A 53,261-nucleotide genomic window follows, 5' to 3' on the forward strand; every position below is an offset into this window, starting at 1 on the left:
AAAGGCTTCACCAAGAAGTGGCATCTGACCAAAGATACAAGAAGTGGAGGGAGATCGGAAGAAGAGTGACTACAATAGGGCAGACATTCTCTCTCGACTTCTCTCTCTCTCTCTCTCTCTCTCTCTCTCTCTCTCTCTCTCTCTCTCTCTGCCTCCCCAAGGCTAGAATGCAAACACGTGTCACCACAGTCCATTTGTCCATGGGTGCTAGGAATCTGAACTCAGGTCTTCATGCTTACCTAGCAAACACTGCCAATGACACCACCTCCCCAACCTCACCCCTGTCAATGTTTTGAAAAGGATGCTGCCGGATGCTGCACTTGGAACTGACTCTCAGGAGAGCCACTAAGGAAGGAAGGTTGGGTAGAGACCTGATATAACATCCTGAGTAAAGGATACTGGGTGGACCAGGATGGTGGTGGCAACTAAAACTATAGGAAGATGCGATTGAATTTTAAATACGCTTTTAAATTAGAACCATGGCAATTGAGTTTATGACATATTTTGTGTTGCGAAAGCAAGATAGGCTCTGGGAATGATTTCAAGGTCTTAGCCTGAGATTAAAAATATTAAAAGACCGGTACGGTTGTTTCCTGAACAGGGAGGGTTTTGTTTGCAAAGTGAAGATTAGAAATTCAGCTTTGACATGTCCCATTGAAAATGCTGTATTAATTAATGCTACATAATAGATTTCCCCAAAACTCAGCACATAAAATGATAACTCTTTATTACTTCCCTACTAATGTGAGTCAGAAAATCAGAGGCAGTTCTCCCGAGGGCCTCTCAGAAGGCAGAATCTCCAGGTCATATGACGTAGCATCATCTGAAGGCGCCACTATGGGGCAAAGAACAACTTCCAAAATGATGCCCAATCCCCTTCCAAAATGGCACCCATACAACCACTAGCGGGATCTTTAGTTCCTCGCTGCTCCCGAGTCACCCATAGGTCAAGGCAAGAACTGCAGAATCTCAGTGGCTAGTCTCCAAAACCGGCTCTGTCTGGCCAGGTCCAGTCGGGTCCAGTCTGGTCTGCATTGTGTCACACGCTGCACTGTGTCACCGTGTCCCATCCAGGAGATTGCGCTCCACAGAATCTGGAAACATCTTTAACACCGTCCGGGCTGCTAGGAAGGCGTGTGGCTGGGGGGAGGAGTCCCCCTCCCCCCAGGTCCCTGCTTGTGAACATGTGGTCGGTGTTCGGGGTGTGGCACATCGCGGAGATGGGGCCTCGAGGGACAGAGGCGATTGTTGAGGACCTGCTGCCATGCCTGTAGCCCCGTCCCACTCCCTGCTCCAGCTCTGCTTCCTGGCACAGAGAAGTAGCAAGCAGCTTCACGCTTCTGCCACCACGGCCAAAGCCATTCTTCCCACTGTGATGCACCGTTCCCGCAGGGCGCCGAAATAAAACCCTTCCTCCCTTAAGTGGTTTGAATCGGGTATTTTGTTAAAATAATCAAAAGAGCAGCCATGCTAGGGGAGACAGCGAGCTGCCAAGGCTGGGGTCTACACAGTGGGGAGGCGAGCTGGGGCTACACAGTGAGACCCTGCCTCTAGAAAAACACATGGGGTGGGAATGGCAGGCTGAGCGGCAGCATTCATCTGTGCTTCATGGGCGTTGATCCAGCGTGGCCAGCTCCCACCAGCTCCCGCCAGCTCCAGCATGTGATGCCCTGGACTTTAACACAGAATTGTGAGCCAAGATAAACTCTTTCTCCCTTCGGTTGCTTTGGTGAGGGCATTGTATCACATAAATAGTACAGACACTAAAGCAGAAAGCAGATACGGAATATATACATATACATGCACATCACATACATACATATACATCACACACACACACACACACATTAATGAAGGGTCTCACTATGCAAGCCCTGACTAATGATTAGCTGGAACTCACAATGTGATCAGGCTGGACTCTAACTTGTGGCAATCCTCCTGACTCTGCTGAGCATGAATTCACAGAGATCCACCTGCCTCTGCCTCCCAAGCACTGGGACTAAAGGTGTGCGCCGCCTCTTCCTGGAACACGAATACATTTTTCTCAGGGTCTTATACATGGCTTTCTAAGCTTCATACTCAGCCCATTGCTCTGGATTGATCATCCTGAAGCTTACACTTAGGGGAGGGGTATGAGAAAGCATTTGTAGGGCTGGTGAGATGGCTCAGTGGGTAAGAGCACCTGACTGCTCTTCCGAAGGTCCAGAGTTCAAATCCCAGCAACCACATGGTGGCTCACAACCACCTGAAATGAGATCTGATGCCCTCTTCTGGTGTGTCAGAAGACAGCTACAGTGTACTTACATATAGTAAATAAATAAATCTTTAAAAAAAAAAAAAAGAAAGAAAGAAAGAAAGCATTTGTACATCTGCCTCTGATCTCTGAGACAGCAGAAACGTTTGCCAAAGCCCGGATCCAGAGCCAGGCACAGGGCAAAGACTTGTAAATCCAGTACTTAGACGTTAAGAGATGAAAAGCGAGATCTAGGCCAGCCAGGCGACACAGAGCATGCAAGACCAGTCTGGACTACACAGAGAAACACTCACTCCATAACAGTCAAGTGAGATGGCCGGTGTCTTTAATCCCAGCACTTGAGAGGCAGAAGCAGGCAGCCCTCTACAAGCTCAAGGCTAGCCTGGTCTACATAGCAAGTTCCAGGTCAGCCAGGGTGATACAATAAGACCCTGTCTCAAGTACTTAGATCCATAAGTAAGTTCTGACTTCAAAATGAAGAGACTGGGCAGTCTCTGATAGTAGATTCATATTGTATATAGTATAGCAGTTTGTGATCATTTATAATAGGTTGAGATGTGAGGTCATTAGGCTTCAGGATGGGTAAGTGGAGGAGGCCTGAACCCCAGTTACTTGTGCAGCTGAGGCAAGGGGATTTCAAGTTCAAGGCCCACCTGGGCAACTTGATGAGATGCTCTCTCAAAATAAAAAGCAAACTCGGGGCTGGAGATATAGCTCAGTGGTCGGGCACACTTGCCTGACATGATCAAGGAAGAGCCTGGATTCAAATACCAGCATCACAGAGGGAAGCAAATATACATAGACATACATATGAGTAATGTCACTTACAAAACTGTACACTTCGGACAGTTATGATGGTGAATGTTATGTTCTTTACACATTTAACATACACCCAAATCCGTAGCGCCCGTGGGACTGCGGGGCTACCCACTGTACAATGGCTGCCCTTTTGCGTGCCTGAGGCCTGGATGCCCCGTGTCATATGACTTATAGGCCTCCTCAGCCACTCCCCATTTGGTGCCACAAAGCCATCTACATGCTGCTCTGTCTGCTGCACCCCACAAGGCCCCCCGGTATCCAAGATACCTCCTTTGCGTGGCGCCACCTTGCTTCCTCCCACATGAAAGCCCTGGGAAGGGTTAGCAGGGCAGAACCCTGAGAGGATTGCAGGGCCTCGGTCCCCAAATCCTCTCTAATTACAGTGATTGTTATGCTGGTGATTAGCCAGAGCGAGCGTCAGCATTAAACAATCATTTATCAAACCCTGAAATTCTTTCTTCAACAGAAAATCATGACCCTGGCCCTGCACCCCTGGAAACAGGAGCCATTTATGTCAGCCCTTGTCAGCGGGGAGGCCAGGGTTCCCAGTCAGTTGAGGCAGCTGACAGCAGACAGCAAGGCCTATGTCACCATGCAGAGACAGGCCTATCATGGGTGTGTGTGTGTGTGTGTGTGTGTGTGTGTGCACGCAAGTCTGTGTTAAAGAAGCTTAGGGTGTAGATAAACTGAGGCCTTGGCCCACAGCTCACACAGAGCCCCAGCCGAGTCTCAGGCCACTTGAAAGAACGGAAGGGGAAAAACCCCAAAAGTCTTTGTCCTTCTTTTTCCCTTTGAGGCAAGGTCTCACCATACGGCAGTGGCTAACCTGGACTATGTCCACTGGGCTGGCCTCAAAGTCACAATGATCTACCTGTCTCTATGCCTGACTTTTTGGTCATTTTTGGAACTAAAGGTGTGCGCCACCATGCCTGGCTTCCTTAATGCCTTGGAGTGAGTATCTCTGTGTGCTTCCCATGGCTCACAGGTTGCCTCAGTGGGATTCTCTCAGGGCAGTGGTTAAAAACCCCGACTGCTCTTCCAGGGCACCTACATTTGGTTGCCAGCACCCACTGGGTGGCTTACAACCCTCTGAACCTCCAATCTCGGGGATCTAACGCCCTCTTCTGGCCTCCACGGCACTGCACGTATGTGGTATGCATGCATTCATTTAGGTGAAACACTCATACCTATAAATTAGAATAAATCTTTTTTAAAGGCATCTAATCTCATAGTTTTTGGAAGTTTGAAGTTCCAAAGTACACAGGACAAACAGGGAAGAATCTGTCTTCAGCCAGCCAAACTAAAGGCTGTCCAAAGCTGTCACTGGATGCTGGGCCCTTCCATAGCAGAGAACAACAAAGGGATGTTCTGCTGCCACAGCACCGTACAGCATCAGGACCACCTTGTCCCAGAGAGCTGTAAAGGGCACAGCTGCAGAGCCAGCAGCAGGGATCTGTCAGGGCTACAGCTAAGAGCAAACAATGAAGGTTTGAGACTGCACGCAGGCAGTTCTTAGCTGTGCAACTTAAATGTAGTGTATTTAACCTTTCCTGCCCTAAAAACCTAAAGGTGAAGGCTGGGAGGTGTGGCTTCATCTGTAAAATGCTTGCCTTGGATGCGTAAAGACCTGGTTTCCATCCCGGCACTGCTTCACGCTGGGTGTGGTGGCAGAGAAGACGAATCTTTCTGAGTTCCAGACCAGCCAGTTCTACATAGTGAACTGAAGGCCATCTAGAACTGCATGTCTTTAAAAATTAAAATAAAAATAAGTCTCCTATTAGTAATTATGAAAGACAGTCATCATATCTCCTGGCCATGTAACCAAGCAAGAATTTAATGACTATCACTAAAGATAGCACAGATTTCTGTGTATCTGCTGTTTGGTTTGAGGGTGCCAGCCAGAGGGTTCCAAGAATCCTGCTATGTTCCCCCAACTCCAGCTTGCTTGTTGTTTGAGACATGGTCTTACGTACTGGGGCACTACCATAGTTTAGGCAATGATGGATCAAACTCAGGATCTCCTGCATGCTGGGCAAGTACTCTACCACGGAGCTACATCCCTCCATTCACTTTTTTTAATGATTTATTTATTTTATGTATATGAGTACACTATAGCTATAGAGATGGTTGTGAGCCATCAAGTGGTTGCTGGGAATTGAACTCAGGACCTCTGTTCACTCCTGCCCTACTCGCTCCGGCACAAAGATTTACTTATTATGATATGTAAGTACACTGTAGCTATATGCAGACACACCAGAAGGAGTCAGATCTCATTACAGATAGTTGTAAGCCACCATGTGGTTGCTGGGTTTGAACTCAGGACCTTCAGAAGAGCAGTCAGTGCTCTTAACTGCTGAGCCATCTCTCCAGCACCCCCCTCCATTCCTTTTTTTTTTGTTTTTGTTTTTCGAGACAGGGTTTCTCTGCATAGCCCTGGCTGTCCTGGAACTCACTCTGTAAACCAGGCTGGCCTCAAACTCAGAAATCCTCCTGCCTCTGCCTCCCAAGTGCTGGGATTAAAGGCCTGCACCACCACTGCCCGGCTCCATTCACTTTTAAAACAGAGTTTTGGTGAATAGCCCTGGCTGGACCGACCATTTGAACATTGTTTATAGACATGAGCCAGCACGCCCAGCTTTCGGTTCTCCAACCTTCTGTGGACCGCTGTTCTGCCGCTAACAGCATTTCCTTTTGAAAAGCTAAGGCGCCGCATTGCTTTTTTTTACTGAGAATCCCATATGTGTGTATAATTCATCCTGATCAAATCTACCTTCTACTCCTTCCAACTCCTCCTGTCCTCCCCAAGCCTCCTTCCCCACTTCCTGTGTTCTTTGCTTTTCGCATCCTCTTTAAAGCAGAGACCCCCTGGGAAGAAAACTGTGGACAGTGCGGGACTCTATCAGTATTCCTCAGTGAGGGAGGGCGTCTGGTTTCGCTTTCTCTGGAGAGAGGCGTCCAGCTTGGGAGATGGCTGGTTCCTTTGCGAGAAAAAGAACGGACACCGAGCGCTGCTTTCCAGGGACCCTCATTTACTTACTGATACCCTTATTGCGGAGGAGGGCACTGCGCATGTGTGGAAGCCAGAGGACAGTGCGGTAGACCATTCCCTTCCCTCCGTGTGGGTTCTATGGCCCAAACTCAGGTCCCCAGGCTTTGAGACAAGCATCTTTTACCTGCAGAGCCATCTAGCCAACCCTCTCTTTCTTTTTGTACTTTTAATTTACTTATGTGTGTCCATGGATCTGTCAGTGTATGTGCAAGAGCATGCAGGTGTCTGCAGAGGCCAGAAGCAAGCATCGGATGTCCCAGAGCCGGAGCCGTAATTACATCCCAGCAGTTCTGAGCTGCCTGACAGGTGCTAGGAACTTGGTCTTACCCATAAGCAGGCAGTGTTCTTAGCCAATGAGACACCTCTCCTGCTTTCTCTAATCTTCTAGTAACAGCCCTTTGGGATTTCCTTTGGGATCCACTCCTCGTAGTCCCAATAGATAAATGTTGGGGGTGGCTCATTTCCTGAGGATGGACAAAGATAAGCAATCTGGCCCAACCAATCAGGGTGTGCCATCTTCCGGGATACCATGACTGTATCCATCCATCCATCAGCTGTGTAACCAAGACCAGCCAATGAGCATTTCCCTGGGACTTATAATAAAATAAAAACCAGAAAGAAGGAAATTAAGTGGCCTCCTCTCTTCTGCAGTCTTCCCCTACAGCAGCCGTTTTCAACCTGTGGGTCGAGACCCTTTTCAGGGTGTTGAACAATCTTTTATCAGGGGTTGCATAATAGATAATTCTGCTTATCAGATATTCACATTACAATTCATAACACTAGCAAAATTGCAATTATGAAGTAACAATGAAAATAGTTTTATGGCTGGGGGTCACCACATGAAGAATTTTAAAGGGTCAGTGCATTAGGAAGGCTGAGAACCAGGACACTTGCTAGACTGGCAGTCAGCTGCTCAGGGGGTAGTGTAAGTGGAGCCAGGGCTAAGTCCAGGTCCAGTTTTAGTGGGTCATAGAAAAGAATCTCAGAGCTTGCTGGGCAGTGGTGGTGCATGCCTTTAATCCTAGCACTTGGGAAGCAGAGGCAGGCAGATTTCTGAGTTCGAGGCCAGCTGGGTCTAGAGAGTGAGTTCCAGGACAGCCAGGGCTACACAGAGAAACCCTGTCTTGAAAACCAAAACAAACAAACAAACAAACAAACAAACAAAAAACCTCAGAGATTTGGGGTCAGATGTGAGTTCTTGTAAATGGAGTTATATTTTTTATTTATTTTTATTATTTTGAATTATATGCATGCATGTGTGTATGTGCACATGAGTTCAGGTGCTTTTGGAAGCCAAAAGTGGGTGTCAGATCTGCCGGAGCTGGAGTTACCGGCAGCTGTGAGCTTCCCAGGGTGAGTGGAACTGAACTCGGGTCCTCTGCAATAGCCACGTGACTTCTTCCACTAAACCACCTCTCCGGTATTTTGCTTTTATGCCTTTCACTATTTAATGACGTTTTGTAACATTTCCAGGCTGCCTTGTTCCCCTTTTGTGAATGGTAATAGTTAACACTAATATAATTCTGTTGCTATATTTTTTTTTAATAACCTCCCTCCTCTGGCAAAATCAAAATATGGCATTCTGCGTCGACACTAACTGTTCAGTGCCGTTGATCAACGAATTATGGAAATCTGTGAAGGAGTGCCCCAACACAAAATTAAGTCTTTCATTCTCTTTGAAATAATTACACCAGAGCAAAAAGCATACTCTACCTGTGACAAAGTTCTCAGGGCATCCTGTGCAGTCTCCCCAAAATGAGTCTGCTGTGAACTCTGTCTCCATAGCTTCACAGATCAGAGCCTTCGATTTGATAGCCTCGGGCCAGACCTGGCCTGTATCGGCTTACCCATAGCCGGGGGATGCTGGTTAGTTTCCTGAACCTGGTCAGAATCCCAGGGACAGCTCTTCTAGGTTGCTCTTCCGGGCCTTTGTCTCCAACTTGCAACCGGTTGCTCTCCTTAGCAAACGCTGCCCTCGTGTGGCCAAAAGCTGCATAACCTGCACGAGGAACGGGGGACAGAGCTTCTCTGCTACACCAAGTCAGGAAGTTGCCCTCATCTGCTTCCTTTACAACCAAACCCTGACCTTCCAGAAGAAAAGTAACCCAGAGAAAAGTAACCCAACCTGATGAGGACTTCCCTTCAGTGTATCCTGACTTCATTGCCGAGGTCATACTTTGACCCTGGACCTTCAGTTTCCCGATACGTACCAAGGAGCAGAGGACGCCATACTCTGTGAGGTTCAGAGCCCACATAAAAGTGAAAATAGAGAGCCAGCTTCAAAAGCTTGCCCTCTGGCCTCCAGGGTACCGTGCCACATGCACACCTATGCAAGGCACCCTATGCACACATACAATAATAATAATCAAAGAAACAAGCGTTGCATGCACAGAAGCATCCGAGGTTGCTGGGCACAAATAAAGGTTCAGGAAACATTTGCTATATTTGGGGCGGGAGGGGGGCGGTTTTCAGGATTGCTTTTAATATTTTTATATATAGGTACCTGCATGTGGGTATGTGCATATGTGTGCATGTGTGCATGTACCCAAGGCAGCCACAGGGACCAGGTGCCCTGGAGCTGAACCCCAAACTCCGGGCTTCTGTTGAGCAGGAAGATAATTGAGTTTTTGTAGCTCGAACCACCTCGAAGGGCTGCAGAGATGACAGCTCCGTGGTTAAGAGCACTGGCTGTTCTTAAGGAGAGAACTGTCCCCTGCAGGGGGTTCTCTGGCTCCCGCTCACAGGCCCTGGCACTCACCCCCAACGAAGATGTAATTTCCTTTTCTCTTTTAAAGAACTGCCTTAACAGAAAATAACTGAAGGGGTTTTGTAAACTTGTTTTTATTTTATGCATGTGCGTTTTGCCTGCATGTGCCTGTGCACTGCTTGCTTGCCCAGTGTACACAAAGGCCAGAGGAGAACATTGGGTCCCCTGGAATGGAAGCCACCAGTGGTTGGGAGCTGCCATGTGGGTGCTGGGAATCAAACCCAAGCCCTCTACAAGAGTGTCAAGCACTCTTAACCTCTGAGCCATTCCTCCCGCTCTGTCTAGGTTTTGAGACAAAGGCTCAAGTCTTGGAGCCCAGGCTGACACTGAAGGCTGAGAATTACAGTCATGTGCCACCACTCGCAGCCGAAGACCATCACAGCTGGGCTTGTTGACTCTAGACATTTCCTCTTAGAAGGACAGAACAGGGAGGCTTGTGACACCCACACTGGCATATACATCCTGACCAACTAGCTGTATGTTATTCTGCTCTAACTGTCCATGGGGTTAACGAGCTAGGAGGTGATGGGAAAGGATTCTGCAACAGGACTCAGTCTATGCGGCCCCTTGGTAGCCTTCATCCCTGCTGGGTGCAGACCGTCCAGTGTGGCTGTTTAAGATCACCCACACACCTGTTGTTAATCCCTCACCCTCGGAGTGAACTTTGGTGGAATCACACCTTGGTTTGTCATTGGGTCCTCAGGAGTAGTGAAGGAATTTTCCCAAAAGGAAGGAATTTTAGCAACACAGTGCATGCCTGTAATCCCAGCACCCGGGAGGTAGAGGCTTGTGTAATGCCTATGCGGGGAGTTTGAGGCCCAAAAGCTTCAAGTTTGTTGTTCTGAGTTGAACTCTTGAACATGGCAGTGGTCTGGCTCAGAGGATAACCCTGTATACCACACACCTCCAAACCCAGAGAATGTGGTTCTGAGGATGGGACCTGGGGTTTGCCTGTTACCAGGCACTCGCCAACTAAGCTAAGTTTTTGGTTGTTGTTCGGTTTGGTTGGCATTTTGTGTGTGAGAATGGGAGTTGGTTTTGGGTCAAACAGCAGTGTAGCTCTGGCTGGCTTCAAAGATGCTCAGTAGCCAACCTTGACCTTGACCTCCTGATCCTCCTGCATCCTTCCACCACCTCACCAAGTGCCTTTGGAGTGGAGAAGATTCAAACGCAAGAGTGACTAGACAGGAGTTGAAGCTCTGCAAAGGTCACCACCACACACAGGCACACATGCACAAACATGCACACACACATTCATTCATTCACACACTCTCCCATACACTCACAAACACACACCACACACACATCCGAAGCTCATACAGTCATCCAATCAGGAGAAAAGGCAGTGGAGGAAGGGTGAACACAGATCCTTATTTTCCACTATCCAGACTTCAGTACTATTGGGGGATTTGAACCACTGGCAGACTATTTGACTTGGTAGATTTTTTTATTGAGAGCAATATCATCAGGATGGCAAGGGCTGTGAAAATTACTACTCGCAGACAGGATCGGCTGCCAGAGCCACTGGGCATCCTCTCGAAAACCCAAAGCCCCAACATCACTCTGGTCACACAGAACTCTCAGCACCAGAAAGGAGCAGCCACAGGAGTCCCATGTGCCTGATGCCAGCGCCACCGTGTGGCAAAGGTATGAAGCTTCCGTTCACTTGGACTGAAAGATTTTTGGCCAGTTCCTAAGCTACGAGATTGATACGTATTAGCAAAAATGTCAGACACATAAGGAAACTTAAACACAACCTGTATCACAATTGTAAGATTTGAGTGTGTTAATTTGGACAGAATAAGATAGTAACTGAGCCACAACCCGTCAGTCAAGGTGGGGGCCAATAAAGATTGTCCCCGGCTACATGATAGTCTAAGGCCACCCTGAGTTGCATTAAGACCCTGCCTGCCCCCCCCTCAAAAAAAAAAGAGATAAAAAACTTTTTTAAATTGGGGTGTGAGGGGGTGAATTGAGACAGGGTTTCTCTGTACAGCCCTGGCTGTACTGGAACTAGAGCTATAGACCTGGCTAGTCTTGAACTCAGAGATCCACCTGCCTCTGCCTTCTGAATGCTGGAATTAAAGGCTTAAGCCAGCATGCCTCGCAAACACACACACACACACACACACACACACGTGCACACACCAAACCCTACAGTATGGAGAGATGGCTCTGTGGTCAAGAGCACTTGCTGCTCTTCCGGAGGAAGAGTTCAGTTCCTAGCACCCACTCGTGGTGGCTCACAACCATCTGTGACTCCAGTTCCAAGGGATCGCATGCTCTCTTCAGGCCTCAAGCACCACGCACACAGGTGCACATGCATACATACATACAAAGCCCTCATGCAGGCGGGCATCATCCCTTGGCTTGTGAGCTGCAGGGTGCTCGAAACAGAGCCCTGGAATCATCTTTAAAAAAAAAAAAAAAAAAAAAAAAACCTTTATTTACTATGTCCGTAGCGTTCTGCTTACAAAGATGCCTCAACACCAGAAGCAGGCACCAGATCTCATTACAGATGGCTGTGAGCCACTATGTGGTTGCTGGGAATTGAACTCAGGACCTCTGGGAGAGCAGCCCGTGCTCTTAATCTCTGAGCCATCTCTCCAGCCCTGGAATCATCTTTTTAAATGACAGACAGGAGGCGTGGTAGAGCAGAAGAGACAGGTTCAACTCTCACACTGCTGCATGGAGGACCAGAGGCTCCTGCCCCCTCCAGGACGATCTACTAGGGTTTTTATTGGTGGCTGGCTGGTGTGTTGTCTTTTTGAGACAGACCAGGCTTAAACTCCCAGTCCTTTTGCCTCCACCTCCCACACGCTGGGATTCTGGGATGAGCCACCTCAGGACAACTTGCCCGCTTCCACCTGCAAGGCAGAGCGTGGAGGCATCCTAACAGGTGGTGAGCAGACCTGAGTGACGTCCTGTTGGAATGCCTGCTGTTGACATAGGCACCGGGTGTCAAGGACGCCATCAGGAGACAAAGCCTCCCTCGGTCTAGTGACAATGTATGTTGGACATGCCCACCATAGCTCTCCCCTGCCAGGGCTTCACGCTCTAAGCAAGCGCTCTAGCAACCTTCTCAGCCTGCTTTGTTCTTTTTCTTCCTTTCTTTCTTTCTTTCTTTCTTTCTTTCTTTCTTTCTTTCTTTCTTTCTTTCTTTCTTCCTTCCTTCCTTCCTTCCTTCCTTTCTTTCTTTTTCTTTCTTTCTTCTTTCTTTCTTTCTTTCTTTCTTTCTTCCTTCCTTCCTTCCTTTCTTTCTTTCTTTCTTTCTTTTATTTTTTTTATTACGTATTTTCCTCAATTACATTTCCAATGCTATCCCAACTGGGTTTCTGATGCCGCTGGGAGAAATAGCAAAACAAGGTCTGCAGGCTCTTTTCCCTTAAAACTGTGAAGTGTCACCACCAATGGCTCCAGTAGGAACAAAGACCATTCCCTTGTCCCCCCACCCACCCCGCAGCTTTGCTGTTCAATCGACAACCAGGGCAAGTTTTCAAAGATGTGTGTTTGAGCTAACTGCAGGATGACATAGTTCACGTTTATGATCTAGACAGCTGCTCTCTGCTCCGTTCCGAGTCCAGTCCATGGCTGTCCTCAGGAAGGATCCGATCCTAGGACAACCCAGTCCCTGCCTGCAAAGGACCTAGGTGCTGCCTCACCCACGTGGTGCCTGACCCAGCAGGTCTAGTGAAACCTGACAAACCACATTTCTAACCATTTTGCTATTCTGGAGCAACAACAACAAAGCTCTGCTTTAGACACCAACTTCAAAAATAAAAGTATAGGCCTCCGTTGGAGATGCAGATGAAGCACTGCATTATGTAGAGTGGGCTGAAGTCATGGTGTTAATTATCCTACAGAACCCCCCTGTTCAGACCAATGGGAAAGTCAGACTAGACTGTGGACAGGCAAGAGCTGGAGAGCAGGGTAACTCAGTAAGGTGTGTGTGTGTGTGTGTGTGCACGTGCTCCACACCCTAAAAGATGAAAATAACAAGGAAAAAATAAAAACCCTACCCCTCTCCCTGCTCAAAGTGAGTTCTAACCCTCTCCATTTCTCATGGTGGAGAGAGCTCAACCCTTCAGAGTGCTTGCTGCTCTGGCCTCTGTGGCACCTGCAGTCACATGCACATAATTAAGGACTTGAGAAACTTTGGCTCAGTGGTTAAAAGCACTTACTGCTTTTCCAGAGGACCTGGGGTTCAATTGCCAGCAACCACATAGGGCAGATCCCAGCTGCCTCAAATGATCCAATGCCCACGGCCTGCATGGGTATTCACATGCACGTGACGTAATTATAAATAAGTCTTTTAAAGTAAACAAAAAGGGTGGTCTGGAGAGCCGTAGTCAGGAGCACCCATCTGGGGTCGCCGTAAGTTCCTCCAGCTCTGGCCCCTGTGGGTGCTCACACACAGATACACATACTAAAAATATTTTTAACTTTGTAATACAAAAGAACTCAAGACACTGGTCTATTCACAACAAAAGGTGAGGCCACAGCACTCGGAGTAAACTCTGGGCCACCAGGAGACACTGCCCCTGGCCAGATAGACTCTGGGCTTCAGAGTGGCCAGCTGCTTAGTCACTCACAATGGTACATTCACTCCGGGGTCATTCCTGAAGGTCGAGGGGCCAAAGTCAGGAGGCAGTCAGAAACTCAGTCTTAGTTCTAACAGTATTTCCGTGTCACAAAGCAAGTTTAGGGGTCCTGCTTTTGTTACTTTCAGATTGGCCTGGGATTCACAATCTTCCTCCTTCAGCCTGAGCTACTGAGCCCCACTCACATGGTCTTTATAGTTTCAATAGATGAACAATGGAACCTTTTAAATACGGCTACATTTTATTAATTGTATTTATTTTATGTGAGTCTGTAGGAGAACCAGCAATTAACTCAGGTCATCATGTTTGGAGGGCAAATGTTTCTTAACAATGAATCATATCACTGGTCTTAACAAAGCTTTTTATTTGTGTGTGTGTGGTGTGTGTGTGTTTGTGTGATGTGGTATGTGTGTGTGGTGTGTGTTATGTGTGTGCTGTATGTGTGGTGTGTGTGTTTGTGTGATATGGTATGTGTGTGTATGTGTGTGTGTGAGTGTATATATGAGAGTGTGTGTGTGTGTGATGTGGTATGTGTGTGTGGTGTGTGTATGTGTGTGTGTGATGTGTGCTGTATGTGTGGTGTGTGTGTGTGTTTGTGTGATGTGGTGTGTGTGTGTGATGTGGTATGTGTGTGTGTGAGTGTGTTTGTGTGATGTGGTATGTGTGTGTGTGTGTGTGTGTGTGTGTGTGTGAGATGTGGTATGTGTGTGTGGTGTATGTGTGATGTGTGTTGTGTGATGTGTGTGCTGTATGTGTGGTGTGTGTGTGTGTTTGTGTGATGTGTGTGTGTGTGTGATGTGGTATGTGTGTGTGTGAGTGTATGTGTGTGTGTGTGTGTGATGTGGTATGTGTGTGTGGTGTATGTGTGATGTGTGTTGTGTGTGTGTGATGTGTGTGCTGTATGTGTGGTGTGTGTGTTTGTGTGATGTGGTGTGTGTGTGAGTGTATGTGTGCTGTATGTGTGGTGTGTGTGTGTGTGATGTGGTGTGTGTGTGTGAGTGTGTGTGTATAAACCAGAGGACAACTTACTTGCAGCAGGAGTTGGTTCTTTTTCCACCACGAGTACCGTGGATGCAACTGAAGTCATCAGCTTGGCAGAAACTGCCCACCCGCCTTTACCTACTGACACATCTCTCCAGCCCCACGGAACTTTAAAAACATCTTTCCCACACCTTGGGCTTTCATTTTGGGCCACTGAAAGCTTAAGCAGAAAGGTGGGGTAACCTTGTATGATTAGGTACCTTTCTGACTTGCCTTAGCCCACTGTTAAGCTTGACAGCCTCACAGGCTAACACAGGCAGAGGAGGAATCCATTCACCCTTGCTCCAGCTAAACCCCGAGGCAGAGGCAGGAGGATTTCTGAGTTCAAGGCCAGCCTGGTCTACAGAGTGAGTTTCAGGACAGCCAGGGCTACACAGAGGAACCCTGTCTCGAAAAAACAAAAAGAGGAAAGCTAAACCCACTTCCACCTTGAGGTTTAACTTGTCTGTTCAATGACATGGGTTAGAGATGAGGGCAATGAAACCCCAAACTGACAAAACCAGGACTCACCCAGGCCAAGGGCTCGGTGTCTACAATAGTGTCTCAGTGTAGAGGAGGGCTAGGGAAAAAATGGCTCAAGAAACCCATCAATTGACTTACTAACATCCCAGTTCTGTTGGCTCAAAAGCAATGGGCATAATATGTAAGAAGTTATTTTTGAGGAAGCCACAAAATACAGTCTGGCAGAAGTTAGTATGTAGGAAATGGCTGGCCCCAGCAGGGGCTAGCGACGTAGATGGCCCTGCAGGTTTGGTTCCCACAGGCTAGCTTACAATGATCCATGACCCTAGTTCTGGGTATCCCGTGCCCTCTTCTGGCACACATGGGTACACACACATCCGTGCAGGCAACACATTCACAGAAGCAGTCTTTATCTAGAAGATAAAGAAGATTCACACTCACAGAGTTCCCAGTTAAATTCTGAGGTTCGCTTTCCAAAAACCCAGGAGAAACCAGGCGTGTAAGCCCAGGACCCGGGAAACAGATGCAAGATGGCAAGTTTGAAGCCACATGCTGAATCAATCTGATGAGAGCCTGGGCTGCACAGTGTGCTACAGAAGCAGGTCTCCAAAGAAATCCAGGAAGGGTGCGACAAAGGGTGCTGAAAGTACTGAGTGCTTCCAACTGCCATCCCCGAGGGGGCGGGGGGGGGGGGCTGGCTCTGGGGGCTAAGAGCAGTTAGGGTCTGTACTTATCGGTGGTTCACAACTATCTGTAACTCCAGTTCTCAGGGATGTAACACCCTCTAACCTCCAAGGGCACATACAAAAAAAAATTGGTTTTAAATAATAAAGCAAAAATTGAATTTAAAACTGGAAACAGGACCCAGGCAAGACAGCTCAGTGGGTTAAGGATTTCTGCAAAGCTAACAACCTTAAGTTTGATTACCAGGACCCACAAGGGAAAAAGAAAACCAACCCCTGAATGTTCTCGTTCCCTCTGGCCCTCCAAACCCCCACCTCTCACACACTCACAAACACACAGCAGGAACACAATGAAAACCACAACACCAGAACTGTAAAACACCAAATCTATATTTACATCCACATATAATAACATAACTTTAAGCTGAAATATATCATAAATAAAGCATGTCTACTGACAACTTAAGTATCAACAATTAAAATAAATCAAACTGGAATGAAATAAATACATTAACAAAAATCCAACGAATGTACCTCTTCTCACATGTACTGTCGCCTCACAGGGAAAGACACAGAGCCAGTAGTATCCCAGAGTTAATACTGATGACAAGAACACACTGAAGCACAAAGGGCTGCTTAAAAAAGAAAAAGAAAAAAAAAAAAAAACCTGGAATTTTCATGCATTCAGAAAATATAGCTAGAGAAATCTGAAAGGCCCCAAAATGTCAGCATTCCACACGCTGACCTGTTTTCTAACAGACTTGGTGACTTTTTTCTTTTTTAGATACGGGTTTACTTTTGGCCCCTAGTCCATGTGACCCCCTCAGATTTATTTGTACTGTCTCGAGAACTATACACTCACTGCATTTAGGCAAAGATGGCGTCAATCACCTTGCAAATGTGTTAATCTTCAAAAACAGACTATAAAAGTGCAGACCTAAGAAAACAGTCTAGCTTATGTACATATGGCTCAGCTTGTGGACGGGAACAGGGCCTAGTGTACATGTTCCTGATATAAAAGATCTTTCTACAAGAGCAGACACATCTCAACCCAGGTCTCCATTCAAGACAGGAGGTAAGACGTTTCCCAAGGACCCCTCGTGGTACACAGTGAGGTGGGAGGGGAGGGGGGAGTCGGGGTTCTTTGAGCTCTTCACCCTTTTGTCCCATCAAGAGGGGTGGGGCAAGAAAAAGGAGCAGTGCAAATTTATCTTTGAAACAGTTTCTTAATAAAATATTTTGGGTTTGCTAAACCCAAGAACTGTTGAATAAACTCAGATATCAAAGGAACTCAAGTTTAAAATGCTGAGTGAGCTAGTTGGTGGCTGTCCTCCCTCCATCTCGAGAGCTGCCTGTGCACTGAGGAAATCATCCTGGGAAACAAACAATGGAGAGGCCCAGGCGTCTTCTCTCCCTGCCTGCCAGGAGGGCTCAGCCAGCAGCTCCCCACCCAGACTTCAAGGTGTCCACACCTCCAATACCAGACACATCAAGACTCCAAATACAAACTAAAATATTTCCCTAAACTTTCCACTCCCTTTAAAATTGCTTCCAAGCACGCAATTCACACAAGGAGATATGGCAACTCTCCGAGACACCCAATCTTCCAAAAGAAAAGAACTTAGATGGCTCCCCATGGAGCCTGGCTCTCTGTGACATGGGCCACTCTACAGAGGCAGCTTCTCTGTAGGTAACACCCACTCAAAAGCCCCCCTCCCGCCCCCCAACCCCAGGCAGCAAGCTGGGGCTCCAGGACACCTGTACACACTAGCTCTAGCTCTACCAGCTGGAATAAAAGGTGCCAGGTTAGTGCCTGCTGACCTCAAGATGCACAGCACATCAGAGTGTCAACATTTCTTTCCATCAGCAATGTGAAGACAAACAATAGACTCAGGGAGCATATGCTTTAAAACATGTTTTAAATGAAAAAGCATAAAGGAGCAGAAAATGCTCAAATCCTCGCACTCCGTGAGGGAGACACACAGTACTCAAGCAAGTTTACCACGTCGGTATTTACAGTTACCTGAGGTGCAAGCTTTACAACATCCCCACCCCACCCCACCCCACCCCAAATGATTTCTTTTCAGCAGCGCTCAAGTATGCAAAAAAAAACTTATTTGGTCAATTCTTTAAAAAAATATTTAGGGACAAAATAGATTTCAGTCCCTCTGGCGCACCGCCCAACGGCTCCCACTCGTTTTTATTGCTATTTGGTACAAAGGTTAACAGAACGTTAGAGAATGTAGTGTTCCTTCTCTGCTCCTCTCGGGTCTATGTACAGTTCAGTCACAGCTTGTTCAGTAGCTACTGTTGTGCGCTCTCAGAAGATGAGCCAATGTATGATTCCGTGGAAGTGTGTACTTGCATCCAGGGACCTGATGGGAGAGCATTGAAAGTGATTAGAAAAGCACACAATCACTAAAGGATTGCAAGAGATAAGCTGGAGAGACGGCTCCGCAGCTACCACACCAGCTCTGCCAGAGAACCCAGGGAGCCAACAGCCTTTCTTTTGGTCTCCAAAGGCACTCACTGACAGAGGCAGATAGATGAACAGAATCTTACAGCATGCACGAATACATCGAGGGAGATGAAGACGTGCAAAGGGTTCCACTTATTCCAACCTACATAGCTGATGGACTACTCAGAACGAGATAATTATACCAGGAACCAGAACCCAGCACTTGGTACATCCCATCTGGCACCTCCACCTGCCCCCAACTCAGAAGGGGACACAGGTGTGCTGGCTCAGTCCTGTAACACCAGCACTGAGAGAACTGAGGTGGGATTACCAGGTTCAAAGCCAACCTAGGTTTCACAGCAAGACCATTCCAAAAAGAGGAAAATCAAAATAGCTGGAGACGTAGCTCAGTGTTAAAAGATCTTTGACTAGTGAGGGTGAGGTACTTGGTCAGATGCTCACACAGGAAAAGGGGAAGGAAAGGGCTCAGGAATGCCAAAATCCTTGTGCCCAGGCTGTGACATGTTAAAGGACAGGCTGACAGTGCTGGCAGCCTCTCCCTGAGCTCAGGAAGCTCATGTCCATCAAACCTGTGAGCCCTGAGGGAAAACACCTGGGCCTGGACAGGCCAGGGCTTCACAATGCTTTCAACCACCTCTGAACTAAGACAGCAGGCCTAGCTTCACCTCTGTGTAGAGCCAGGCCTATCTCCTCACACTGGCTTAGAGTGTGTGTGACTCCAGCCTAAGGTCAGCAGTCCTAGAGTAATCCAATGTCACTGTTGTGGCAGGGAAGCCGCTATGGACTGCATGTAAACAAATCTCCAGAGCAACAGTCAGTGCTCTTAACCACTCAGACATCTCTCCAGCCCTTGTTTTGTTTTTAAAGACAGGGTTTCTCTGTGTAGTCCTAGCTATCGTGGAACTGGCTCTGTAGACCAGGCTGGCCTCTAACTCAGAGACCTGCCTGCCTCTGCCTCAAATGCTGTGATCAAAGGCATGTGCCCCCATCATCCAGCAATTATAAATTTTCAAACATCTTTTTAAAAAACAAAAATGGGGGAGGAGGGCCTGGAGAGATGGCCCAGTGGTTAAGAGCACTGGCTGCTCTTCCAGGTCAGGGTCATATTCCCAGCACCCACATGGCAGCTCATAGCTGTTATTTCAGTTCTGGAGAAGCAGACACCCTCACATAGACATACATGTAAGTAAAATACCAATGCACACAAAATAAAAAATAAATCATTAATGAATTTAAAAAAAAAAAGGGGGCCAGTTAGATGGCCCTTGCTGCTGAGCCCGAGGATGGGAGTAACATCCCGCTGGGGAAGGATAGGATCGTCTCCCAAACAGCACTGTCCGTGCACCCGCCCACACTGAGCACAAAGCCATTAATCCACAAACAAATGTCACTTATCTAAAACAGTAATCATCACTTTTACAAGTTGAAAAAGAAAATGAATTTGGTATTATTCAAGTAAAACCAACACAATGTGTTTAAGGACAACAATGCTCACCTTTTTCCCCAAGAATCAGAAGTCAAGGCTTTTTGTCATTTGGTCGGTAATGTGTATTTCCAATAAAATTCTCATAGCTTCTCTTCTGCAGCATGCTGTTAGATAGGTGCTGATGTGACACGGGCCTCTTTCCTAGTTGGAGAGAGAGGGAAAGGTGACTTCCAGGCCTTGAGGACAACACTCCCCAGCGTAGCCCCTTAGACTAAGAAAGAGCACTGAGCACACCTCTAACCCCAGAGCTGAGGTGGAGGCAGGCAGATATCTATTGAGCTGAAGACAACCAATGCTACACAATGTCAGACCTTGTCTTTTTTTAAAGGAAACAAAAACCACATATGCCAGGCCTGGTGAGACTTGCCCTTAATCCCAGCACTTAAGAGGCAGAGCAAGGGGAATATCTAGAAATTTGAGGCTATCCTGGTTTACACAGTCAATTCCTATCTTGAAAAAAATAAACAAACTTGGCACACACATAAAGTGAACACCAACAATGGCACTAGTCAGTAAGACCCGAGCCCTGGGTCTGGAGAAGGGAGCTGTGCTATGCGTTCATTCAGCCATCAATCACAGCAGGGAAGCCTACACATGCATAAAGCAACTCCGTAGAAGAGGAAAGGGGGTAAAAGACACTGAAACAACCCATCCACTTAAACTGTGGGGTACCGGACACCTAAGCCCACAGGCAGCAAACACTAAACCTGGACTGAGGGGGTAGCTTAGTTGGCAGAGTGCTTGGGCTCCAGTACCCACACAGCACAGGTTTCCACTTCATGACAACTCTGAGACATTTCACTGCAGTGGATGAAAACACTTGGTTTTGTTCCTAGCAGGATGTACCCAGAATGCACTAAACTGATAGCTCTCTGGGCTTTACAAGTGGTGTACAGTTAGTGATCTTTAGAGCACTCGAACCCTCACTACAAATCTGCAAGAGAGCACCCTGGTCTACCTCCTCCGAGCACAGGAAAGAAAGCACCAGAAACCTCCATGGAACACGGGAAAAGAAATGTTTCCCTATGAGAACTCCACGTCAGCAACAAGGTGACCACTGCACACAAGACAACCTGTCAGGAACACACCCAGTGCACCAGTGCCGCTCACAGCTGATGCAGTCTCTTCAGTCAGGAAGGAGTTCCTACTCTCTCTGCTTCTACAGGCCAAGGGCACCGATGTGTGGAAACGGGCGTGTGAGTGTGGAAAGGGGGGAGGGTGGGTCACAACCCTAAGCAAAGTTTCAGCGGCTCTCAGGCTTTCTTTTGTCCTAGAAAGATCTAGGTAGCCCAGGTTAGGCTTGAACCCCCTCCCACCAGTCCAACCATCTCAGCTTCCCAGTGCTGGGACGAAAGGTGTGCTCCACCATGACCAGCTAGCAGCACCTGGACTTCAACAGCAAGGAAAGCAACTACATTTATCTTTTTATTTTTGTTTTATTCTACATTTCCTCAAGACTTAATCCTGTAAAGTTAAGCTCTGATGGCCCATAATCCATTGCTTTGTACTAGATATGGTAGATTGGTTGCCTGCATCTGAGAACTCAATGTTCCTGTGGGATGTGTTTAAACCCCAACCTAGTGCCTACAGTAATACCTTCAAGGGCTGGGCTGGCTCCTGTATGTCCCACAGGTCCACAGGTATACAGGGGTCCAGAGGCACTGTAGGGCTTCTGCACAGCCAACACACTGGGCGACTCCACCTCCCCAGGGCTCAGGAAACGGGCTTTGTGGGGCAGCACAGGCGGTGGGCGCACACACTCTGGTGGTAGCAAGGAGGTGATGCTCCTGACCACATGGTACTTGGGGAGCTCAAAGCCCCTTCTGCCATTGGGCCCTGCATGCTCTGTGTCCAGGGACACGGCGCTGGACTTGAGTCTTTTGGGATGTGGCTCACTGTACTCTGCTGCGGCACTGCCAGAATTCCGATGGCAGTAGTAGTCTCTCCCTTGCTGTGCCCATGGGCCATCAACCTTCACGGGGCACTCAACAGAACCGTTGCTATTATTACTGCTGAGCGGGGACTGAGACGCGGGAGCTGGCAGGGACTTCAGTTTTGGCTCAGGTCTCTTCACCTTATCCATAGCAGCAGGGACGCCACCTTTGGGAAACAGCTCTGACTGCTGCTGCCTGGTGGTACTGGTGCCCCCGGCATTGGGTTGTGACCTGTGTGACTTCAGGTTGCTTGGGGCTAAAGTGCTGTTGTCTGGTCCTGAAGTCTGGGGTGCTTTGTTTGGCCCCGCGGCCCCCTGCCGAGCCTTCTCTGAGTGCAGAGACTTCGAGTGTGGTGAGAAGGCAGTCTTGGCCTTGGGCTTGTGCAGGCCAGACAAGGGAGGGACATCTTTTCCCAGCAAAGCAGGAGGGCACCCGGTCCGCCTGTTCCTCAGCACAGACTTGCTGCTGCCGTTCTTGTGCGGGTCAGGGTTATACCTATGCTCAAGTCTCTGGTGCATCATTAGGACTTCCGGATAAAAGGTCTTGAAAGTACAAAAGGGGCAGGCAATGCTGGGGATCAGACACTTGCTCAAAGAGATTGCAGGACAGGCGTAGAGTGGCCCAAGGGATAGATTCAAAGGCCTGTCCTGGCAGTCAGCACCAGGCTTATGTCTGTAGTCAGCATCCTGATCCATCTTCTCCCTATGGCCAGCTTCCCGTGCTAAGGGCCCAACACCCTCTAGTCTGCAGGCAGGGCTGCTGGCCTGAGGCTCCCCAGCTTTCTTTCTCTGCATGTCCAGATAAGCAGGGGCAGGGCTCTTCCTCACTTTCTCAGCACTATCAGCTGCATGTTTATGGAAATCCTGAGTATCGTTGTTGTGTGCTGGTGAGAGAACACTCTGAAACACAGAAGGCATCTCCTTAAGCTGCTTGGCAGGTGGGCTTCCCTTAACATCTTTGGCACCATCAAGAAATCTCTTTAAATTTTTGGTCTGCGCACTGTCAGCCGTTAGTAGTGCATCCTGCGGCTCCTGGCTCCGGCCTTCACTTTTGGACTCAGCGGCAGCATCCACCGGCTGCTTGTCTTTGTGGTGTCTCTCCAAGTGGTACCTCAGAGATGTCTTCTGGGCTGCGGCATACTCACAGAATTCACATTTGTATGGTTTTTCACCTAAAACGAGATATGCCACTGTATCACGATGTTTAGGAAAGGTGCCAATAGAACTCTGCAAGCTAAGCAAGCTATGACACCAAACATGGGCTGTTCCCTCTGCCAATCCTCACAGCTAGGGCGCCAATGCTCCAGTGCAATGCACTTGAAAACGTAAACCTGATTCCCAGTAAGAGCACGCTTTAACTGGCCCAACCTTCATGGCTGCCCGACGGCAGCATCTGCGCACTTTTTCAGCACAGCGGCCTAACCATTGTGCCCAGCACCATCACTGCACCTACATCCAAACAGTACCAAATACACCCTTGCTTCACTCCAGAGTCATAAGAGTTTTCAAATGTGGCATTTCAAAATATTACAAGTTTGCCTTAAGATATGATAACCATAAACCAACCTCAAAACAGGAGCCAGTAGTATTCAAGCTGCAGTGATGTTGTAGACACACAGCAGCTGCAAACACCACACACTAACGCCATCTGAACCACAGCAGCACACAATTGTTTTAGCCAACACATGTTTTAAAACCCCAGTCCTTTACCTGTATGCGTTCTGAGATGAATATTGAGGTAATAGTTTGAACGGAAAAACTTGCCACAGTAACTACACTCTCTCGAGGACGGGAGGGGCTTCGCTTTTCCTCCATCATCATTTTTATCTTAAAGCAGAAACAAAAATAATGGTGTCAGTCAGGCCAAGTGCGGGACTCAGGAATTCAGACTCCAGGATTCTCAACACAAAACATTTGGGGGAAACCATTAAAGAATTATTTTAGCTCTGGGTAGAAGTTTCAAAGGCTAAAATAACATACAAAATGCCACCAGGCAGCCTTTCATGTCTTAGACTGTGCGCTCTTGTTTTGGAGACAAGGTATATAGATAGACCTGGCTGGCTTAGAACTCAGATACACACACACACACACCCTACCCTGCCTCCATAGTGTTGGGACTAAAGTTGTGTGCCACCAGGCCCGGCACTACCCTGTGTCTTCTGAATGCAGTCTGGTGCCTTAGTAAAGAGGTTTGTACTTCCATCATAAGAATGACCATTTATTCGAAAAACCAAAAAAAAAAAAAAAAAAAGAATGACCATTTAAGAGATGAAGCTTGACAGACACTTTCTGTTCTTGACACTTGGCAGACGTTACAACTGGTTCATGCTTAAGGTAGATGTGTGCCCACTGGACAGAAAAACTGCCAGAACTCAGAACCAATCAGTATTTGGAGGTGATATAAAACCTCCCAACTGCCAGCAGAAAACAGGCTGGGAATATAGAAACTACCACTAGAGGGCAGCAAGCACAAAATAACCTCGGAAACAGCCCAGACTTGGCTTTGGGCAAGCACCTAGGAAAGCTGATCAAAATTTAGCCAAGTTTGGGAAGATGGAAATCTGTGGTTTCCAAGCAATCTCCTATTCAAAAGAGGCCTGGCTTACTAGACTTCAAAGGCAAGGCTGAAGTGCCCGATGAGGACCCACTGAGGACAGACTAACTAAACTGGCTGGGACTTTCCACTCTCACCAGCCCACCAACTTGTAAATAATGTGCATCCGTGAAGATAAGATGGCTCCACTAGTCTCTGTCAGTCCTATCTGGGAGGTGTATCTCTTGAAGTCTAGATCAGGGACATGGTGGAGCAGAGCAGTCAATCACAACTACACAAATGTCCCCACCTGGAGTCCAAAATGAAACTAAATTTTGCCTTACAAAACTGTATTTTCAATTACAGGCCTCTTCCCTTCTCTGTCAAATGCTGCACTGTTACTAACTCCCAAAGGCAGGTGATCCACACAGCTGGGCAAAAACAGGCATACTAGATGGACTAGACCACCTCCATTACAGCAGATCCTGTTAGGGAAGGGGATCCATAAGCACACGACTCCCTAAGGTGGTCTAAGAGGCTTTGAAAAGTCATCACAGCCTCTCTTTTTCAACTTCTTGAAAGTAAGAGTAAAACAGAATGGAGGGCAGCACAGTGGGGGAGGCCCACTGCACTCAACTCTGCCCACACCTCACCCTGCCTCGAGCTGTCACAGTGTGAGCTTCTCTACATCACATGCAAATGGCTAGGGATACCTCAGTAACACACAGGCTGTGGCCTTCCCAACATCTGGCACCTGCCTTATGGCCTGGAACTTGGACTATGCTGTTCTGTGCAGGGTTGTAACTAAGGCTGAGCTCAGCCTAGGAGGATGCCAAAGTGGATGATTCTATTTTGCAAACAGGGAAATCTCAAGGAAAGGTCGGGCAATGTATAATGGGTCACCAGGAACTGCAGCCAGACTCCAGCACTCCCACCTGTGGCAAGCCAGGCCAAAAAGCCTACCCCAGGACCCCCCCCCCAAGTTGTCCATCAAGTACAATGGCTGGTAGACTCCTTTAGGGATCCACAGTGCTGATGCTGCAGAACTGCACAGGTGCAGAGGCCATCTGTGACCTTCTCATGACATCATGGACACCATGTATCCTTACCTTTCTGGGGACTAAGGAGTGAGATATGCTAAGCTCCAAGTGTCATGAAAGCAAAGTTCCTAAAGTGTAGCAGTGACCAGAAAAAGAACTGGGTACTGGTTCACATGCACAGTGGCCGACAGATTTTACTATTCAGACTCGCTCTGGTCTCAGAGAGGACTTGCAACATACTACCCAGTGGCCACACACATCTGGAAGTGTTAGACGGAACCCATGGGCCATTAGTTACTTTAAGCCTCACGTTCAGTGACATCATACAATGGTTCAAGTGGGGTGGGCAGCAAGATGGGAAACAGGTATATTTAAATATACTCCAAAGGCTCTAGGCTCACACCAGTCAGGAGACTGGACAAAAGCTTTTTTCTATTAACACCATTAGAACATACCAAATTCATGGAGCGGGTTCGGAAGTGGGCCCTCACCTCTGGATTGCAGCAAAAGACCACATCAAAAGCTCCCTCATCAACACTGGCCTCACAAACACCAAAGTGATCAGAGTACACTGGGCAAGTAGTCCCCCTGCATGAGTAGTGGACGCTGAGGAAGCCTCCCTGACCCTTTTGGGAGCACCAGAAACCCATGTAGGTGAAAGCATTAACAAGGCTGTGATAGGCAATCCTGTATAACAACATCGGGAATGAATGCCAGGCAGCTGGTAAAGTCCTGGGTCTCAGTCCCATAGTTCCTAGCACTCTGCACCAGGTCATAGCCTCCTCAGTCCACTGCCTGAAGAAGCCAGCAGCATCCCCACTGGTGCACTAGCTATAAAAACTAAGTCCTCTGGGAGCAAAAGATACAGAGCCCTTACATAATGGGATTATGGACCAGCCTTTTAAACTCACCTCCTTATTAAAGAAATGAAAAGGGCCTGTGATGCTTCTATGAGACTACACAGTGCTACCACAAAGCACTGAGATGACAGCCTGACTCCCAGAGCCCCCTGTAGCAAACCCTGCAAAATACAGGCAGCAAAATACTCACCCAAATGGAGTCCATCAGGAAGCCCATCCTCAGACCCGTCTTCAGAGCCCCCTTCTCGGTCCCCGGCCCCGCTGTCTTCCAGAGTGGTGCTGAGGTCTGGGGAGCAGGTCCCAGGCTGCCTTGCATCCACAGCCATGGTGGGTGACAGGGCATCAGTCCTCCTGTCCTTCCTGTGCACCCTCGAGTGCAGGACGAGCTGGTGGTATGTCCTGAAGGCTTTACTGCACTCAGAACAGTGTGTGGGCTTCTCCTTGCTACTGGGCAACTTGGGATCACTATCCCCAGAAGGCACTTCACTGTTAGCATGTCTAGGTTTCTCTTTGTCTTGGGAGAGACCTGGACAACTGCTTCTACTTGTTTTGGACTTTCCAGACCCTTCAGCCTTACCCCCAACCCATATTTCCCCTAGTTCCTCTTTCTCGGAACATGAATCGTCATTGTCTGTGCTTCCTTCTTGGCCTGACTCTTTCACCTCTTCTTGGGCAATGGCCACTTTTCCTTTGGTAGCCAACTGCCATGCCTGGTAGGTGGTGAACGGGTCAAGCTGAGGTATGCAGGTCATGGGCTTCACTATACTATCTGCAGTTGATCTGGGTCTCAAGTTCAAAAACCGCAGCAACTCTTCCCTGGGGGATGTGGGTTCCTCTTGGTGGTCATCAGGGGCAACGTTGCTGGCACTGGGGACAGTTTCTTTGGCATGAACCTTGCTGTGCTCAATGAGGCTCTGCTTATTTGGGAAGAGGAAGCCACAGACCATGCAGATCTTGTAGGGAGTGGAGATGTTCCCAGGGGCATGTGGCTGGACCACTTCATTGATGGTGACTGGGCTCTCCATGCCTTGCTGAAGCTTGCTCCTGGTGCCAGACTTGCCATTGTGTGTCCGCATGTGGTTCTTCAGGAACCACGGCTCCTTGAATCTCCTCCCGCACATGCTGCACCCATACGTGAAGGAGTCCTTATGCTTCTTCATGTGGCTCTCAACATCAAAAGCCACTGGGAATGTCTGCCCACACACATCACAGCTCAACTCCTCGGGGTCTTCGCTACTCTTCTCCAACGGTGGCTCTGTTGGCTCCTGAGCTTTATCAAGGGGACTGAGGTACTCGGCCTCCACACGCAGAACAGCTGGCTCGCAGAGGGTGGGCCGGTGCTGCAGCAGCACATGCTGACTGAGGTCCTCTGCCTGAGAGAAGACCTGGCTGCAGAACATGCAATCCAGGGGCATGTGGCCCTCTGCCGCGGCCATGCTCTTCTCCTGAGCAGCTAGGAAGGGCACTGCCGCCGGCCCTTTTATGGGCACAGCATCATCCACCTCCACCTGGGAGCCGAGAGAGCTGCTGAGGACTTCCGGCCCGTCCATGTACACGAGGAGGGACTGGGTCGGCATGCTGCCAACCACTTCAGGGTCTGACAGGATGGGTAATCCACTATCAGGTGGGGATCCTGCAGTTAGAATAAGGCCGCCTGTGAGGTATCACCACTCAGAACCTCTCGGAGCCCTGGGCGTCAAAATCAGAGCACCTCTAAGGTCAGAGGGACAAGTATATTCCAGAGCTTGGGAGAGCTCAGTGATGGAGATGGCTCTTTGCACAAACAAGGCATCCAGGCTGTCCCGGGCTGTGAGTCAGATGTGCGTCAGCATGAGGGCAACAGCTCTGTCCATCTCCACTGGTGAGTGGCTCAGTTGAGCAAGACTTTGATCCCGGCAATGTGAAGACGAGGGATTTCCAAAATCTGAAAAGAAAAAAACAAGTCTCAGTGAGGAAGGCTCAGGAACAGGGCTTGGCCTATGAGTCACATGATCTTCTCCACAAAAAGGGACTAGAATCAACTGCCTCACCTTTAACTAATCCATAATGCATCCTGTTAAACATGTTTGTTAATCAAATCATTAGCATATTTCCCAGTGGATACACTTAGTGAGTAGAATTTCAACCAGTCAGGAGACTTAAGCCAGAGCTCTGCTCACTGAAATATAAATGCCAAGTTTAAACAGGAAGGGGCGATGATAGGCTGGCCAGCCTGGGCTACACAGTAAGTTCAAAGCAAGTCTGATCAACATAAAACACAGTCTCAAAAACAAATAGGCCAAACTTTACGATAGAATTGTCCCCAATTTGGCTGTCTGGGATGCCACCAAGATATACACCTGTCTCCTACCCAGTGACTACAGGAGTTACAAAAGCACAACATGGTAGAGCATGCCTACAATCCCAGCACTCACAAGGAAGGAGCAGGTGGATCTGAGAGTTCAAAGCCAGCCTGGTCTACATAGACAGAGCTACATAAGGAGGAGTCCATCTCAAAAAAGAAGTTATGAAAATGAGCTGACAAAATCAGACGGGTCCAAACCCTCAGCAGATAACACAGGAACCTTTCCTTCATTACGCATAGCCCAGGACCCTGTTGTTCCAGGTACTAGATGCTGCTAGGGGAAATGACCTACTAGATGCAGAGGCCACTTACTTTCAGCGTCCACATTTCTTTTTTTTTTTTTTGGTTTTTCGAGACAGGGTTTCTCTATGTAGCCCTGGCTGTCCTAGAAATCTCTCTATAGACCAGGCTGGCCTCAAACTCAGAAATCCGCCTGCCTCTCAAATGCTGGAATCAAAAGGTGTGCGCCACTACTGCCTGGTCCACATTTGTAACAGGCCTGGCTCTGTGTGGCTCATTCTTCCTTCAGAAAATACACCTCCTACCCATCTCACTTCGCCTTCCATTGAGCCACTGGCCAGGGAGAAGGGAGTAGCTTTAGACTCTATGGACTCCAGTTTCCACTCTTGAAGATTTAATCCCTAAAAGTCAATGTCCTTCACAGCACAGAGGGTCAGCCCTGCCTCTTCTCCTATGAGGTTTGTGAATTCAGCCCAAGGAAACAAAAAGGCACCAGAGCACCTGCCATGGTCCTTTCTTCCCCCTCTCTGCTCCCAGCCCTCAGCAGTCATGAATGAAGCTGGCTCTTCCCCTTCTAGCCAGGGAGCAGCTGTGAGACTCCAGGACACAGACTGGCGAGGAGCAAGCTGCTGGCAGTGCTTTATCTTAGTTTCTGCCTTTGTTGCTATCACAATGGAGGACAAGTACCTGGAGTGGTTACCATCCTATGACATAACAGAGACCTGAGAACTAAGGTCCAGTCTAAGTCAGGACTTTCAAGGTGTCACAAAGTGAACTCAACCCAGGGTGCACTTTCTGTGGTTAACACTACAGCAAGGTGGACAAGCACTATACCCTGTGTATGGCCGAGGACAGCGCCACACAACCAAAGCTCTGGCAGCATTCTCAGATTTCTACACAATCACTAAGCAGACGCCCACAACCCAGGCAGATGTTCACTGAAGAATTAAGTACATAGTCGGGAAAGACAAGACCACACCCTGCTGACCCGGTCCTGCTCCGTGCCAAAGGGTTTACTGCACCTGGAATACAGTCAGTTACAAGGTGTCCTTTCTTCTTTGAAGCTCTATAATAACCATTTTAAAATGGCAGAAAAGAAGTAGCAATATCCACTAGTGAGTTCCAGGCCAGCCAGGAACCAATATGAAACCCTATCTCAAAAGAGTTCAAAGTAACCCTGCTTGAGTTAGGGCACAGGAGACAGGAGGGGAGGGGGGGAGGGGAGGGCACACACAGCCACGGGAAGCATCTGTCTGTCCCAGGCAGTCAGGTGGAGAAAAGCAAAGCTGGAAGCGCTTCCTCCTCCTGAGGTTCCCACAACAGTTCACAGTCTGTGCTCAACTGAATGAAGTCCTAGACAGCTTTCGTTACAGCATGTGAAGGCTCAAATGCAGGCCTGTCCCACACAAGCCCACCACGTTCAAGACTACAGTCCACATCTAAAACCAGCCTATGAGGAAATACAAATTTAAAAGCTGGGCAGTGGTGGCACAAGCACTTGGGAGGCAGAGGCAGGTGGATTTCTGAATTTGAAGCCAGCCTGGTTTATAGAGTGAGTTTCAAGACAGCCAGGGCTACACAGAGAAACCCTGTATGGGGAAAAAAAAAAAAAAAGAAGAAGAAGAAAAAAAAAAGAAAGAAAGAAAAAAAGAGAGAAGACAAAAAAAAATTAAAATAAAGCTAAGACAAAATTTAATTTCCCATTTGCTGTAAATTATCTTTCTCTACCATGGTTTTAAAAGACTTTAAAAAAGGTTTTCAAATATAAGAAAAGATAACACCTTGGAGATCCAAAGTCAGAGTTGCAGGCGGCCCACTGCTTTCTCTAGTACCTGGCACTGGACTAAAAAATACCCAGAACTTTGACAGAAATCAGGACTGAAGCAGGACACATCTCTCAGGTTATAGTCCCTGCCACCTCTGTTCTGACGCTAAAATGAACCATAAGTCAGAGGTTACACCCCATGACTGACCACTCTCTGCAACCAAGCTGTAACAGTATTTAAAATACATTTTTGTTTATGTGTGTGTGTGTGTGTGTGGTGTGCACATGCACTGAGGGTGGGGTAGGAGAGGGATGTCAGATCCCTTAGGAGTTTCAGGTAGTTGTAAACCAGCTGACATGGATGCTAGGAATGGAACACAGGTCCTCTGAAGAACAGACAGTGCTGTGAACTAATCCATCATCTTACCAGCCCTCCAAGTTTTTTGTTTAGTTTTTGTTTTTGAGACAGGGTTTCTCTTCACAGTCTGCCTGTCCTAGAACTCTCAGTTCCATGGTAGACCATGCTTGGCCTTGCTTGAACTCAAGAGACTGCCTCTGCCTCCCTAGCACTGGAATTAAAAGAGTGCGCCATCAAACCTGGCTTCTCCCAGATTTCTTCCCCATAATATAAAGGTGAAAGTTATCCCTGAGCTGAGTTGAGGCCAGAGTGCGGTCAGCTGCAGAGCACCGGGCTACACCACCATACCATGTGTAGGTCTGAGGTTGCACTGTGGCCCTGACCCCCTGAGCTTGTCCCCTCTTGAGGGCCACCAAAATCTGGTAGCAGGTACTCACCCTCACCCTCCTCAGTGAGAAGTTGCTAAACGCCTGCTCAACCGTAAGGCAACAAAATAACTAAAAGTTCGGTGTGCACCAATTCAAACCAACTTGCTAAGCTCTGAAGGAATTGCACGATGGAGTTTCCAAACCTACCCACAGCTGTGCTACGGTAGTTACTACCTAACAAGCGTCCCTCTTCCTCAAGTGTGCAAGCACATGTAGCTTTCCCAAAATGTTCTAACCTTCTCCTGAAGTGCAAGAGGCACCAGGACTCTCCGGGGGGTGCTTCAAGGACTGCTTTTTGACAGGATTGAAGAACATCACTACAATCCAACTTTGAATGCCAGGAAGGCAAGGGACTCTCACCACAAAACCTTGTTAAAAAGTACTTTACAGGGCTGGAGAGGTGGCTCAGGGGTTAAGAACACTGACTGCTCTTCCAGAGGTCCTGAGTTGAATTCCCAGCAACCATATGACTCACAACCATCTAAATGGGGTCTTATGCCCTCTTCTGACAGTGTACTCATATAAATAAATAAATACATAAATCTTTTTTTAAAAAAGTACTTTGAAAAAAATGTTTTTAAAACATTTTTCAATCTTCCATTCCTGTAAAGGATGCACTGATCCAGCCTCCAGTCCCACAGCTCTGGAGCAGGCATGGGCCTCACTCAGAATGCCTTACATTCTGAGAGCATGCTGAGGCTTAACGCCCATGAAAATTACTCAGTCACTCTTTTATATACAACAATCTTTGAAGCTCAGTAAGAAGCATATGGCTTTCACTGCTCAAGTATGTCTGATATTCTTAAAATCACTAACTAGACACTGATGTGTGACTAAAGTGACATTGAATTCTACCAGTACCTGACTGAAAAGTTATCAATTATACAAGATACTGCAAAGGCCGATAAACTGCTCAAAAGAGTTAATCGAGGGAACTGCCACTTGTGTTGTGACCACTCCTGTACTTGGACTGGGAGTACATAAATATGCCCGCAGCCTTCAGACAACACATCTGTGCTCTTCCTCCCATGACTATGCTGGCTCACGCTTACTAAAGGTTATCCAAGTCAGGAGGGAGCAGTAACTGTCTGCTGACACAGCATTTAGGGCTCTCACAAGCAGAGATCCACCATGGGCTCCAACCCTTCACTCAGGTAAGAGATGCTCTAATAAACGCCTTGAGGCACTCAAATCACACAACTAGGCTCTGGACAATTAATTTCCTTCCTTCTTTCTTCCTGTTGTTGTTGTTTTGGTTCTTCACACAGGGTTTCTCCGGGTAGCCTGGGCTGTCCTGGAACACGCTCTGTAGACCAGGGTGGCCTGAAAATCATGGAGCTCCACCTCTGCCACCCACTCCGCTACAACCCCTCCCCCGCCCATTAGAGATTAAAAGCATGTGCCACAACCACCCCCAATTCCCAGTTGAAGTACAAAATTAGGGCTGGAGAGAATGGCTTGATAGTTAAAGGCACTGATTCCTGAACCTAGGTTCAGTTTCCAGCATTCACACAGCAGCTCACAGCCATCTGTAACTCCAGACACAGGGGACAGGCCACCCTCTTCTAGCCTCTAAAGGCACACACAGAGTGCTCAGAAGTGCACACAGACCAAACACCTACATAAAGAATGCTGTGATGGGAGGGGGACTTAAGATTTATCTACTTGGGCTGGAGATTTGGCTCAGCTGTTAAAGGCTGGACTCACAACCAAAAATACAAGATTCATCTACTTGAGTGCTCTGAGTGTACGTGTGTTTGCACCACCTGTATGCAGTGCAGGATTCCCCACAACTTGGGAGTTATGAATGGTTGTGAGCCACAAATGTGGGTGCTAGGAACCAAATTCAAGTCCTCTGCAAAGCAGCAAAGGATGTTAACGTACTCTTCTTTTCTGACCCTGTAAAAGGACTAACTTACTTCTACACAGCTCTACAGGAACAATCAAGCCTGCCATTTTTAAAAAACCTATATATATTGTGTGGGGGGGGGGGGAAGAATGCATGTGGAGATCAAAGGGCAGACAATTTGAGGAAGTCAGTTCTCTCCTTCAACATGTATGTCCCAAGAACCAAAATGCAGATCCATCAGGCTTGGTGTGGTGGCAAGTGCCCTGACCTTTTGGGCCATCTCCATGGCCCCTAAACCTTGAACTTTTTTATCTTTCCACAATATTCCAAGGGAAAAATGGCCAGGCCAACTTTCCTAGCAGGTGGGGGGAGGGGGGGGTAAGTTACAATTCTCAGTTTAAATTCAGCACCATAACGCCACCAATCACAGGCCAAACACTACTTGAAGGCAAGGTGAGAAGATCCTGGGCAAAGCAGCCCAGTTTCTTCCAAGTCCTACAGAAACACCCAACTCCAACAGAATGAGCTCAGAGGACGGCCAGACACAAACTCCAACCCTTTCTTAATAAACTGGAAACTGCCTGACTCACCACGAATCAGTTCAGGTGTGCTCAAGTATCCAGTTTTACTTTCAATATTATCAACCTAAAGATACTTATATCTGTAAACTAGCTTTCAAATGCTCCATGTTGATCTGCTTTAAAACATCTTATGGGATAAATGACATTCTTGATAATTTTCAAGTAGACAAGATGGAGCATTAGTGTCCTAAGTTTCTCACAGTTAACTTCTGCTTGTTCAGGGCAACCTTACATGTCATGTGCCTTGAGATTGGCCAGGACCAACTGCACAGAGGGAAAGGGTTTCAGGAGCCTAAAGGAGCAAACCCCACACTTACCTAGGCTATCAACGCTAGAGACAACAGTGACTCAGTGTCCATGTTCCTGGCACATCTGTACACATAAATACACACATACACATGCACACACACACAGGCACACCATCATCAAACTGTAAGCCCATTATGTGGCACCAAGAACTACACACTATGCCACTTTTTCCCAAGTTTCTGCCGAAGGTTAAATAGGCAAGTCTAAATCAGAGCCAATTTAACTAACTTCAAGTAAAAGGCGAGCTCAGGAATACCCTCACGCCCAGGCACTGTCCTCAACCTCAGACTGCCCCTTCCTCCATTTACAATAAAGTTAAATAAATGCTAGTTACCTGTTTGCATCTCAAATTAAATAAAAATAAAACCTCTTTTCAATAAATAAGACCTCTCATTGCTCATTACATGTTAAGAGTTAAATCATCTGCTACTAGGAAATAAAAACTGCCACCAAAACTGCTTTGTGTCCTGTTGAGTACTGGACCATCCAGTGTCAAACAAATCACTTCTTCACATGGTAACTGTTTTACAGCCACCTGGCCATTCAGCACTCCTAGATCTGAACCATCACCACAGTCACCTATGAGAAAACCAGCCTGGCCCGGGGGTGGGCAGGCCAAAGTCAACTGGAAACGCTAAGGAACAAAGCCAGGAAGAGGACCCACCCCTGCACATACACCTTCGCTCAGCTGCCTCGCCAGGTTCACTGAATTTATTTCTCACCTTTATCATAAAATTACCACACTGGCCCCAAATTTCTAGTAGCTCCTAATGTTGCTAGCCTGTTCAGGAAGCAGCAGCCTGTTTAGAAAGCTGCAGTCAACAAGCCTTCAAATGGAAGCTCTTCAGGCAGCGCAGCATGAAGGGGTAATTTGTGGTAGCAGCTGGCTAACAGGGACTTCTCCCCNCCCCCCCCCCACAGCCCCCCATTTCTGTGGAAGCTAGACATATCCAAGAGCTGAGCTTGCTCATCAGAAGGAGGTTTTAGGAGAAAATGGTAGTGTACCCCCCTCCCATCCCCCACTAACTTCCTTCAAGGCAAGATTTCTATCTGCCCTCGTGGTCTGAATTCAAAACCCTTTGGCCCACATACCATTGCAAATTTGCCTGGCTATATTACTGGCGGGCCAAGAACCTTAATCCAGATCACCTAACTGAAAGGCCAGCTTTTCAGCTCCTTCTACAGTGCCCCCACAAGGAGGCCATTAAGTGATATTCCACCAGACTTGCCCTACACAGTAAGGCCAAAGACATTTCCCTGGTGTAATAATACACCTTCCTCCATGAGCATTTAAACTAGTTAACAGCCATCCCCCTGAAAAATCAGGAGGTGAAGTGTGTGAGCTGAGGCTCCTCCACATTCACAGCTTGCTTTCCTGCCTGTAGCTAAACCTATCCTGGTTCACAATATTTATTAGGATAGAAATCCTTTAATTCAATTTTAGTAGCTGTTCTACACAGGTCTTCCAGGTTTTTATTTTTTGATAACCCTAAATTAAAAATTATTCCATAAGCTCAGCTGTGATCACCTAACTACATTTTGATACTAATAGTCAACAGTTTATCCAAACTGCCTGAAGTTGTTTCCTTCTGATTCCAAAGATGGAAAAGCCACTTTTGATGTCTCAGCTTCCACTTCCCAGATTATCAATTACACACATGGCCATGGAATTAAAACTGCAATGAGGAATCAGGAACCAGCCATTTAAAACAAATTATAGCTAGTGACCTCAAAATTCCAAAATGCAGGCCACACAGCATACATGAGACTGAATAATCGAAGAATAATGCTTTTCTAGCCGCCTGGAAACCCAGCTTCCTATGCAGTACCTGAAGGCCCTAGTCATCTGTGTTCACAGCAGTCAGACAGCAGATATTTTATGACGTCCTGTGTTTTAGGCAGTCAAGGGTCATTAAAACTACTCCAAAGTTCTTGTCAACCAATATCATGTTTGGAACTAGTGAGAGAAAGCCTGTTATTTGATAAAGTGAAAAAGGAGCTCATCTTCTGGAACCCCAGGCTCTAATCAGGCAGCTCAGAATGAAGAGGGCTCCTGGGCTGGGGATGGCAGCCCTGCTGTGGCAAAACAGCATTTCGTACTCAAGTGATGTTGAGGGAGAAAAGTGATTAGCACTTATCTGCCAGGAGACAGAGCCTGAGTCACGAGGGCCACTGTAGGCCTCAATTATTTCATCAGTTTATAAGAGACTTGATGATTATGTCTTATTTTCAGATTTCCTCCAAAACAAGCCCACTGGAAAGGATTAGGGGCTCCTATCCACCCCAAGTTTCTCGGCCAAAAATGGAGGCTAACAAAGAAAATGCAAATCCCTCCCCCGTGAAGAAGCCAGACTCAGAACTCTCTCTCCCCCTCTCCCCCCCTACCACCTGGGAGGGGAGAAAAACAGAGAGAGCAATTATTAAAATAGATTCTTCAGCATAAAGGGGAAAATTTTTCTAAGCGGTATCTTAGTTCCTTTTTTAAAGTAAGAAGTGAAAGGGGATAATAGGAAGCCAGACAATCAGGGAGTGTCAATCTCCTCAATCTCGCCAGTTATCCCACTAACAGGAGATCAGACTGCAAAGTGTGGAGATGGAGTGAGGATGAAAGGAGTCGGAGACTAAAGAAACGTGGCCTTCCTCCAGTCAGGTCTTCCCCCTGCTTCCTCCTCCTGCACACAGACCAAGGTGGAGTCTAAAGAGCCAAAATATGGAAGTTCCCAGGGATGACTAATGCTAACTATCCACAACTCAGTCTTCAGAGGTCACTGCCTCTTGGATTTTATACTTACATAACTGGAAAGCTGGCAGCATGGTGGAGGGACTCAATCAAATCAGGATTCAAAATTAAAACCAAAATAACCAAATAGCCTAAATATACCACCAGGCTCCACAGGTTTGAAAAAACAGTATCTAAAATAAATACGACTTCTCCAGCGGAGGAGGAAAAGTCATCAACCAGTAAGGACACACCTTAAAAGTTCTCAGCACAGTAACTAAGCACAACTAGTGGTCTGATAGATAAACTCCCCAGACAGAAAGCAGTAAGGTTACTTCTCTGCACTTGTCACTACAAAAAAAAAAAAAAAAAATTTTTTTTTTTGAAACTAGACCTGTTACTACTAATCCTTCTCGAAACAAAAACTTAACATCTGATATCTGATTTGGTACCAAGGTGGTCGATTTACTCTGGGAAAAGTAGTCAAGAAGGCTGTGGACGTTGTTCTCTTACAAAGAGAGGTGAAAGGCCCCCTGAGGCCCCTACCTAGTTGCCAGGCATGGCCAGCAGCTGTGGCTACCCTGCCTCTTCTTTTGTTGGCCTTAATCTCATGTCAAGTTATTCAACCACCTCAAAAGGGATGAAGACATAATTGAATCAACCTGAACTAAATCAGACCTAGGCCTCTTAAAACATACAACTTAATGGCTCCAACCCATCCCAAACCAGGAAGCTGGCCACGGGATCCTGAGGTACTCATGGTGCCCTACAGCCCTGGACCCCAGGCTGGCGCCCCTTAATCAACGCATGCTCAGGAATGCCTGTTTCTCAGAGAGAGACACTAAGGCTCACAGGACACAGCCCTTAAGGTTGGGAACGACCACCCCGAGCCCCCGACCCAAACAATAAAAAGTTTAAAACTTTCTACTACTGTGTGAGTGCGGACCGGCCCCCACTGGGGGTCCCAGAAGTGCCCCCCCCCCGGGGCTTCGAATCACTTCAGGAAGCAAACCTTTCGGGAAAAATCCCCGCCCGCTGTCCCCACCCCCACCCTCCCCGCCCAAGAATGCGCTTCCCGTGCGCCGAGGGTCTGAGGCGGGGGCGCCCTTCACTGCGCGCCCGCTCGCGTCCAGGCTAAACTGAGGCGCACGGGGCGGCGCCCTCGGACGTGCGGTGCCGCGTCCCGCCACCCCGCACCAACTTCCCACGGGAGTTTGCGGGACGTTCTAAGTTTGGGAGTGAAACCGAACACCTTCCTCGGTTGGCAGGACGCAGGGGCCCGGACCCCCGACGGCCACGCCGCGCCGGGCAGGCCATTGTCTCGGCCGTCCCTCCCAGCCCCACGCGCGGCCGCAGCCGTGGGGACGCGGCCCCGGCGCCCCTTTACCTGCGGCCGTCCGGCTGCACCGCCCAGCCGCGGGGCTGAAGGAGCGGCAGAGGCGGCGCGGCCTTTGTGCGTCTGCCGCTAGCCCCGACGGCGCGGGGACCGGGACGGGGCCGCGCCATGCCCGCCTCCCACGGCCGCGGGCGCCGGGACCCCCACCCCCACAGAGGCTCCGGGGGGCCGGGCTCACCTCCGGCGCGGGGCGAGGGAGCGGCGCGGGCGCCCCCTACTCGTCCGCGCGGGGACAGTGCAGGCGCGGGGTCCCTGCGCGGGCGGGCGGGCGGCCGGCGTCCGGCGGGGGGACTGTTGGGGCAGAAAGTGCTCGCAGCAGCTGTTGCGCCCTCCCCCCCGGCCGCGCCGCCTGACGCCCCGCCCCCGGCCGCGCCGGCCACGCCCCCTCGGTGACCGCGCGTGTGCGCAAGCGCGTCCCTGACCCGCCCACCGCTGCCGGCCACGCCCCCACGGACCCCCGAGGCGCGAGCCCCGCGGAGCGGCGCGCGCACCCCACTCCCACCCCGTGGGCTCCCGCGCACGCGCGCCCCGCGCCGTGTCCCGCCATCCGGCCTAACGTGGCGCGCTCGCGCCCGGGCGGTTCCAGTGACAGGTATTCTGGGGGTGGGGGGGCTGCAAACGCAGCACGCAGGCGCACAGCCAGTCCTCCCTCGCCGCCTCCCCCTCCCTTGCAAGGTGCGCCCGGGGAGGGGAGGGGAGGGGAGGGGAGGGGCCGGTTGCCCAACTCCCGGGTCGCCCAGAATCACGAACAACAACAACAAAAATAATAATAATAAAAATTTAAAAATAAACCAACCTTGCCACTGGCTTCGGGAGCTCACAGGATAGCGGTGTTCTGAGGTGTTCTGAAGGTTAGCACTTTCAGAGAGTCAATGTGAGGAAGGTCCGAGACCTAAAAAGAATAAATTTCTCTAAATTATTATCTTCAAAAAGCTTTTTTTATTTCTTCCTTAAAACCCTAGGCTTGTGTTTCTATTATAGTTTCATATCTGAATTTGGACTTGGTACCTAATAAATCTTAGTTTGCCCAGAAATTCACTTGAGTGAAACTAGGCTTAAAAGTGTGGTCAAAAACAAAAACAAAAACCACACACTTCTTTATGCCCAACTCACTTAAAGCGTTTCCCTTCTGTTTTGTTCCTGACTCGTATTAAAGATGAAAGAAGACAAGACAGGAAAAGGTTTGACTCCAAAGGCCTGGGACTGATGTCCCGTTTTAAGCAAGCCCCAGGGAGGAACTATGGCGGCCACAATCACATCCAATAATTTTTTCTGCTCCAAAATGCAAATGAACTCAAATGTAAAATAGATTTATTGCTTAACACCTAAGAGTCAACTTGTTTGTTTCTTTTTCAAGCTGGCCCTCGGTGTATCAAAAAGTGGGAAAACATCAAGAAAAGCATTCATACCCATTTCCTAAATCAAAAGAAGCGTGGGGGTTGGGGGGAACGGGACAAAAAAGAACCGACCGGAACTGGTAAGCAACGCAGTCCTTAATAAATAGGAAGAAGAATTCAAGAAGACAGCTTAGCAAGGGGCAAGAATCTGCCTTGTAGAATGTTTTTGCTGTCATTTTACATAGAACTACCAACCCACATATGGTCTCGTTAGTCTTTTTTTTTTTCAAAGGAAGTGAATCAATTACTTACTCACAATTAATTAGCATCGCTGGAAGTAGATCCTTAAGCCAGCCCTGATTCTCATCCAAGCTCAGAAGATATTGATCATTTTTAGTACTAGGGTTCCTTTTCTCACCACAGATTAATATCTTTCTCTAAAGTATTATATTTACACTATAAATATGATAAACTATAATATTTATAAGGTTAAAGCCTTATAAATATTCACGATCAAAACGCAACAGCTCAGCAAACATTCATAAGCAGAAGACTTCATTTAACTTTGACCCCCCCAAATTAAAAAAAAAAAAAAAACGAGGGAGGGGAGCTTTGCTATAAAACAAAGAAAACTATGACCAAGTAAAGTGGATAGAGGTTGAGCTTCAGTCTCCATGTTAATGGGTAACCTTTGCACTCTGAAGCCTTGAATACTGTAAACACAATAGCTGATAGTTAAAACCCTAGTGTGGAGATGGAACAGAAAGGAAAGTCCAAACTTCTCCGCAGCAATAGGGAAACAATCAAATATTTTGACAAACAATCATTTGGCTAAGAACAATGAGACTCGGGCTCTCAGACCTTGTAGCTACTGAGTTATTTTCAGAGTAAAGGAAGAAAGGGGGGGGGGGGCGGTTCTCCATGCCCTCACAAAGCCATACTCTGTTAAGCCATTTTGGCATCGGATGGTCTGTTACTGTTTCTCATCCCTCTCCCTCCACCACCACAAATAAGGGGGAGGGGGACTTACTATGTTGTAGCGTTTAAAATTGAAAGGGATTTGCCTTCCCTGATCTATCTGCTAAGAGGTTTGTATGAGATCCTGATGTCTGAGCAAAGAATTACAAAGAACCTTCCCTCCTGGAGACGTGCCAACAGAACTGGGAAATCGTTGCAAAATTCTGCCAGTGACGGCTGAGCTTGCAAACACATACCGTGTTTTCCAAGGGACATGGAGAGATCGGAATTCCTGCCTTAGAATGCGGAGGCTCGTGCCTCGCGTTGATTTGGGACACAATTAAAAGTCGGAAAGTCATAGGAGAACCCGAGGGACGTTTGGTTTCGTAATAAGCAGCTAAGAACTCCCCACTCCTGGGCGAAGTGGAAACTGAAAAATCGAACGTTGGTCTCCACGGCCTTGGCCCCGCCCACGCGGAGCCCAGCTTCGCCATCACTCACTTCCCAGGCTGCGCTACCTCTAAAGGAATCAGGTGCCGGAGGACGCAGCCACGCAGAGTGGGACCCGGTTTTTCCGTCCCTGCTGCTGGGATCTGCACGTGTAGCCAAACTCAAGTCCCAATCCACATCCTGTACCCGACAAACCTCAGCCACCTCTCGTCTTTTTCACAGTTCCAAAACACCACCACCACCCCCCTACACACACACACACAAGACCCATTTCCCAAAGTGCGCTTATAAACTCACTCGCCATTATCTCTGATTTCATCTTAGTGCTAGCAGGCCGCTTCCTTAAACTAACATCTGATTTTCTATCCAGATCCTTTCCTGTATCCGAAAATCTAACAAAAACAAGAGCAAGCCTGGTTTTCTGTATATACATCTACAGAAATTATCTTTCTGGAGACTAAGTCCTAATTGGAAGTGCAGATGAAATATACAGTCTTTCCCAAGTATTTATTTCACTGTGGAACAGATATAGAGAAACAGCTTGGAAACGAAATCCCCGGAGCTGCAGCAGAAACGGCGCAGACGCTCAAAAGAACTCAGTGTAAGGACAGGAAAACCAGAAAAACTGCAGGCAGCAGGAAACAGAAAAAGTTAGTCCGAACCTGCATTTACAAACTACAAAGGACATCTGAGAGGGAGGCAGTAGCAGCACTCTCCCTTAGACTGAAAACACTAAGTTAAGAAGAGATAACAAAGCCGAGGGAGGGCACTCCACTTTCCCTTCCTAAATTTCAACCCCATGGAAGTCATCCGTTTTGAAAATACCCAGTAATGTGAAGAGAAAAGTAGATGGCAGAAATTACCTTTCAGGAGGGAAGGCGGTGCTGGGACCTGGAAATCCTAGGAGCCAGCCAGTCCACCTGGCCCGGAACAATACAGGAGGAGATGTGATTGCTGGTTTTTACAAGCAAACCAAGAAGGGAGGGGCTAAGCGCAAAGCTCAATTTAAATAGAGGTTGAGATATAATCCGACTTGATTGACTAAATCAACCTTGATTGGGCTGAGAACACCAGTTGATTCTAAGCACATCTGCCCCTTGCACAAGTTTGTTTGCCCCTCACAGACACAACTGCCCCTTTCTCTATTACTGCTGGCTCACAAGGTTGCCCTCTCTCTGAATGTTCATGGGAACTGCCTTAAATATTTATACATACAACATTCCCAGGGAAGCCCCTCTCAAAACCTCCTCGGCTCAATAGGTTTTCCCAACGGGACAAGGGAGGACAGAGAAAAGACACAAGGCACTGAATTCAATCCCGGCCACCATCTCAATGAAGAGATCCATTTTCTCTTCACACTCTCAAGCCAAAACACTTTGGAGGCAGGAAGGCATCCAAGGCTGGCCTGACTGCTTGAGATCCTGCCTCAGAAGAGACAGGAACAAGAGGGAACACAGTTCAGGTGCTGCTTGCCTGTATTGCAGGAGCCCTGGGTTCCATCTCCAGCTAGGCATGGTAGCCTTGGCTGGAGTGCCAGAACTGGGGAAGTGGAGGCAGAAAGGTCAAAGTTCAAAGATATTCTTAGCCAAACATCGAATCTGAGCCCAGCCTGGGCTAATTCAAAATCCAGTCTCAGAATAATAATAATAATAATAATAACATCAACAACAACAGCAGCAGGCCATGCATATCTTTGTTCCCAGCACTCTGAAGGCAGACACAGAAGCAAGCAGATCTGTGTGACTTTGAGGCCAGGCTAGTCTGCATAGTGAGTTCTAAGACTTCCAAAACTATAGAGACCCTGTCTCAAAGAACCAACTAATAATGATGAGTATTTACTTTATTTATTATATAAACAATTATGTTATTAATATAATACATTTATTATTTTTTATTATTGTTATTATTATTATTTAAAGCTACAGGAATACTCTGGTACTGCCAAGTATGTATGGTGCCACCTTGTATTATAACCAATAAACTTTTCTTCCCCACAAATAGCTCTATTAAATTATATATACAATGTATTTATCAGCAAATTCTGTATTTTCCACTTTGGAGCTGGGGACGGAGCTAGGACCCCAGAATGCATCCCAGGCACCTCAAAAAGATCCCAAACCTCAACTCTACTTCTGTGTCTCTAAACCCAGCCGGGGACCTGTGTCCTGGCCCCTGCTCCCGTCACACACTGGGACCCTGTCCATGTTTCTCGGCTTCTGTGTAGCTTGGCCTTCATGCTTGCTTCCCAGTGGAGAGAAGCAGAGCCTGCCACCCTGCTCAGTGGCTTCCCACTGCCTTGAGCAAGAGGGAGCAGCTTCCAGAGCTGGCCTGGCTACCCTCTGGGTCTGGCCACCACCTAGCTCTTGTCATCTCCTGTCTTGGCAGAATCCTCACTTGAAATCCTGCACATATCAGCCGACCGTGTTCTCAGACTAAGGCTTCCCCCAGTCCTGCCTCTCTGCCTCCATTGCTTCTCACACTCACACAAAAACCCTGCCCGCCTTCCCTTCTCTCCCAGGGCATGTGACATGGTGGCCTGAATCCTCAGGCTCCACCACTAAGAGCTAATCCTAATTATCATCCTAAATAATCCTGAACTATTATTTCATCTCTGTTCAGCCTCAACTTCCCTCCCTAGAAAAGGAAAGGTTAAACCTCACCTGGCGGCTCAGGGCAGTAACCCCAGCTGCTCAGAAGGCTGAGGCAGGAGGACAAGCTCAAGACCAGACTGACCAACCTGAGACACTGTCTCCAAATAATAAAGGCTGTGAAGGAACAAGCCTTTAAGAGGCAGAGGAAGGTGAATCTCTGTTAAGTGTGAGGCCACTCTGGTCTTTAGAGAGACTCTGTCTCAATCAATCAGTTAATTAATAATTAAAATAATTCTATAAATCAATAATTAAAAGTGTGACAGTGCATTGAGGAGGCAGAAGCAGGGAGATCAGGAGTTCGAGGATAACCTGGGTTACATACCAAGTTCTAAGCTAGCCTGTACTCCATGAGATGCTGTCTGAAAAATAGTGACAAAAATGAACCAATTATGATGCTGGATGTGCAAAATCCTCAACACTTAGGAGGCCGAAGCAGTTTGCTGTTTCAAAGCAAAACAAGCCTGGGGGTATAGCTCAGTGGTACAGCACTTCCTAGCATGCAAGGGGCTCGAGTTTCCATCCCCAATATTGCCAAAAGACAAATTAAGATGTTAAGAGACATGGGCATAAGAAATAATGGTAATGCAATTAATTATACAGATTATCTGCAGAAATGATACATATTTCCATAACTATAGCTAGGCTTCAGGTCTGAGCTAACCCCACCTCCTGGCCCAGGCACCCTGAGCCAGTGGCTGTAAGCACAGGAGGCAGAACAATGAGTCCCTGTCCCTCCTGGGCTTATCTCTCAGAGACAGACAGAAGGGAGCTGGAGAGCAGTAGAGATTCCCTTCCGGGAAATCAGGCCTTAGGTATTACAGGCAGGTGTGGTAGAATACCTCTGTAATCACGGAACAGTTCCCTAAGCCAGAATATGGAATTCCCCACCAGCTTATGCTACCCAGCAAGATATAGACATTAAAAAAAAAAACAGTAAGTAAAAATTAAAAATAAAAACAGCTCCTGAGGCTGTTACTATTTGGGAAGGTGTCTGCCTAGCATGCACAGGCCCAAGGTCTGGTCTGGAATGTACATGTGTGGTGGCTCATGCCTACAATCCTAGCTCTTGAGAGGTGGGATCAGAGAGACCAGGGACTTAAAGGCAAGCTCTACTACCCCCAAATAACTGGGGAGGTGGGGGGGAGGCAACAAAGGACCAAAATATAAATAATATAATAATGACTTAAGGAGACCATGGTGAGGCCTGGGGGGAAAGGGTTGGGCCTGGTTGCAGTAGACTATCTAGACTATCAAAGGTCAATCTCTTTTCTCATTCATCGCACCCAGAGCATTCAGTAGAGCTGAAACCCTCTTCATCTGTGGTTCCGTCCCCACACCCTTCTGATTCCCTCAACCTTCCATACCAGTGTTCACATGGCCTCTGGTAAGCCTTTCCTGTCAGGCCATCTCCCTCATCCCAGCAGCTCATAAAAACATCACCGGGAAAAGATTGGTGAATGCTAATCAGCTGGGGACTTCAGTCCAAGGTCCCCAAGTTTCCTGCACCCCACACACACACACACACACCCGCTGACTGCACCCACCAGCACCAACTGGATCAATATTCAAGCCTGTTACTACCACAGTCCTGCCTCATGTTCCCAGTGTCTCTTAGAATAAAAACCTACAACAGACACTGGCAGGGTCAGGTGGACCACCTGGATCCTCAGAAGACCACAGAGATGGCTCTAGTGGTAGCAGTTCAAACCCTGCTGAGCCAGTGAGCCAGGCAGATCTTTGAGTTGGGAGGCCAGCCAGGGCTACAGAGAGAAACCCTGCCTCAAAAAAACAAAAACAAACAAACAAACAAAAACCTGCTGCTAATCAACAGGATCCAGGTCAGGTTCCAAGCACCCACATCAAGTCGCAGCATGTAATCCATGGTGAGTCCCCAAGAGAAAGAGAAAGACCTAATAGAACTAGACCAAAAAAAAAAAAAAAAGCTTTAATGCTTTAATATGGATTTATTATTTATTAATCTTTTCTCAGCTGTGGAATTTATTTATTAGGGTAATAATGTAATTTTCTTGTAGTAAAAGAATCTTTGCTTAGTTAGACAGACGAGGCTGGCCTATCACTTCTCCTAGGGCTGGACTCTGCTCAGGTCCTCCTGACTGCCTCCCATGTGCTGGATTAAAGGCATGTACCATGTCCTGTCGAAAACACATTTGACACCCTATTTCCTGGATGTCCGGCCGCCAAGAGCTCTGGAACACCACCTTCCCTCCTTCCACTCTGTCTCATCAATACTACACTTGGTCACCAAGAAGTCATGACTCCCACCATGCCCTTGAGTGCAGCTGCTGATGCCTCTGTTCCAAGAGAGAGAACAACGTATAAAAGGTATAAAAGTGGCAGGAAAGATCATAAAAATCAGGGTCCTGACCAGGACTCTCTCCACAGAGCAGAAGGCAATAAATGTTTCTAACATGTACATAACTCAGCCAAGGAGGAGGCCCGTGCCAGTCATTGGGCCTGTCGATGTGGGGAGGCGGAGCCAGGAGGAACAGCACAAGGTGAAGACCGTCCTGGTCTACAGAGGGTGTTCTCAAAAACACAACACAAAACAAAACAAGCACAACAGCAGAGAAAAGCGCTGGCTGCCAAACTAGACTGGACAGACGGAGTTAAATCCCCAGGACTCGGAAAGGTTGTACTGAGACCTCCATGTGCACGCCATGGCACAAATGTGGGCTAGTACTCTCTCTCTCTCTCTCAAGAAATGTTTTTGTTTTTTTAAAAAAAACAATAAATAGGTACCCCTGACTGGCATGTTGTCGCTCGTCTGCTATCCCAGCACTTGGAGGATAGAGGGAGAAAGATCAAGAGTTCAAAACAGCCCCGACTCCCTGATACCCTACCTCAATAAATAAATCAGTCTCCCAGAGCCTGTGTTGCAAGCAGGACTGTAATTGCAGCGGGAGCCCAGGCGCCTGAGACAGGATTGCAAATTTGAAACCTGCCTTAGCTGAGCTACCCGGGGGGGGGGGGGGGGATGAGGGGTGGGGTTGAAGGCCAGCCCTGGCTACACAGAAAGACAGAAACAACAAAAGCTGGTAACCCAATCCTATAATGCCAGCGCAGAGAGTGAGCTGGAAGCAGGAGTCTAGTGTTTAAGTCTAGCCTCGGCTACACAGGAACTTCAAGAGCAACCTGAGCTATATTCAATCCTGTCTCAAAGAAAACATAAAAATCCCAAGCCAAGTACCAACTTCCCTCTATACTTCCTTCAGCTTCCCCTCAAAGGTGCTGAGTAACCTCCTGTCCTCCCAGGCCACACCTCTACCCAAGCCCCTCCCCTTATCCCATCATTCTTGATTCCTCCATCTGTGTCACCTCCAGACCCCTTCCTCCTTCCAGCCACACAATAACCATAGGGCTTCTGTCCTATATGAAAAGCCCCCTTTTCACCAGAACATGACTCAGTTCATTCTCTGGACACCAGGATGCAAAGCTATACTGTGGCCTCAGCCAACCCTGCAGCCTGATTCACTGTAAATATTTACAGTCCATTTCTAACTCTGAAGCAACTAAGCCGGGTAGTAATTACAGAGCGAGGCTGAGACCTGAGACCGGCCGAGAACGCTGCCCTCCCGAAGCTTCCATTTTAACAGAAGCAGATGTTCGTCACATTTAAACACAAGGAAGCACAGCTGCATGCAGATGTGTAAGAGAGGCAAACACAAGGTCTGTCCAAAGCTTCACTGAAACAGGGGAAATCTTAAAACTTTGAACAGCCAAATTGCAGAATATAAATAGCGGTTTACATTAACAACATAAGAGTCTAGCGATCCCATGCAGTTGGATCACGGAGATTATTAACACAATAATCTAAGTCTGCCAAGTTCGCTTACAGAAAGCTTACGTACGTAAAGATGTAAAACAGGTAACCCCCTTCTAAAATAAAAGAAAAACCACACAAGACCACAGACGTACCCTTAAGAATGCTGAAAATCAGGAAAGACCACCCCCACAACAAAAGTTACTAAGTCTTGAACAAGAAAGAGAGAAAAAAAAAAAATCAGAACATTTTTAGTGGTAAAAGTTTTCAACTCTCTTATATAATTTAGATAAGTAAAATAGATTTCTCTGTGTAATTAAAAATTAGTAGCCTGTAAATATATAATTAAGCAAAACACACACAAAAAAAGCCAATACTCTTTCCTGGAAATGTAGTATCTGAAAAATTAAACTCAGAACAGAATACAAATAAAAATCACGTGAGCTGGGGCACACCCATCATGCCTGAATTTGAGGCGGAGGCCAGAGGATCAGAAATCCAAGGTCATCCTAGGCTATAGAAAGGCTCTCCTTATGCAGTCATGACTAGCTTGAAACTCAAAAGAGATCCACCTGCCTCTGCCTCTCTAGTGCTAGGAATAAAGAAGTGTACCACCACACCTGTCCTTAAATATTTATATTAAGTAAAGAGAGCCTGCATACGTGGAGGAAAATCCAGGGATAAACTTACATAATTAAATCAAAGATCTAAATATTGAGATCCTTCCACCCACAATATGAAGAAAACAGATGCCCCCTTCAAGGACCTCCTATTCAGGGACAAGATGCCATTCCAGACTGAGGGACCAAATAATCAAGGAACAAGAAGACCAGCCTGACATGGAAACCAGTTGAAAATTGGCCTAAGGCAATGTGTATCATCTGCCTGGAGCCTTCTGTAACCTTCTGGCCCATGGTTACAGTAGAATAACAACTGGCTCAGTTATTAAGTGAACCATTTCCTCAGACAGTAACATAGACCATCTCTCTCTGCTGCAGATACTCAGATATGGAAGTATGTCCAATTTTCAGGTCCCATTTACAACATCTACAAGGATAACTGGTTCACACCTTTAATCCCAGCAGCAGAGGCGGGCATCTCTCTGAGTCCCAGGCCAAAAAGGAAAAACTAAAAAGGAAAAAAACAAGAAAACATGAACTGGGGCCATGGTCTATGCCAGTGTGAACTCCACATGGTGACTTGGGGACACTTGAAATCCCAGATGGCCAAGAGACTGTGACTGGGGGATAGACAGTTTCTCGCTTGCCTGGGCTACACAATTAGTTCTCGGATTAACTCATGTATGTAAATCCTCTTACAGCCAAGGAAGGCGGCACACACCTGTAATTCCAGCACTTGGGAAGTAGAGGCAGGAAGTTTAGGAGTTCATGGCCACCCTCGGCTACATAGCAAGTGAATGTCATTAAAGTTTGTCTTAAATAAAATAAGTATTCACCTTGGAACCTCTACCACACTGGGAGTCCTTTCTCTGATTTCCTTAATAAAGTCTATGTTCCCTCTGCTTTAAAAAAAAAAGGTAAGCCAAGTATCCCATTAATGCCTATAGTTCTAACAGGACTAGGAATGCTGAGCCAGGAGGATAAATAGTTCAATGCAAATCTGAGCAAGATGAGACCTGGTCTCAAATATAAATAAATAAATAAATAACCTTGTGCAGAAAACTAAAGTAGGCGATAAAAACCACCATTTTCTGGATGACGGACTTCTCTTGTTTGGGCCTCTCTGGCAGGAATAAAGCCATGTCCCATTTCACTTCACCAATAGCATTTATTACAAAGGGTTTGGGCCTCAAGACCATAGAGAACAACAATCAGCAATCACTTCCCAAATAGGTCTTCCAGGTCAAATCAAATACTCTTTGAAGCAAACTAAGTATAGGGTCACCCCCTATTAGAACACCTCTGTTTGCCCTTGGCACTGACTTAAATTTCTGGGTTCTAAACCAAGGTCTCACTGCCTACCTGCCAACCTACACCATTAGATATAAGTCTCCCTTCCTGTTTTCTCCCATTTCACAGACGAAAGGGCACTTGGAAACACTCAAAACACAATATTGGGGGGTTTGGCACACAACAAGGCATCACCATTAAGACCACTGGTTCTAGCCTGATGGTATAGATAATGGATTCCTACTCACGCAGGGAACAGAGATAGGGGGATTACAAATTCAATCTACCTGAACTATAGAACGAGTTCAAGCCTGTCTTAAAATAGAAAAAAGAACACAGGGATGGGTAGGCCTTGGGTGCAATGCCCCAGTACTCAAAAAGACACAAAATATCAGTGACCACAGTCACAGACTCCCACCATGTCATCAAATCTAGAAAAATCCCATAGACGCGTTGGGTTACGGGCGGGGGTGTGGGGGTGGTGGTGGTGCAGACTACAACTCGGTGTCAAATTTAAGTCTTGATTTGCCTAATCTAGACATTGAACCCCCAGCTAGCCATCCTGGTATGAACAACGCAGGTGGAATTATCCGAAATCTGTACCTTAACGTGGGTAATCCTCAGGAAAGAAGGCTCTCTTCAGCGAAACACCTCCTAGGGATACTGGTTCAGAATGAAGCCAGCCCAGCCTTAAATATCAACAGGTGGGCGGGCCAGCAGAGATCCTACCAATGGGCTTGCAAGGAAGAGAGTTTAGGGCGGGGCCCACACACACTCACGCACCTGCTAGGGCCAGGCAACCGGAAATGGACAGAACAGTTCTGTGGGCTTCCGGAACTCAATCTTGCCTTTGCTGCACAGCCTTGGCATTTGATCTAGTTAGAGGAATAGAGTGAAGGTGACGACCTGAGCATGAGAAGAACCTGTCACTGAACACCTAGGTCGTTGGTTGGTTGAGACAGCATCTTGCGTAGCCCAAACTGGCCTCCAAGGCACTGTACAACAGAGACTTTGAACTCCTGATAGTCCTGGCTCACTTCTTCTTTTTTTTTTTTTTTTTTTTTTTTTTTGGTTTTTCGAGACAGGGTTTCTCTGTGTAGCCCTGGCTGTCCTAGAACTCACTCTGTAGAGCAGGCTGGCCTAGAACTCAGAAATCCACCTGCCTCTGCCTCCCGAGTGCTGGGATTAAAGGTGTGCGCCACCATGCCCGGCATCCTGGCACATTTCTTGAGGTGCCAAGGTGGCAGACTTGTGCCAATACCTCAGCTTCTCTAATACTGGGCGGGAGGGAGTCAGGGGTTGAATCCAGGACTTTAAGAATACTAGGAAAGTGCTCTTACCACTGAGCCACACTCCCGGCTGGATTTAAGGCCTGCAATGGCGACCAGCAAAATAATAGCTGCCAAGAATCTCTCCCTCTTTCCCAGTACGCAAAGAATCTCCTGGTTTAATCCCTCTGCCCCTCTGATAACTTTAAAAAGAAAAAAATTGTTGACACACTTTTACAAAGACTAAGCCAGAGCGTCCTCTTGAGAAACATTTTAAAAGACTGGGTTTGGCTGTACTTCCTGGAAGGAGTTTCTTTGCCATCGTGAAAGGGTCACAACACCTGATACCGGGACCAACTTTCCTGAACTATTAGACCAGGCAGGCCTCAAACTCAGACTCACCTGCTTCTGCCTCTCCTGGGGTTAAAGATGTGCACCCCTACTGCGTGCCTAAGAAAGGGCAATAAAATTCAGGTTCTGGCCCGGCAGTGGTGGCGCTTACCTTTAATCTCAGCACTTGGGAGGCAGAGGCTGGTGGATTTCTGAGTTCGAGGTCAGCCTGGTCTACAGAGTGAGTGCCAGGCCAGTCAGGGCTACACCAGAAACCCTGTCTCAAAAAACAACAAAACAAAATCAGATACTGGCCTTTTTAGAACCAGAAATGATACGAATGTAGGAAAGAGTGGAAGGAAAAAAAAAAGTTTTTTAAAAAGAACTCCCCTAGTATTTCTTATCATAGCTCCCTCCCCAACCCCTTCCATAAACACAACGCTAATGAGTTTTCGTTCTTCCTCAAAGGAGTGGGGGAGGGGCACTTGGTCATAAACCTCCAAACCAAGAGAGCTCAACTTTCTACAGAACTTATAACCCTGGACGGTATATCCTTAAAGGAAACAATAAATAAATAAATAAATAAAGCTAAGAACAGAATAGGCAATATGATTGGAAGTCTGCAAATAAAAACAGCATCCCCAAGAAAACAAAATAGAATCTGGCTAAATGGCTCCTGCTTCATCTTCTACTCCCCAGCACAGTGGGGCTAGAGAGGAAACTCCCTTCCAGAAGACTGCCAAAAGTTTTCTACAGTGTCACTTCATGAGCTCAGCCAAATGGAAATAAAATATTCACTGTGAAAAGATAAAAAAGAATCATAAGTCAATACAGGGGGTGCTTGACTATGTTCTGCAGACCTGGTCACACTGTAAAGAGGCCTGGGAACCGACTGCAGGGTCATCTCCCCGCAACCCCCAAGCTGGGCTGAGTGGAAACTATCTCAAGACCACATTTTCAACAGTTTCCCCTTTTAATCCAAGTCACTTGGTGGTCGTTTGATAGCGCACGAAGCCAGTGTTTTTATAGCTATAGAGAACGTGTATGTACCTTCAGAAAAGCACAGCCACGTGACAAACACGAGCCTGCCTTCGACCCAGTGATTCATAAGGACTTTGAAAAGCACCTGCTTTGAGCATCTTCCCAGAGCCTCCATCAGCCTCTATAAATGAATGTGTAAATGGGTACAGTTCTTTTGTCCACATGGCAATGAGATGGGCGATGGGTGAAAGACTTACAGATACCCAGAGCTCTAGATTCAGCAGTAACAGTCGTGGGATGGAACCTAAGAACATAGGCCCCAAGGAGAAAGAATTCTTCACAGAGAAGATATCCCCAGCAGCAATGGCTGGGAAGAAAATTCACATTCCTCCCTAAACCAAAGGATTACTCCACGCAAGTGTACACAGCCATTTTTAAGTCACAACGTGGACCACACAGGCTCAGTCATGAAGAAGCCCGATGCTCTTGCAAAGGACCAGAGTTCATTTGGATCCCCAAACCCACCAACAGCTGCTCATAACCTGTCTGTAATTCCAGCAAATTGGGACCCCACACTCTCCTGGCCTTATTTGGCATTTGCACAACTATGCACACACACAAACACACACACAAACATACACACAGAGAAATACTCACACCCATAAATAAAAATGAAATAAATAAAAGATAAAATCAGAGTTGGGCAGAGGTGCTTTTAATTCCAGCATTTGGGAGACATACAGATGGATCTCTGTGAATTCAGCCTGGTCTATAGGACAAGTTCCAGCATAGGCAGGGCTACACAAAGAAACTCTCTGACTCGAAAAGCCAAACTAACCAATAGATAGATAAATATATAGTAGATAGATAGATAGATAGATAGATAGATAGATAGATAGATAGATAAAATCAGAATATGTGCAACCTCACTACTTGCAATACAGAAGCAGAAAGACCAGGAATTTCAGGTCATCCTTAGCTACAAGAAAGTTCCAGGGCAGTTTAAGCTACAGGAAAATTTTTTCCCAAACTAATTAATTAATTTAACTAAAACTTTATTTTACTTTATTTTATTTCTTTTTTTTTTTTTTTTTTTTTTTTTTTTGAAACAGGATTTCTCTGTGTAGCTCTGGTAGCTCTGGCTGGCCTGGAATTCACTCTGTAGACCAGGCTGGCCTTGAATTCAGAAATCCACCTGCCTCTGCCTCCCAAGTGCTGGGATTAAAGGCGTGCACCACCACTGCCCAGCTTACTATTTTTTTTTCAAGATGCATTTATTTTATGTATATGAGTACACTGTAGCTGTCTTCAGACACACCAGAAGTGGGCATCAGATTCCATTACAGATGGTTGTGAGCCACCATGTGGTTGCTGGAAATTGAACTCAGGACCTTTGGAAGAGCAGTTGGTGCTCTTAACCGCTAAGCCATCTCTCCAGACCCTAATTTAATTTTTAATAGCCCACTGAGAAAGGTTTGATAGCAAATGGAAAATCCAAGATGCAATCACACTATTTTAAAAAGACAAATCAACCCCGGGCCTAACGGTGCTTGCTTTTAATCCCAGTGCTTGGGAGGGAGAGGCAATCTGAGTCTTAAAA

The 53,261-nt window shown here is 47.3% G+C and overlaps 1 protein-coding gene across 9 annotated transcripts; it reads right to left on the reverse strand.

Moving 5' to 3' along the window:
* Positions 1-16,034: 16,034 nt before the first annotated feature.
* Znf217 (zinc finger protein 217) lies at positions 16,035-49,882 on the reverse strand. 9 transcript variants are annotated; one of them, XM_021154662.2, is made up of 7 exons: positions 49,686-49,750; positions 38,793-38,888; positions 26,198-27,931; positions 23,285-23,401; positions 21,238-22,746; positions 19,651-19,782; positions 16,035-18,051 (listed from the first exon to the last, which is right to left on the reverse strand). In XM_021154662.2, the coding sequence occupies exons 3-6, from the start codon at positions 27,582-27,584 to the stop codon at positions 19,673-19,675; spliced, it is 3,123 nt and encodes a 1,040-aa protein (XP_021010321.1). In that variant the 5' UTR covers positions 27,585-27,931; positions 38,793-38,888; positions 49,686-49,750; the 3' UTR covers positions 16,035-18,051; positions 19,651-19,672. The 9 variants fall into 9 exon arrangements, with proteins under 9 accessions (XP_021010321.1, XP_021010327.1, XP_029329948.1 ...); XM_029474088.1 differs by lacking the exon at positions 49,686-49,750 and adding an exon at positions 49,866-49,882 and having other exon boundaries at positions 17,743-18,051; XM_029474087.1 differs by lacking the exon at positions 49,686-49,750 and adding an exon at positions 41,604-41,661 and having other exon boundaries at positions 17,743-18,051.
* Between the last annotated feature and the right edge of the window lie 3,379 nt (positions 49,883-53,261).

This window comes from Mus caroli, chromosome 2 (genome assembly GCF_900094665.2).
Source record: "Mus caroli chromosome 2, CAROLI_EIJ_v1.1, whole genome shotgun sequence".
NCBI lineage: Eukaryota > Metazoa > Chordata > Mammalia > Rodentia > Muridae > Mus > Mus caroli.

Coding starts and splice junctions, on each gene's coding strand:
- Znf217 (XM_021154662.2), bottom strand. CDS start 27,584: ATGCCGACCCAGTCCCTCCTCGTGTACATGGACGGGCCGGAAGTCCTC. Junction 23,402..26,197: donor TCCTGATGGACTCCATTTGG/GTGAGTATTTTG, acceptor TTCTGCTTTAAG/ATAAAAATGATGATGGAGGA. Junction 19,783..21,237: donor AGCCAGCCCAGCCCTTGAAG/GTATTACTGTAG, acceptor CTCTCCAACTAG/GAAAGAGGCCCGTGTCACAT.